The sequence below is a fragment of the Diuraphis noxia genome, unplaced genomic scaffold, assembly GCF_037042655.1.
Source record: "Diuraphis noxia isolate RWA-SAM2 unplaced genomic scaffold, SU_Dnox_SAM2 contig0004, whole genome shotgun sequence".
Taxonomy (NCBI): Eukaryota; Metazoa; Arthropoda; class Insecta; order Hemiptera; family Aphididae; genus Diuraphis; species Diuraphis noxia.
In genome coordinates this window covers 60,055,570-60,117,037 of record NW_028301714.1, presented here as the reverse complement: position 1 = coordinate 60,117,037, position 61,468 = coordinate 60,055,570, and the positions used below count along the sequence as shown (strand labels likewise).

Genomic DNA, 61,468 nt, shown 5'->3' with positions numbered 1-61,468 from the left:
TCACACTGAATGGCGGAAACTTGAGTCAACTCAGAAAGTCAGAAGTATATTGATATTATATAGTATATACATAGGTATATTATGGTACATATATGATACATATCAGGGGCAAGCGCAAGGGGGGGTTAGGGGTTTAAACACCCCCCGAAATAGTAGGTACAAAAAATAAATTATCTGACCTACAAATATATTAGCGTATTACTAATAACATTTCAAAAAAATTAAAATAAATTATTAGTTATTAAAAAGTTCCCTTTTCCCGTGGTTTGTACATTAATGGATACAGTAAAATCACCAATAAAATGTATGATAATGCAGTTTCGAAGTGAGTATGACAGTATGTTATAACTTATTAATAACTGATCGACATCGAAGGCCGCCAATCCGATGATGTACGTAATGTAGACAGACAACGACTGTAATTGCCGTCTACCGGAAATTCCTACAACTAACCTACACTAACCTACAAATTGTAATAATTAGTTATTAATTATTATCTATGATATTATATTATCATGTAATATGTATTATGTACTTATGTATATAGTATAAGTGACTAAAATAAAATATAGAAAAGTGTAATACAGACATACAGTACGAACAGGGGTGTTCCCATAGGGTATGCTACATATACCTATACGCCGCGGTATACTTTCAAGAATTTTTTTCAATATTATGGGTATACTGCGTATGCTATCAATCATAATCGATATTATACCATTATTATACAATATTTATAAAGATTGACGAAATATACATAATATTATAGGAATGTATAAAAAATTTGGTTAAACATTTTTCCATATTATTGACACACTCTTTACTGGCTTTAATTCTATAAACCATAAGAAAAATATTTTTACTGTATTAAATATTTATATTTGATGATAATATAGTATACTCTCAAAAAAATTAATGGGAACACTTCTGAGTACGAATAATATGATATTTATGAATACCTACTTTAAATTTTTTCAACCCCCCCCCCCCCCCCGAAATTTTTTCCTGCGTTCGCCCCTGATACATATTGATATAACATGGGCCCAAATGGTATCACTGGTATTGTAATATCCATTGTTTAGTGAGTATAGTGACCACTGGTACTCTGGTACGTATACATATATAAATTTGAATAGGAGCGCAGAGCAACCAATTGCACAGAATTATTTATTTATTCTGTGCCAATTGACCCACGCGTATCCTGTCACCCTAAAAGTATAATTATTCTGCCTCACTAAAATTAGAACTATTACACATAAGTTGATGTTTTTTGGACAAGAAATATGCGCAATCAACATAGGTAAACATCATTTACAAGGTATTGATTTCTTGCTTATTACCTACTATTATTTTATATATTATAATTATTTAATTATAAATTCCATCAGCTATAGGTACTCACCGCCCACCAGCACCAATTTCAACTTTCAAGTACTCCAGACACCATACAGACTTACGGATGTCTAGAACGTTATTTATGCTCCAATGCACTTAACATTATTGTAGTTTAAATTCTTAAATTCTTATCAGATTTTATAGTCTATTCGGGTTGTCCAGTACTTGTCACCAATCATTTATTTTTAAATATCTTCTTCCCGCTTTTCAATTGTACGCCAAGCACACTTTTTGTGGATCATCATATACTATATACACATTATAATTTATAAGAACTATTATACCACGTATAATACATACTTATTACTTACATAGGTACATATATATCATAACAAACGCATATTATTATACCTACGTCCTATACATACAAAATTTACATACCAACATACCTAAACAAATATACTTAATACATTTTACGTATTATGTATATAGTTTACTCATGTTTCATTTAAGTGAGCCTTAATTTTAGCTTGTATAAGCTTTTTATCCTAAATTTATACAATTTTACGTATGCACCTATATCGGCTATATCGCATATGTATGCATCTATTATAATAATATAATATGATTCTGTCATATGTGTATACCTACTATATACTTATGCTATAATATTTGTAAAATTGCTTTTAAATTGATTTAAGTAATAAACGGTTTTCTAAGTTTTCTTATATCTGTATATCTGTATGGAGTATATTAATTTTTTAGAAAGAGTTAATTTTTAAAAAATAATGTACCTTTTTTATATATCTACATTTGCATATTACAAAATACATATTGGAAAAAATTAAAACTACTACGTATTTCTGTTTCAGTGATATAGATGTATAATATAATAATCATATATATTTTATATATACATATATATAGCATTAGAGTTTGAACGCAGATGAAGTATATGTTTTTAATAGGTAAAATAAAAAAGGTACCTATACCTAATGGCAATAACTTACGTAATTATTAAAAGTATAGTATTCAATGTAATAAATAATAATAAGTAATAACGTATAATTTATAGACATAATACTATGTTATACATATATATTATAATATTAACTCAAATAATCAATATCAATTATTAATAGTTAAAAGATTTATAAATTGTGATATCCACTGTACATCGTTCATTGTAAATTTGTATCAAACATAATGCAATAGTGTGCATATACTATATATACTGAGACAACAGGTATTATAATACTATGCCCTTTAAAATTTGAATAAATTATTCAACATTCACAAATAAATCGTTGATGACCAAAGAAAATCTATAATAACCTCGAAATCTCAACGATTCACATCTATGAATAATTTAACATTTTTATTATTGTATACCTTTTTAATAATAAAACACTGCACGATTTCAATTAAGATTAACTAATAAGTAATAACTATACGAAAGTATATCTATAATACCTACTGATATTATGACTTTAGAAAAGACTGTATAGATATACGTTAGTTGTGTGAATGTGAAATGAGGAATCCCGGAATAAAGATCCCCCGGAAAAAGAAAGTCACCGACCCTAGGAAAAAAATCCCCAGATTACAAATAGGTATATTATACTATTTATACTTATCATTACAAAATTAATATATATGATTAGAAAAATTAACAATAATATTTTATATTATTATATTAATAATTAAATCTCATTTTATGTAGGTACTCTGTAAAAATTAAATCCCTGAAATTAAATATTACGTTTTCTATATCATTTTGACGATAATGTTTAAGATATAGATACATAACTGTTATGTAATTGTGCGGTGTAGTGCAGTGTACCCTTGATAATATACAATATAAGGTAAAATAGGTTACACCATCAATCCACCTATATTATTATCAATAATAATTTAAAATTTTTTAAACAGACTGTGATCAATATTATTGTTATCATTATAATATCGAAATATTTTTTATTACTATTTTTATTATTTGACGTATCGTTACAGAATTTGTTTAAAATTATAATATATCAATTTTTAAAATGATAAGTATAATATGATATAATATTACCATTCGTAGTTAAATATTAAAATGTGGTAATTGTAGATACTAATTAGCGTTTAAAAAATATTTATATAAATCATTTTCATGTGATGGTTGTGAGTAATAATGTAATTTGTGGATTTTTTTCGGGGGTCGTTTGTCGGGGGATTTTTATTCCGATTATCGAAATAAGTGATATTTTACTATAGTTTTGAATAAATTAAATCAAAATAAATTCCAAATGTAGCCGTTTGGGCTGTTCGGCTCTATATAGTATCGATAGATTATTAAATGGACAATTATGAATAAAATAGCTTAAACAGTATTTTTTTCTTTAGAGAATAAGATTATATCTATACATCTACACGACTACACCTATACAGCTATACGCGCGTCTAGGTACCTTTAGAAAATTATAGATTATATAGTATGTTAATAATAAAACTATATAAAAATAATAAAATGGTGAAATAGTGTGTAGTCAAGTTTCATTCAGGGTTAATTGAAATTAATGATGAATAATTATAACATAGACATTTTAGTATTTTAAAAGTTATAATACCAAACTGAGTGTATCTCAAATCGCGATGTTAGCTTGTTTTAAAAAAAAAAAAATGTTTCATAAAAACCAGACGGCTCGTAAAACCTTTTTGTAGTTTTGTTAACACGTGGGAGTCAGGTGTTCGGACGTAATGAAGGTATTTTTTTTTTACCCAAGCCGATTGTACCGTTTTGGGTACCCGTGGAATTGTCACCCGCACTTTCACCTTAGAAATATTATTTTGTGTAACATACCGCCACCATATGACAGATCTAAAACCAACTAGACATTAAAATATTGTGGACCACTGTTTTTTGTTCGTCTATTAGGTATGCATTAAAAGACCACAAATTATTTTCAATAAGTATAATTAAGTACTAACCTACAATCTAATAATTATTAATATTATTATATGCATACAATATCAGTTATAATATTGAGTTGCATAATGTGTATGCCTTGTGGTTTTCTGAGTTTTATAATCCTGAAAATATCTAACAATAGGTACATAATACTATTACCTAATACTTGTATCATATGAAATATGTGTATTTTGTATTTGTCGAAAATAAATTGTACTGGTTTCTGTAATAATTAAATAATATACTTCGTATCATATGAAATATGTGTATTTTGTATTTGTCGAAAATAAATTGTACTGGTTTCTGTAATAATTAAATAATATACTTCGTAACAAGATACATACTGTTAATAATTCGTATTGTAATTAAGTCAAAAATAAAAATGTTGACCAAAAAAACTTTGGAATTCTGACGTTTTTATCGTCTTTAAAATCATTCTCAATCTCAATTCTCAAAATACACAGCGTGTATAATATTATATTCACGTTTTATTATATTTTCAAGTTGACCGTCATCGAATAACCTGTTTTATTATTGTTTTTTTTTCTTCTATAATATTTTGATCCAAATTATTACGAGGGTAGTGGGGATAAAGGGACGTTGCTGATTTGCTGAAAAACCATTAAACCGAAAGACGGAACAAAAAAAAAACTCGTATATATAATACTGCAGCAGCCGGCAGACATAAAAACCTTAACGTCTTGGGTGTACAGTATATATTATATATATATATATCAAATGACTATATATATTATGTGTATAATATATATACGCGCTGTACGTGCACAGTGTTCTTGTGACGGTGAACCTCGTGGGTGGCGGGTCGGGGTAGTTTTTATTCGGTCACAGGTATAATATGTGGTATACAATATATACACCAACACACATAGACATCACAAATACACATATATATGATATAGCATAATAAGTAATATACAGCGGCGTGGGAAGAGCAGTGTTTGAGAGCATTGCCGCCAGTTTTGTATAAGAAAGGGATGGATGGAAGGGTAGTCACGAAGAGGTACACCGAATCCCATTTATTCGGAATTTTTGTGGTTGGCTGGGTTAGGATTTGGCTAGGTGGAGGGGTGAGGGTAAAGCGGGGGTTATATATAGCAGTAATCGGTAGGTGGTTCAGTGGTTATCGAAAAAATGCTTGCTCCGCGGCCTCTGAGCCTCCAATAATATTTTAAGTTCTCGACGCCACTGTTCTAAACCCACACCCGTTATCACTACGATACAGAACTAGGAATGCACGATTATAAATAATATTATATTATATATCGTAAATATTACGTTATTACCGCTGAAGCGGTGTTGAGCACGAAAACGAATATCATTATAATAATGTGGAAAAAAAATGAACAGCCGTCGGGCAATCTGGCCGTGTGGCTGTGTGGCCTGTGCTACAGCGGCGGCGGCGACGTCACGACGAGTCGATGGCTATGCAGACGACAGGGGAACGGTGGGGAGAAAAGGCGCTCTGTTACCGCCGATTGAGAGATCAATACACCCTGGGCGCGGCGGCGGGGCGAGCGCTACACGCACCAACAGCTACAACTACAACGACGACTGGTGTGACCGCGAGAGCCGGTTCTTCGACCGCGGTAACCGCGGTCTCGGGAAACGTCACGGATGTTACAAGCGTCCCGCACTTGTAACGTCACCGACATCGTGGTATCGGCCGATTGATGTTTTCGTTCGGCATTCCTGTCTGCCACCGTCCTTGTCCAACTACTAAATATAGCGTGTACGCGGATCCGTGCTCGCCGCCGTATCTCGTCCCGTACAATGCACGCGCATTATCGTTTCATCTCCGTCTGATCACCCCCGGCCACCGACGCCGCCGACGACGCGCGTTTCGTGTGTATTATTGTTTTGGTTTTTTTTTTCCACTTGAATATTTTTTTCACATTATTATTATCATTATTACTATTATTTTTATTATTATTATTATTATTATGTCGCCTCCCTCCACTCCGCGCACCAGACACCGCGACTGAAGACGACGACGACGGTGTTTCACATTTTTCGCGATTTACGAAATCCTCAACTGCTATCAACGTTTTCGGACGCACAGAATCCGACTGCCGCCGCCGCGTCATTATTATTATTTTTTAACATTATCGTCTTCTCCGCGGTCGAACAACACGTCCAGCACGGCCATTGTGGCTGTCGAGTGTTCGCCCTTTTTCAATAAATTTTTATTTCATTTTTTTTTTTTTTTTTATACTTCACTCCTCTCGTCGCGCCGAGTTTATCCGTGCGGTGCATGTGTGCGACAGTTGTATACGTGAGTGTTTGTGTGGTGCGTGTTCGTGCGCGCGCGTCGTCTTGCACCCATATGTATAGGTGTATACATATACACGATGTATAATACATAATACATATATGTATATAAATAATAATAGTTTATATACATAGAGTGAGATACGTGTATGGTGCGCGGCGGTGTATATTTATTATTTTAATAATAATAATAATATACGTACCGCACGTTTATACGCTTTATACCTATTATGCGATAGTGTTCGAAACGTAAACGGAATTAATTGCCGGCCGATGTCAGCGTAGGCAGAATTGCGAGTGTCAGCTACAGCAACAGCAGCAGCATACTCCAGTGATCGGCCACTGTTGAAAGAAGAATCGAATCGTCCGTCATAATTTCCGTGAGTGGTGTAAATGTAAAAAATACGATCGACCGAACGGGAGGTTCTTTTTACACCTACCTACGACTCCACGCATCCGACTGTGGCGTAGACATTTGATTTTTGTTTTTTTTTTCGTTCTGTCTCATGATATGATGTCGCTCGATCTGTCCGAGTTTTCACTTCGATAGACTCGATTTAAAAATAAATAATCGAATCATACCTACTTAATTTTATAGTAATTTTTAATAATAACAATTAATAATAATATGCATTTATCTGCTCAGTTTAACAATAATTATTGTGTCGTGAAATATTGTGGATAGGTATGTGTTGTTTTTCGTCTGCTGATTTCGAGTTTAATTTTTTGGTTAATTTTTTATTTTTTCGTTTTCAGAATTTTACGCCACAGTCATCGCTGTGATGCATTCAATATTCTGAGTTCGATCTATCAGCAATGAGCCACAACATGGGTGGTATGGCCCCTTACGTCACGTAAGTCACTCTTTGTTCCTGGATTCATTGATTGTTGTCTGTCTCTGTACATTCTTGTTACAGTCATGTGTCTTTGTTTCATATAGGTTACCGAGAGGCCGTAATCAGATGGCGTACTACAATCAATGTCAAGACATGCCACCTCATATGCAGAGAGGCCACTGCTATCCAGACGATTTTAATAAAATGGGTGGACCCTGCTCGTATGTATTGTTTTTTATTTATCTCATTAAACAATTAGAAATCATGTTTTGTGATTTATACCTAATTCATAAAATTAGGTATTACCTACCTTAATAAGTAATATTGAAAATACCCCATAAAAGTAATAAAGGTACTTAATAATCAAAATATATATTATATATCATTGATGTCACTTAAAATTAACAAATAAACAAATTTTTCTAATCACCTACTTTTTTTGATTAACTAATCCTTATTCACTCTTTTTTAAAACAGTTTAAAATTGTTCAACTATTAATCAGGTAATTACCATATTGTACTCCAGCCTTTTTTTATTATTCTATTAATTATGTTTGTATCATCTATTTTTTCTATTTTTGCTCTAAAATTAAAGAAACTATTAATTCATATGATTTAATAGTGGTACCTTTGCTATATTTTGAATTTTGAGATAAACGTTATAACTTATTGTTAATAACGATATAATATTACTATCAATAATAGGTAATGTGATGTTCTTATGATTATTTATGAGTAAATGCAATGATAATTTTTTTAAATATAAATTCAAGTATTTTTTATTAAATTTTGTCGTGATTTTTGTTTTTTTAGTAGGTACTTTGGAAAAATAGATACCTACTTACTAATTTTTAGGTATCATTAGTCATTACTGTATTATTTTTTTCTTCATTATTTTATTATTATTATTTATAAAGTTTTCCTGACAAAGTCATCTAAACTTAGGTATAATGTACAAAATTTTTAGCTATTTATAAAAACAATATTAACATAATATGTAGTAAATAAATAAGTTAACACCTCGGTTAACACATTAGCGATATACATTAATAGATTTAAGATAGTGTTACAAGCAATGAACGATATACCATAGAATTTTCATTGAAGATAATCTAATTTAGAATGTCATAAGGACGACCACTTTCTTCATTATTGATGACAGGTATTAAAAATAACAATTTGTTGTGAGACTGTGTGAAATTTATAATATCTAAATTAAAATATTAATGAAATGTTAATAAAAGCATTTCAAACCTTAAATTAAAAAGTTGAAAAATAATCTTTGAATGTTAAACTTAACATTTTGGTTACTAGACTGATAAATAAAAAGAAGTATGTAATACAAATTGTTCTATCGTGTGTTGTTATTTTTAAATTTTTTTTTTTAGCTAGGTATTGGTATAACAATTGTTTGTATAGCAAACAAATTTAAGATAAAATTATTGTAATTATTCATTGATGTTTTATAAAACTCGATTTAATTTAACCTAACCGCCAACGCTAACTTAACTCAAGTGATTAACAATTCTAACATAATTTTTAACATAAAATATCAACTATGCTTATTTTATTAAAAATGTACAGATTATAATAGTTCACAAAAAAAAAAAAATTATTAAAATTTGTTTAGTTGATAAATTAAGAAATTATTGAATAAGAATTGGAAACTTTTTTTGGCCACTAATATAAAATGTTTTTAAGCCTTTAAGAAAACTGGTTCAACATTTTATTTTTTTTCAAGTATTATGTTTTTATGTATAATTGAGTGCCTCAAATCGTTATAAGTTAAGATAAATGAAATTTCATTTGGTACTGAATAATACATTAAAAGCTAGTACCTTGTGATCAATAATGAGGACTTCAATGTCTTATTTCTAATAAAATAAATTGTATGTATAACTTTTATTAATTTTAAGTATCTTTTTCTTAAATAAATATTTGAACAATTTGTTAAATTTATAATTTGTGTTTATCTATTTCAATTTTATAGGATGTTGCCTATGGGCAATGAGTTTAAATCACCAATGATGACTCCAGATCCACCTCCACCACCCCCAGCTAAGAAAAAGCGACGTACTTCTAATGCTGCTACTGTGACTAATCATGCACCTCAACCACCGCCTCCATCACCTCAAGATTTACTTCCACCACCTTTAACTGGTAAAATCTAATAAATATACTATTTATACTTAAGCGAGAGTTACAATATTTGTTTTCCCCAATATCAGATATTTATTATGCTGGTCTTCAACTAATGAACCAAAACAATATTTTATTCAGTAAGGGTATTTTTTTTTATGGATGTTTGGAGAATAATATACATACAGATACTAAACATGGAACATAAAATGGGAATAATATGTAAGGATTAGTAGTGTATACAGTATACACCTGTAATAAACCTAATAATATGCTCATTAGAATACAGTAGCGTGGTAAACTAAAAATATTCCAGAGGCAACCCCCCATATAGATGACCCACCCCACATGTATTTGCATGAAAATAGTACAATCCTTGATACCCACCCCCCAATATTTGAAAAATCCCAGAGGCAATTGCCTCTGAAATTACTCTTTGCCACGCCACTGTTAGAATATATTCCTATTAAAACCTAAACCTTAATGTACTCGATGTCAGCAATTTTAGCCCTAAATTCAATTTAATGTCAAATTGTGTATTCATTTAAAATATGTAAATATACATAATTATTTTATCATTTTTGATAATTATTTAGTTTTTATTATAGGTAGTCTCAGATTCATTATCTTAAAACTCATTTCATAAAATAAATCTTGTTAAATCCAATAAAAAATTTAGAATAGTATAAATACTAATAGCTCCCTAAAATTCATATTGAATATTAAAGAAAAGTATTATATTGCTTCAAATATTTAAAGGTTTTTATTGCATTTTATGTTTATAAATAATAAACCAAATAAGCTGTTTCCAGGTGCTATACGCTTAAAAACTATTTAATACAAGCTCAATATAAAAACATTACTATAAATCATTTTTTTTTTTATATTTAGTATATTATTACTACTCCAAACATATTACAACATTTTTAAAAATCTTCTGAGAAATTTAATGAATTATTTTTTTTAGCTAAAACTGTTGCTTAATTTATAATTAATATCTCCAGTGGTTGACTTAGAAATAAAGTAGTAGAGGTATTCTAGCTACTTTTAAAATGTAGCGTCCCTAGCATTTTAATAAAACTTACATAATCATGGCGGTGGAGAGTTAAAAGTTTACATAACAATCCGTCCCATGCGTTCCCCTTTAAAAAAGAAGTAGGGGTACACTAGCGTATCCAAAAAATTAGTGAGGTACTCAGTTCCCCCCCGTGCCCCCCCAAGTCAACTACTGAATATCTATAAATACCTATTTACATACAATTATTTTATTTCATTTATGATAAAATAAACATTTATAATATACTAAATATACCTATGTTAATACTGAATAACATTTTTGATTCAAGACATTAGACTGCTAACACATAAATATAGTAGGATAGAATGTTCATGAATAGTTTATAACAAATCCAAGACTTTAGGGCTTTTAAAAAATTAAAGAATTGTATTCATAATTATTTTTTTTAATGTTACAATTATATTTTATTATTTTTTCTCAAATTACTTCCATTGTGCATGTGTGGATCAGCTTTCTTTTACAAAGATCTCAACATTTTGCTAGGTATTTTAGAAGAAGCCTTAAAAATCACTTTTTTCAAAATTCTGTTCAATCTACTTTCTTTCTTAAATGTTGGAACTTTAAAAATGTTAATTAAATAAGTTTTAAAAAAAAGATTCATTTACACGCACATATTTTACATAGTTTAGTAGGTCACGAACAATTGTTAACTAAATGTACTTTGTAGTTATAATACAAACAAACATCTAACTTTATCTAATTTGTCAAGAACATGGTGATAAGCTTACATGTGATTAGATATGACACAATTATGATATAGCATAATTATTATACTGTATGAAAACCTTTTTTGACTGGACAATAATGTAACAAATATTATATTTTGCTATTACATTCTTATAATGATAAATACAGCTTAGATTGCTGTACATAATTAATGAAAAAAAATCTCCATGCAATATAAAAATTTAAATTTCTAATTAATTACAACAAAATCTATTTATTTATTTTTTTTTTTTTTTTAATTTAAATATAAAAATTAAACTGCGCCTCTACCTGAGAAAAATATTCATACATGAGCTCATAAATTTATGTTATAATATTTATAAAAATGAACAATTCAAAAACAAAAACATTACATTAAAATTCAATAAATCCTCGATTTCCTTTTACTAAGAATCTAAAATACCATGTTATTAGCATAGACCTTATACTCATAGACGGATCATCACTGGTTGGCGGAGTTGGGTGGTGCGGTCACTGCTATCCTCTTAGCAGTGTTTTCATTTCTGTTAACATAAAATATGTTTATTTATTTATTTTATTATAATAATATTGTAACATAATAATTAGGGCTCGGGACTATGTATTTGCAAATTTCAAATTTTCAAAACATTTGTTCGGAAAGTAAATAGAATAAGTCTGATTCGTTTTAAATTTGTTTTGTGGTGTCTGGATTGGAAATTTAAAAGTTTTTGCACATATTTATGCATACCTATTTCCAACTTTTTTCTTTTAAAATAATAAGCGTATTAAATAATTTTATGCTCGACCTAGTTAGTCCTATGCACATGCGCAGAAGAATGGAACAACATGTGCAGCGCAGCCACTGTTTACCACGGAAACTACTAGCATGTTCTGTCTATGGTTATTAGTTGAAGATGGATTCATTAGTATAAATAATAAATCGCTAATATTAAAAGAAAAACTTAACTTAGCATGTTCATCATTGCTGTTAATTACATAAACGTTCCTGTGGCAACCATAATTTTACTGACAAGCGCCTGTCACCGCTTGTGAATTGGGAGATTTGACATAATAGCTAATACGATAATGAATGGCTGATTAAAATTTCAATTGTAGCTATAGGCGTCTAATAAAGACTAAATAAGGAGAGTTCCATTGATACCCATTTACTCGTGTCAACTACACATTGACCATGGATTCCCATTTACTGTTGACTTTGTTAAAGCTTGAATATTGTTAATCCTTATTTAACTACTCAATGATACTGTTGTTTGTATATATTAGTATGTCATTACAATAATTGATCTATATTGATGTCTGAGTATCCTGTATTTTAGTGAATTATTACACTATTATCGTCCAATTTCCTATTTTTTTGTGTTTAGTCGATTAAATAATAAATTATATTAAATTCATGTTATTAATAAATATGTATATTTTTTAGGTTATGGAGATACTATAGTTGCTTCAAATCCTTTTGATGACACCCCGCCACCACAAGTGATGAACACAAATCATATGAATAGACAAATGATGAATTCTAGACCCATGATGTCTGGTAGTCCTTGTCACCAAATGGGTGGCTCACCTATGAATTGTGGTCCACCTATGGGTAGCCCAATGGGTGGACCTTGTGGTAGTAGCCCACATAGAAATCCTATGGTATGTGGACCCCCTATGATGAGTTGTGGTGCACCAGGAAACAGTCCACATGCATTATCTATGAATCGAAGTCCTTCTGCTATGGGCAGTCCACATATGGTGCCAAATATGCGTGGCAACAGCCCTATGGAATGTGCTGCCATGGTAAAACCATCTCTGAATTGTGCTTCACCTATGGGTAGTCCCATACCTCAAAATACCAATATGAATATCCATCCACCAATGTCTAGTCCCATGACAATGGGTCCTTCACCACTTAATGGTCATCCTAACTCAGGTCCTGGTGGTAGTCCCATGATGATGGGTCGAGGGGGTCCTTCACCTTTAACAAATAGTCCAATGTCTATGAATATGCCAGTTAGTTCAGCAGACATGAATGATATGAGTCCACACATGTCAGTAGACAATAACGGATGTCCAGTACGTGGGCCTCCGTGTCCAGGATCCAACAACATGACATCTGTTTCCATGGCTTGTAGGCAACCAATGTCAAATCAGCAGTGCAATAGTATGCCAGGGCCTAATAATATGATGAACTGTCCAAGAGGCATGCCTTGTCCCCAAATGATGCGAGGTCCACCTCAACCTTCTGAACAACATAGACTTATGCCCCCAATGATGCATCATTCTCAAATACCTAATAGTCAACAACCAGGTGGATATGGACCTGGACCTAATTCTAAGCCAATGCCAGTATCTGCTGGAAAGGTATAAGAAAATATTTTTAACTAATTATTAAATCTATCCTCTGTCCAATGAGAGAGCACAAACTTGTCTATTACTGCTCATTCCCACCTCTTAACCAGTGTGAGAGCTTACTGTTGAATCGTTATATAGTTGTATACGCCAGTCAGGTACACCGTATCCGAGATAATTTAGACCTTGAGACAGCAGAGCACGTTCATTTGGATGCCCGAGTTAGTCAGGCTCTCTCATTGAACAGAGTACATAAACTTCATAATTTTTTTTTTGTTCTGGTTAAATTTATAATATATAAATAAATTAAATGTATAAATCTTATCTGTACTATTATAGATTGAATTAATGATACATTTTTATTAAAAAAAAAAAAAAAAAAAAACGTTTTTTTTCTTATTTATATTTAGTGCTGATGATTTATTTTCACTCTTATTTAATCTCAACAATTACCAATGAAAATAGTTTTTAACCACCATTACTATATAATTAAAATTAATATTTTGAGATAATGATTTTGATTAAAACAGTGTAATTAAGTTTAATGGAATGATTTTAAGAGATTGTTATTGAATACTAATTTTTTCAAGACTGGAAAGGAGAGAAAAAAGTAGTTTAACCCAGAGGTAAAATTTGGTAAAACAATAAGTTAATTAATAATTATATATTCAGTATCAAAACTGGTCACCTACACAAAACACACATTTATCAGTTCTGTTAAAAGTTTTTAATGTGCCTATTGTTAAAATAATATTTATCAATTTACCACACTTTATGCTTTTTGAAATGGGATAAAAAAACATTGTGTTCATATAGACAAGTGGATTTGTTTTAGATTTCAAATATTTCTTCCTAGTTTTTTACTTAAGTTTGGAGTAGCTTGGGCTTTCACGATCTTGAATACATATGATTTACCTAACTTGAAGTACTTCTAAATATTTTGGATTGTTAACCAATTTGATATGGATTTTTTAGAATATAGCCACTAAGATCAGTTATAAAATAAATATAATATGTATATAATTTTATATGTATTAAGGGGATCAGTGACTGACAGTTTTTATGGAGTTTGAATTGGTTAATTTTCAAATTGCGTGCATGTGGGTTTTGTACATTTGTGCATAGTAAGTGATGATTAGTGTGTATTCCTGTGTGTAAAAATAATAGCGCTCCCGCACACACTTATACACACTGCCTTGGTTTTGTACGCATGAATTGTAAACAATTCATGTATGTACTTTTTTGTTCATCCTACCGATCGACCTAATAATGTGACAATATTTCAGAAAACTAATCTAAATTTGCTATAATGTCAACTTATGATTGGTCAGTCTACATTAAAGGATATCTGATTGTTTTCGACGTTTGAAACTCTGAAATTTTAAAATATTCCAACTAAATCAATAGGTATTGGGGAGGACAACTGGGAAAAGTGAACTGTACAATCCCAAGTAAACATAATAACAAATTCTAATCAACTAAACAAAGTATTATCATATTAATAGGTTGATATATTTTGACTAAAATAACTGGTCCTAACTGATTCCTATTAATAGTTGTTATTATGTTAGTAGGTATAATGTATAATAGTTTAAATGAAATATAATAATTATCATTAAGTTCTCAATAAATATGTTTAATGGATTTTATAGTATACTGTATACCTGACATTATTTAATCTTATTCGACTAATCTGTTATTTATCAATAAATTAGAATACCTACTTAATACTAAATGATAATAATTATAATAATGAATGTGTTTAAAGAAAAAATGAATTGGCTGTAGATGGTTTTATTGCTTTATTTAATTATTAAAAATTGGAGCTTGAATTTTTACCCAATTAAAATTATTCCCTGTATTTTCTCTGAAGTGTAATGAAAAAAACACATATCATTTACCTAAAGTGGGATTTGACTATTATTTTTTATTCATATTCTAAACATGTATCAAAAGATATTATGACAATTAAAATATTGGTAAATTATTATCTTTATTTCTTAGTAAATTCATAAATTTTATAGATAAGTGTTTTTGTTTCAAAACAAGATTCAAATTCAAACTAAAACAAAAGGGTTCAATTCCAATTTAAAAAATATTTTTTTTTGCTGTTTATTTCAAGGAAACAAAAAGGTTAGCAATTTTAATTTTTTGAGATTTAGAGTCATAATCATCCCTAAAAGACCACGCATAATTTACTAGTAGCATTGATGTCGCCAAAATAATAGAAATGCAACCCCTACAGCAGTATGTACCGCTGTATGCATTAAAAATATTCCTAATCAAATTCATGCTCGTTTAGTTGAAAATTTTAGTGTTTCTTTAAATTGATATTTCACTGTATATTTATATGTATGACATGATATGTATAACTTTGTATAAATTATAGTTGTTTATAATCTGAGTTTTAATGTTTAATGATAAACTTTCAGATATACCCTCATGATCAACCAATGGTGTTCAATCCACAAAATCCAAATGCCCCACCAATTTATCCTTGTGGTAACTGTCATAAAGAAGTTCATGACAATGATCAAGCTGTTTTATGTGAATCTGGTTGTAATTTTTGGTTTCATAGGTATTTATTAAAAGTTTGAAATAAATAAATTTTGTATTGAATGATGAATAGTGTTGCACAACCATTTCTTAAGGTTAATTGGTATTGTATCATAATATTAAATAACAAATAATATCAATTCCATAATATTGAGAGAAACGTATAAACAGATTTTCTTTTGGGTGGACCTATACTAACTCTTTATAATATCTCTGTCAGACTAATAATGTGTTATATTGTTGTTTGACATTATCTAATGAAACTTTTATTTTTATTTTTTTGTTAAAAGAAATACAAACGAATTGATATCAATATTGATGGTTTTTCGATAGTTTACTACCATAAATATCTGAGCATTTAATCATTATTGATACTATTGTGCATCATTACTATTGTGTTTAATGTTATTATATTATTAATGTATTGTTAATATTTTCAGGGTTTGTACAGGCTTGATGGAGCCTGCATTCCAGTTACTTACTGCTGAAGTATACGCTGAGTGGGTGTGTGACAAATGTCTACAAACAAAAAATATACCCTTGGTAAAATACAAACCCTAACGAATATATTTAACATCTCTCAACCCTAAATTACTTTAGCTTTCATGCACTGAATGTTACAATATTTACAGTGCTTCAAACTTTCAATGGATTAAGTACTTAATCTCAGTTACGAGCATTAACACAATTTCAAATACTTTTTATTTGTGTATGATTATAATTTATATGAAATCAAAAATAATTATTTTTGAGTTATTATCAGTCTTATTAATATTTGTTTTATATTTATGTGTGCATATATATATTACATTTATGTTTTTATTGAGTTACGACTGAGGTTCAAAATGATGATGTGTAGCGTATAAAAATTCCTCCTTTGTACTCATCAGTATTTCAACTACTTGCATACATTGAGCGTTTTGCCATTTGATTTTTATTTGGCATTTAAAAAATCTAAAGTTCCTTCGAATATACAACAAATTGGGCCTTTTCCTTTTCTATCTACTAATGCATTGTCTTATTGCCACTTTTATCTTCTTTATTATTTTACTTTTATTACTTTTTTCACAAATGAATTGTTTTTATATAATGCAGAATGCTCTTAACAATGTCATGATTTATTATATATTTGTGTATATCTATTATCGTTGATTATAAATACTTGTGTTTGTAATCAATGATGTATTGAAAAAAAAAAAAATTTTTTTTAGAAAATAATTTAACACAATCAATATGTTTGTAAATAGTTAGTTCAATTAAAAAATATATTAAAATCGAGAAACTTACGAACTTGAGATTGTAAGTTCTAAGTGTTACATGTAACTAAATAAAGTAAAATATAAAATTTGTAATCATTTTTTGTATATTTATAATTCACTCTAGCAGCAGTGTATCACTCAATTTAATATATAATAATGAAATCAAACTATTTTGCAGATTGTTCAGTGAATATTTGTACATCTAGAGCAATTAGCAGAACAATCAGTTTGTCTTTTTTCTGGAATATAAATGTCATCAAGTTCCAAGCACCGTTTATTACTATATTCAACTGATCATATTGAATGGTGTATTTTTAAAAACTTCAAGTACAAGTTTATATTATATTGTTTTCAGTGAAATTTTTGATAGTTTTAGTTGTATTATAATTAATATGCTAAAACATTCAGTATTTATTTCAAATTTATAGAAATATTTGATAACAATGATAACCATACCATGATAAAACAACATAGCAAACTATACTTTAACAAATTAATTATATTATATTGTATAATATGTTACTACCAGTGGCGTTATTAGGCCATGTTTGTGGGGGGGGGGGGGGGGTAAAATGTTTTGACATTTTACCTTTACCCCCCCCCCCCCATGAAAAAAAATAAAAAGTATTTATTATAAGCACCTTTCAGAATTCAGAGCAATATATTTATGTACACATGAGACATGGAATAAATTCCGATTAAGTGTACTTAAAGTAATCGATAAGTTATTTTTAGTTCAATAGGACTACGGAAAAATGGTAGGATAGGATAGATATGACAATAGTCTTTAATCTAGATAAAATAATCTGATAATCGTCGAGCGTCGTCGATCCACGATAAAATAAAACTTTACTGCTCGGTGGTTATTTTTGTATCACTACACAATGCATAAACAAACTCAAAACATGCACAAAACATATTGCAATAATGATACTTATAAACTTGCGTGGCTGCATTTAAACGAACTAGGTACCTACGAAGTATTTTTGTACAACTAGCATAAAAGATTTGTTTTATTTTGTATTATTTCTATAAAGTATAAAATGGACTATTTATAATAATATTAATATTAATTCGCCTAGGTATTTGATTTCAATATATGTATATATATATATATATATATATATATATATATATATATATATATATATATAAAATTATAATAATATTATTAGATAAAGAAGTACTTAGGTGAATGTAGTTAACCAGTCTTAAAAAAAAAGGTCATGGGGGGGATACGACACCCAAATCCCCCCCCCGTAATTACGGCACTCTTACTACCAATAGTATATAATATTATATCATATACCACCTATTCAATATTCATATCATAACAATATGCTCTAGGGTCATATCTTAGTGACATTCAACAGAAATTAGTTAACTTTTGGACAAAATGGACTTGGTATTTTTATCTACCAAAAACAAAATAAAATAATTTATTTAAATTCATGAGAAATATAAAAAAATTATATTTCATCTCAAATTTATTCAATAATTTCTACATAAAATGTATTTAAATATATAGGTATATCTTTAATTGTAACATAAACTTTGAAACATACAATTATTATAATTTATGCAGCCGAAAAACTTGAAAAGTTTGTTCTACAACAGTGGTCGGCAACCTTTTTGGATTTCGAGGCCACATTCTCAAAATTATAAAGTTTGCGGGTCTGACAAAATAAAAATTTTAGATTTCAAATTATTTAGTATGAAATAAATAACTGTAAACCCACTGTTCTACAGTATTTATTTAATCATACTCTCAAGATGATGAAAATGTTTTTTTTCGTGTGTGGCTGGTCACGGCAGTAATACGAACTGTAGCATTGTTGCTTCAACCCGGAAAAAAGTGTTTTAAAATTCCAAAATAACCTTATACCCTATATTCCCAGTAATGTAGACTGGTATAATTATCTCATGGAACATGTATTTTTAATCTGTATGCTGTGTCACCAGTTATTATCGAGGAAATTTTTCTGCAATATATAATGGTAAATTTTAGTATTTTATTCTTATCACTGTTCCTCATAGCGCTTTAAATTGTTTTCATAATCAAAAGAGTCATGGATATATTAGGGTTTAAAACCCCTGACATATTAGTATGTTACTATCTAAATTATAATTTAGGCCGTTTCTTATAATGCCCGTAAACGATTAACTGGTGATAAGTGGGATTTTTACCAGCAGAATTCCTCCAGTTAAGCGTTATATAAATCTGATCTATTTGACTAATTAATATTTAATAAAGAATGATGAATTTAGTCAATATTATTAGCATTTGTACATCAAGATAATTTAGTCAAAATATTGTTTAGTGGACCTGTAACAAATATTTTGCAAGTTTCACGCTAAAAATATTCCTTTAGTAAAACATAATAGTCATAATAAACAACATGAAAATTCACTACAGGTACAATGTTTATCTTAATGACTTTTTATATTTTAATGAATTACAACTGGTTTAAAATTCCATAAACGCATGGTGAATACAAGTATTTCTTTACACTACCAACTTTCATATCAATATCTCCGTTTAAAAAAAATTCCCAAGATACCTCCATTTTCTTTATCTTTCACAATATAGTTCTTTTTCATCTTCCTTAACATTATACTTTTATTTTTTTTTCTCCATTTAAATATCTGATCTGTTTTGTTTTTTTACAATGAAAATAGTGAAGAGTTAATGCATAGTTTTAAGAATAATTTCACAATATTTATGCACAAATGTGTCAATTGCAGTAACTTATAATTTTATATTTTACTATTTTCAGTGGAAATTAATGATGTGCATGAATGAATTCAGGTTAAAATAACTTATATATATTTCAATAGTTTAAAAACAAATTCTTACAAGAGATATCAAAACAGCATTATATAAATAAATATTATATTAAACTTAATAAATTAATAACCAAAGGTACATAATATAACCATCACAATAGCTTTACCTTATCCAAACCGAATAATCATTTTCAACAATACTAATTTTCTTTAGTTATATTAGTGGTTATGGTATAACAGTGCATCACATTTAATCATTGTACCAATCTAAAAATAGTAGGGTAAATGAAAGTACTAATATAAAAAACAATATATATACTCTAAGACCGGCATTGGTTTGTATTGCTGATCTTATTTCTGTGTTGGCATCGACTATGTTTTCAGTAGTATTTACTGCAATTGTGTCTATCCTCTCGAGATCCTGATCTTGTTCCAATATTTTTTCAGTAAACAACTCTTGCAACTCGGCGATTCGTACAGCCTTAGACTCTATATTCCTTACCTACAAGAAAGAAAGAAGATTTGACTCAATAAGAAGTTGACAAACGAAACAATCGCAACAAATATAGTTGTACATACTTCATTTGATAATTGATTTAATTCATTGTACATTTCTATATTTTCAGCTTCAAACATCTGCAATTCTTCTGGTGACAATTCATCATCTAATTGAGCTGCATACTGTCGGTCAGCAGCTTCATATTCAACAGCAGCTAAGTTATTGGTTTCTTTCGGTGGTTCAAAACCGTGAGTCAAATTGCTCAACTTTGAAACGTTTTCATACTCTAGACACCTTTGGGCTCGCGTTGCTTTGATCTCTGCAAATAATTTGGCAACAGATTTTTGTCGCCATTCGACATACCGTATGATCTGACGTCTATGATCGTCGATTTGACTGCAATCGCCTGTCAAGCTCTTTTTAAGCACCATCAACTGTTGACTGCACGTTTTGATGATGTGCTGCGCTCCTATGTCGATTTTGTCACGGTCCGCGTCAGTCAACGTGGTCTGCTGATTGAAAGCCTGGACGTCAATATAGTCTTTGAAATGGCGGTTCAAGAAGTCAGTCAGCTTGGCCAGATCGTTGACGATGTCCTTGGCCCTACGAGAAAATTCGTCTCTACGTGGCTTACGTTGTTTCAGAATATCCGCCTGTGGCGGTGCTGGAGAACCGAATGCCCTGTTTCTCGTTTTAATAGTCTTCACATAGGCTTTGAACACGGCAGTCTTGTCCATTTTAACTATGGAACACAGTCTGTAAAAGTTAAACTAAAAAAATCTAGCGTAATTGATTGTGACGGTAACTTTTTGAAAATTCCCCGCTATCATTATTTGTTATTTATTAATGTCGTGTTAATATCAATGTGATAACAAAAAGCGATATCTCACGATTTAAAACCACGGTCATGGTGATAACTGATAACTCGGATAAATAATAATACACAATTAACCGCCATTTGTCATTCAAATTTCAAATAATACGTATATTATAATTAGTTTTATTAATATTATTATCTATTATTATAGTCTATGATCAATATTTAACTCGTTATTTCGTTCTAATTGTTCTTGAAAAAACAATAACTCGACGTACAACATTTTTCCAATGATTGGAAATCGATTACCTGTTGTAAAGCTGTAACTGTTGTGGAGTGCACTCCATTGCCGACCATCCTAGATCCTCTTTCTTATATACTTAGATATGCTTATTTAAGTTAACAAATTGTTTTGTAGATTTGTTGAAAAAAATGTCTGGGTTTTGTGATTTAAACATCGAATACATTTTAATTTCAGTAAGCTTAAAAGTTGTAACTAGGTAGTAGGTGTATACAATACAATTTACAACAGACAATACTCTTATACAAATATAATTACGTCATATTATTTGATAATTAAATGATTAAGAGGACGTGACACCTGCATGTGTTGTCTCCATCTTACAAGTGCATTATATAGTAAATTTTACGAACACGTGTAGCTCCGTTTTCTTAAAAATTTGAGTGAATTGACCTCTTATAAAATTTAAAGGTATGATTGTTATCTAGACAACCTCATGTGCTTTTTATTATATTTAAATTTTAAAGCAAGTTATGAGTATTTTAAGATGCACAAAAAATGTACAATTTTAAAATACTCATAACTCGCTTTAAATTTAATATATAATAAAAAAAAATATGAAGTTGTCTATATAATAATCTTACCTTTAAATTTTATAAGAGGTCAGTTCACTCTAATGTTTAAGCTAACGGAGCTACACGTGTTCTGCTGAACGTACAATTTACTATATAATGCACTTGTAAGACGGAGACAACACATGCGGGTATCACGTCCTCTTAAGATTTTGAAAAATATATTTCAACGGTTTCCAGTCTTAAAAATGTATTCGACACCTATATCATTATTTATTATATGTGTTTGAAATTCTGCCCAAATAGCCTATGGCCGCATAGGCGTAACTAGACTTCTAAAACGTATGAGGTGGTATATTATTAAAAACATAAAATTGATGTTATTTCATTATAATTATAATAGTTAGATCTAAAAAATCAAGGGGTGCTAAAGACCTTTTAACACTCGCCTAGTTGCGCCAACGTATGGCCGTATTATATATAGACTGTCTATGCCGCAGACAATCTGACAATTTATTATGCTGTTATGTATTACGGTACCTATATACATAAAAATACATTAAATTAACCATTTTTCTAAATACCTAGCAAATGGCTATTATAGACACTAATATAGAATGCCATTCTCCATTACGATGGTTGTTGATTTAATACTATGTGAATTGCTCCTCGGTATTATTGCTTACTGCTTACTCAATTAATCAATAATAACAATAATTCGCATCCGTTATAAACGATTAAATACAAATAGCCAACACTGTAGGCACAAATATAATAAAAACATGGATAAATGGGGACGTTCATGTAAATCTGTCAAGAAAGATACAACCCCGCATCGAGCCATCGATCACCTGGTTAAATATTAAATATTCTAAAATATAACCCAGTGAAACCTCCCCAACCAACAGCTTTGAATAGCTGGCGTTTTCCTAGTAACCAACTGAAATCTTTCTACAAACTGAAACTTCTGAATAACGGACAATCTTTCGACGACCGTGAGTGTCCGGCATTTAGAGGTTTCAATGAATAACAATTAAATTATACATAATTGTTTTTAACGCCTTTTGTTTAAACTATATAGTACGATTACATTAGTATTGTTCTCCGTCACTCAACCCGTATAAATATATTAATTTATCAGTTTGAATAATTTTGATTTATGTTTCCGAAACGAAATAAATAATATACATTATTTATTCATTCATGCATTATTGATGGCTTGCAAATAATGTACAGTTTGCAACACGAAAATATCTGAAATGAGTCTTTTCCAAGATTAGATATAGTTTTATTGTTTTTTATACAATTTTATTATTAATATTATATATTTATATTTTATATTAGTCTGTGTTCGAACTTACGAGAAAACAGTCAAATGTAATAATTCTAGATAAGTATATGTAATATTTTTCATCGAAGTTTGTATTTGTCATAATTATAATAATTATCATAATGTATTTGGGTAATGAAATTATCAACTTTTCGAAAATATAAGTTAAACTGTAATCAACGTTATCAAAACATAATAATAATGGAGGGTAATCAAACGATTGGCATCGGCAGAATGTTATGTCCAAACGTACCTAACAGAACTGCAGAACGATTTATGACTGATGACTGATCAGTAATAAGAAAAATAGATATTCTATAATGATATCTTCAATCTCAAAAACAAATATTTTTATATACAATATAAGCAACAATGCATTTAAATTCGTATTTATTACAAATAAATAAGTGAATTGGCAAGTATTCAAAATGTGTGTTAAACAATTCCCACCAGTCAGGTAATTGTTTTTTTTTTTAACAGAAAAAAAGATACTCAAAATGGACAGAATGTTTATTATTTCAATCCCAATGAATGTAGATTTTTTTCTCGTAACTGTTTTGGCAGTTTTGTTTTATACAAAAGTTTGTATTCCTAGTAAAACGTTTATGTGTATATATTTATATTGTACTGAATGTTAAATAAATAATAATAAGCAATATCTATCTAAAACATTTGTATTGGAGTTCTATTAAAAGAAGTTTGTCACTGACACAACTGTCTAAAATAATATACATACATGCGGAATCTAGTCGCAGTAAACATTTGAGTTACCGAAGGTTACCTGAAGTAGTCAAGATAACCAATGGGAACTATATTTGTATTTTATACCTACCTCGCTAAATTGTTTAAAAAACAATGTATTGTCATCATGACCGGGCCACGAGTAAAACATATTTTAGATTGAAATAAAACATTATTTTTTAATTGGAATGTTTAATATATTTTCACTAAGTCCGAATAATATAAATTAATAATAATTGTGTTCACGTGCTAACAACCTATACAGGATGTAACTTTGCAGTCACCCATGCTTGCACACATGACCATATGTTCCTGATGTGTCATTTTGATTGGTAATTTTCAACGGTTTTTATTTTCCGGTATCCTACTCTTATGAGTATGAAAATTGCATACTTCAAACGCCTCAAACTGGTTAACAAATTATATTATTTTGATAATGAATGCAGTGGCATAATATTTATCTATAGGTTATGAAATTATAAAACACGTTAATAAAAAAACATCACAGAATTTTCTCTAATTAATTGAACTAAATACTGTAGTTTATAGATTTGTCTTAAACGCTATAATTAATAATCAAATATTAATTTAGGATTAAGCATATTATATTTCATAGTTATTATTACAAACAATGAAATACACAAAAAGAAAAACTATTTAAACTACCAACTCAATTATTTTATATTATCATAATTCACGAATCATTCAACTACTTAATTTTAAAACCATAAATTTAATTTTAAGGATAACCATGACCAAAAAACAAATAAAAATTAACTACCATAATATTTTTGAAAAAAAAACATCAACGGATTAATATATTACAAATGTGAATGTTTTTGAAATTATTTGAATGTTGTGTGATTGCATGTATGTAGGTAAATCACTATTTGTATTTTTTTCTTTCTAAAAGTTACTTTTCAGCTATTCTAAAAGTATGAAGTATATTTTGCGGAAAACAAATACATTGTTTAACAGTATTGTTAGTTTTTTCCATAATATATTTTTTTATATTCTTATTCTTCTATCCCGTGTTTTTTTATAAAATATTAAAAAAAAAAGTAAAATAATAATCATTATATTTTGATGGTTGCTGAAAATATGATTACTTTTAGCAGCAGATAAATCACGAATAATGTCGAACATCATAAATAAAATACCTATATGTTTAATGTTTATGTATATATCAAATAATTATAGCTATTTTATTTTTAGCTATACAATTGTATTTTGTTGTTAATAACTAGGTAAAACAACAAACTTTTTATTATAAACATTTTATAAATACGATTTTCCACTTTTACTTAATACCCATAATTTTATATTTTGGGGATGTGTTCGACGTATTCAGTATAATAGTGTTTACTCTTTAAAATTACTCTAATGTGTTATAATAAGTACCTTTATTTTATTATGTAACACGATGAGCTGAGTATAGCGAATAATAATAAAAATTACCTAACCTATCCAACTATTGCTATGATATTCAGCATTTCGAGAAGATAATCAGTTATTTATAAGTAATTATTGGGTACTTTGATTTAACAGGTTAGAAAAGTAATGTATACATTTGTATATTAAAGAAGAAGAATTGTTAGCTAAAAAATAATGTATAAGAAATAAGATATACTATTGAAATAGCCAAACTAGTTTCTTATTAATTTATTTTAAAAAAATGTATGTAACAAATTAAATATCTGAAAATGGGGAAAATGAACTCTGCAATTTTACGATATATTCAAACCATGATAATTATTTTAAACATTTGTTGAACGGTTATTGCGAGAACAAATATGCTATATAGGAATGTTTTTGCTTCGTATTTTATGTATCGTTATTGTGAATAAGCTTTGAGCTCCTGTATAATGTTCATGTTTAAGCTTTTAGCAAGTTATTTTGACTAAATCACGCTCAAAAATTAAATGTTATACGTCTTTTTATATTTATAATATTATGTGAAATGCGATATTATTTTTTATTTATAGTAGAAAAATCATAGTGTTTTAATTACGGACCGTAAAATGTATATTCCGACCTGATTTTGTGCAACGATTATGGTAATATAGTATAAAATATGTATGTTTAAAATAATAATCGTACGCCGACTCGGAACAAAAACAAAATCTCTTTAGACTTCTGCCATGGTTGCATCACATGGGAAGTACACCCTTACGGGAATCATGAGAAATGTGTGTGACGGTATTCAACGGAAACAGGGCAGCCAGGATGGTCGGTGTATGTCCGGGATGTGGTTTCCGCATGACACGCGATATCGTCTTCCGGCGTTCATATCTGATTATCGGTAGAAAATCGGTAAAACCTGTTTCTTTAGATGGATTCGACGTTTGTTTATGTTCCACGTAAAACCTTGTCATAGCGCGGAATATATGAAATATATTCTGCGATCATAGTTTGCGCACAAATATACGAACAGAACCTAAATCAAATATTATATTATGATCTAAGAATAGAACTAAAACCTAATCGCACTGCCGATTATTTGGCTGTATTATAATAATAATAATATATCATTCATTGACAGTATGGTCGTCGCAAGTTGGTATAAGATATCCGCGAAAAATCAATACATTCAAAACGAGATTTGAAATTTAACTGGTTTAGTCGAAATACAATAACTTCGACTGGGTGCACAGAATCAACAGTTGGCAACGCCGAGGGTTGTTTAACGGTGTATTATAGGCGTATATAGCAACAACATACTGTCCTAAAGGTTGAGCATGTGTTTAGTTCGTGTCGACTATAATATAGGTACCTTCGTCGTAACAGCAAACTGCGTAGTATAATAATAACAATAATAATATACGAACAGAGTAAACACTATTAATTATTCACTAATATTGTTGGCCAAGGAATAATCAATATTCTGACGAAAACAATTTTTCCAATACAGATAATCAATCAAGCATTACACTTTAGTATATGTAAAATTACGCTATATTGAAACGACTGAAACGAGTCCAAATGTATGACAATATAATATGATATACATATAGTTATTGAACGTCGTATTATGCAGTTCAACTTACCGAATATTGAATACTATAATATTGAATTTAATTTCAACACTTTGTCAATGCCTACCCAACACTCACTACTCATTGCTATAATTCAATTTATTTGATATTATTAAAGACTTCAAAACACAATTTATGACAAAATATAATAATAAAAAAAAAAATATACCAATGACACATATCGTTTGGGATGATATTATAATCAAAGCGTTTCTTGAAATAGTTTAACGTGTTTATGAATTAATATGAATTTTTATTCGTATAGCTACCTATCACAAACAAAATACGTAAAATTACGCGTAAATCTCAAGACTGAAGACCGTCATGTCTGGAATTTCTAATCATCGTGTTTATAATATTATAATATATAATAACATTTGAAATGTTTCCCATACTTTTGGACTGCAGTCGCATTGTTAATTTTATTTATTGCTTACGGTCCATAAACGTCGCAGTGTATGAAGTTACTATTATTGTGCGCGTACGAATAAAGTGTATACACGTCATATTATGAGCCCCAAACCGCACAAAAGTGTCTAAACATTTTGCATTTCGCGTTCATTCGCACGCTTTGTGGGTGGCGGTTTCAAAAATCGTTACGCGCTGACCGGGGAAATCATTTTGAACGGTCCACCGTCGTCGATGGAACATGTTTTACGCGTCAAAAAGGGGGGGGGAGGACTATATACGACTAATGGTAGCTATAGGTACATCATATGTGTATAATAATAATAATATTAAATAAAAACCGTGGCGAATTTAACTTCGATTTCTCTGGCCTTTCAATGCGTCCTATAGGTGTATTATTATAATGGTACATATACACGGAAGTACAATGGATGAATACCTGTGTAGCGCACATATTTCATTCCTAAATAAATACACGAGTTTTATACCTGCGAATCGGCTACGCGCCGAGGTACCTTTACAATAATAATAATAATATATTGAATTTAAAAAAAAAAAAATCATATATACATATTATATATATGTGTGTGTTTTTGGTATACACCACCTCCCACTGAACATACGTCGTCGACGTCGTGTGTGAATGCCAACAATGCCTCAAACCAGTTTAATGGCGCATCTGCCTCACTTAGACCGACATCCAAATTGTCCCTGTATATAATATTATATATTATGTTATTATTATTGTACAATAATATTATATAGTTAAGCGCGATGCCAGTATTTTATGGGCAACGACCATGGACTTACCGTGAACGTCGATATATTTTAATTTATCAAATAATAATAGTACACAATAATAACACACGACAACCACGTTGTGTTGCATTATGTCGTAGGTACATATTGTATAGTCAAATCGGGCATTTCACTAAATGCCCAGGCAAATGGTCAAAGGATTTAATCGTTATGCAATTTCATTATCCGCCTAATTTTTTATTAAATTACTTGGCATTTAACTAAATGCCTACATCAAGTCAGACAGATAATAAAAATTAATCATTTTTATTAGGTATTTAAAAAATTTTTTTTTAATTTTCACATTTTTTATTTGTTTCAAAGCAATTACTATGAGCTCCTTATCACCCGGGTTTAAACAAATCGAAATACTATTCCAAAGAAATTTGTTTTTATGTTTCAAACAAGACGTACATTAATTTTTGTCAGAATAGCCGATGAAAATTTCTCGAAAACGTTATCAACACCATAGTAATATATTATTATTTATAAAATCTTGAAAAATGATTTCGTACTTTTCCACTTTTCAGTTGAGTTATAAAAAGACCACTTTTACGCTAAATATTTAAAAATATAATTTTTGAATAAAAACGTTTGTTTTTTTAACAACTTGAAACCATGTAAAAAAATATTTTGAAAAAGTAAATACTTTTCGACGTAATAAGTGTACCCACTTAAAAGAATCACCCTGTATATTCGACTAAGCACCTTCTCTAGTTCTGTCAAATCGACCTACCTGGTGGTTATTTATTCATATATAATTTCTGCTATTGTAAAATCCGGTCAAAATTAATTATTATACATAAACGATAAACTTATATGAATCAATTATACTTTTAAGTTAAAAAAAATATTTATATGTTCAGAATTATGGGATGATAAAATACATATTTATTTTTATTAATCTAAAGTAAGACGTTCCTATAAGTAGCTTATCTGATATCTCTATTCGATTAACCGACTGTTTTTTTTGTTCAAACAAAAAAAGATACAAAAGCATATAAATGGTGTCTTATCTAATATACTAGCTATAATATCAGAATTCAGAAAATAGAAAAAACCTATTTTATATATTTAAGCTAATTAGTTATTAATACAAGTTACAACTATTACAATATAATTATATTTGTACAACTGAGTATATAATATTCGTGTTTTATGTAAAAATACACAATAAACATTTATGTCGTTTCATGAAAAAAATGTTTTCAACTATTATTAATTTATTTGATTTAACAAATATTATTTTCATATATATTTTTTTTTAATCTCCTATAGGCTTATTTATATTGTTTGTTTTTATGTCTCTAAACTTAGTGGCGCGCAATAACAGAATTCATTTATTAGTTATTAAACCTATATTTAACCTCTCCAATAATTTTCAAAATCATTTTTACAATTTGTTGGACGTTTGGTTATTCACACGAACGGGTAACAGTCAGCACCACATACTTCTATCGTTTTCAAAAACAACCAACTAATTGTCAGATCAGTTTGTTGGAAAAGTCTCATGATTGATTGGATATTGGTCATTTTATAAAAATTTTTGAAAAAGCAGCTAACTTAATGCAAACATTTTCTAAAAACGATTTACCACAACTAATAATAATCAACCAAATCAACAATCAAATAGTTACAACAATTTGATAATAATGTGTATATTTTGTCATGGATTTTATCAATAAATTAAAAAGGTAATAATTTAAATACATTATAACTACTAACTTCACAAATATTAAATCGTTAATTTACATTTGTAAATTTTTTCTATGATCGTCATTTGAATAATTTTATTATTGGTTATGTTTGTTTAATCTATTTGCATAAACAATACGTGGACTGCAGTCTGGAGAGTGAAGATTATTGTTTTCACCGATTACATTTACAAACAAAATCAATTTGTACTCGGACTACATATGAATATTTGTAGGAATTAAATAAAACGCAATTCACTGATTATAAAAAAACAAAACATTTACCAATACAATTTACGTGTGTTATAGTTGTGACATGTTCCCGTTCTGGATTGTTTATTTATTATTATAATATTCTAAAGTGCAACATATTATAATAATTAAAATATCGATATTAACTTAATTCAAATATCAAATAAAGTTTTTATAAGAATTTAAAGAATTCAGTATTTTCATTTAATATAGTATTATAATATAATATATCTACTGTACTACATAGTGTATAAGTATAAGTGTATAAGTTATACGACATTAGTTATAATATAATATAGTATGTTGTTATACCATTTATACCGTACTATGTATATATATTGTAGTATTGCAATATAGACTTCAGAGTTCAGACGATCGATAATCCTTACATATATTGTTATTATTATAATAAAATGTTTTATTTCAAAGTCAGGTAGATTGCTTCAATATTCAATGTTCGAGGTATTAAAATAACAGTTGTGTGTAATATTTTATTGTTCATGCTATACTGTTTTTGTCATCTGTGTCCACACTAAGCGGCAAGCGCCAAAACGACTAGAACTACACCCTATCATTAAATACATTTTACGATTCGTCATCGTGCATGGTCTTAAATCGATAGGCGATAAGCTACCACTAAAATATTCCCCTCTAATATGTTAATATGTCCAATTTCATAATTCAATAATATCGGACATTTGGACGTCTGTTCGTGGCAGTGATGTAGTCGTAATTCGTTTAGCGAGTATACGCTTAAATAAACTTGATGTGTAAAAGTTACCTAACCTAAGTATTAAGTAACCTAACCTCTATACACTACGATGTTATTATTTCTATATTTATAATTACACACTATATTACTACCCTGCCTATCAACCTATCATATTCCTAGAAATGAATAATTATACGTTTTAGCTTTTTATGATTATCTATTTGTTGTGAGTTATAACTCATACATAGTAAATAATTAAGTAATATTAAGTTTTAATCAAATAATCAGATAAGATTTTTAAGTTTCAATAATAATATATATTGATAAATAATAAAAACAAGAAACAGTGTTATGGAAATATATTAAATTACAAAATAAAATCTATATTACTTTCTTTGAAGTCACTAATATTGAAGATGTTGAACGCTACTGTTAAATTTGGTATTTATTTAAGCACCTAACATGATTAGCATGATAAGCAACTGTTTTCATTATGGAAACCGTCAACTCGATTAGGATTCTTCGACATTTTTATTTATTAATTAAAAATTATTTATCAAATCGGTTAATAGAATAAATTCATTCCCAACGCGTAGGTATACCAGCGTATCGTGTGTTATTCTATAAGTAAATGCACTTACAGAAAAACAAAGAAGTATACGCCCCTCTACACCACTGGTTCGTGGAATTAATACCAATAATTTTGTAGATATTTTGGTAATATTCAAATAATAAATAAATTGTATTCGTGTATAATACCTATATTTATATATTATTTTATGCTACATCTATACCACTGCGTTGGTGCATTGTGTAAATCGAATTATTTTTTACTTAAAACAGTTAAAACTTAACCTTATACTGTATTTAAAATGGATGATTAATATGCGTTCAGTTGAAAATTTTTATAAATAATATAACTTCATAGAACAAATGGATTTTACCCGTTTATAGTCTTATACCACTAAATATGTTTTAGGTAGTACTTGAACAGTAGAGATTTTTCTCAGAAATGTCTTATTCTTATATAGGTGTAGTATAGTAAATCGACTACCTATGTTGTAAATATTGCAATATTTGTCGAAATGCGTAATTGCATTTCTATGGTCACCATAGAAGCTCTGAACTCGTGTCTCGTAAGGATAGAGAAATGAATATTTATCGTATTTATTTTTTAAGATTATTATCAATGTTTACTGTAGTTAATAATTACTAATATTCCGGTAAAATATCAAATATAGAAAGTTTGACTTGAAAGTTGATAAAGCATGGAACAACACATTTTTATGAATACTTGATATCATTTTACTATTTTCTAGTTATTAATGAAGTTACAACGTATATTATAAACATTTAAAAAAATGTTTTGGCGTGTTGCTTATCTAATGTATATGCATACACATAATAAAACGGATTCTACTGATTGTAATTTATGAAAAATGATATACCTACCTAAGAGTGATGTCTGATTTCATTGTAACTTGCAAGTCTGACATAACACGCACCTTGCTGCAGTATATGGTATTATCTATACACATTAGTTATATTACAATAATAATATAATTGCATTTTTGAAAATAAAAAAATGACTCAACCACGTACATGTTTACGTGTTCTGCGTGTTCAGTCATATTTTCCGACCTCATTTTTTTTTGTTAAAAGTTTATAAGCCAACATATTATTATTATTGCAGGTATATTAAGCTTGATAATAGCGATAGAGGCTTAAGGTGCATTTAATATTATTATAATTTATAAGTCATAACATTTGAAACGGCGTTCCGCACGTACAAGTCTCCAGTAAAAATCGAGTTAAACGATGTAATTCTCGCCAAAATGTAAGCCTTGAATTCGGATCGAATGACATCAACAATAATAATCATAGTCAGACATTCAACACTGAGCGGAAGTCCGTTTATGTAACAGAAATATTGGGTATGACACGATTGCGTATCCGTCTCAACATTTTATATGCAAATGCGCATCGCTATATTGTGCTCAAATAAATAAATCAGCACGATTGCGGCCGTTTTACCTTTTTATTATTTGAAAAACCGAAACACGATTGCGTTTCGCGATAATCAGGTTGTCCTTCTAACAATTATTTTTCCAGTACACTATTTAAAAAAAATAGTTATACTTAGACAACACGAGCTGAAGTAAAAAGTTTGAGGTATCGAGGATTTCGAGTTAAACAAGTTCGATGACTGTACCTATATATTAATACATGACACATTGTAAGCAACATTAGTCATATTTTATTCAGATAGGATAAGAATAATTTAAAAAATATGTAATTTGTAGTTTTCAATGTTATATTCTATAATTAGTTTTGAATAGTGTATTTTTGTACCTAGCTATGGCTTAATATATTATGAAACATTTTTTAGCCAAGCCAACAATTTAATTTGGTTGTCAGTCCTCAGCCAGAAAAATTGAGAAAGATAACTTTTTGAAAAGACAAAGCTTATATTATTACTTTATGAAGTGCAATATTGAATGAATCGTGGAAAAAACTTCTCTATATAAAAAAGTCCCAACGTAAAACGCCTCATTTTTAATTTTAATTGTTACTTTTTTTTATTTGTGTACCTAACGATTTGCAGTCGAACAAATACTGATAATCGTTTCAATATTATTAATTTAATAATAATCGATATAATGATAAAATGTTGTAATAATTATAATTCGATATAATAAAGTGTATAACGGCGTTAATTTGAGAAGTAAGGCCTAGCTATGATAAAACTGTTATAACTTATAAACAATATTATTATTTGTACCATCGGCAGTTTGCTGAAAGTCTCTCTCTTACTGTTAATCGCAACAATTTTTCTTCATGAACAAATTATGAAAAATGCTCTAAAAACTAAGAAAATATACATAATAAAATAAAATATTATTACTATAGTATATTTTAATCACCCAAAAGACATTTACAGACCAACGTTTCAAAACACCAGAAATGTCTATTTGCATCAAAATTCCAGCTTTAGTTATTGGCCAAATGTAAACTCCTACACCAAAAACCTTTTTACATTTTTACCTGAAGATCAAAGATACTGTAATCTCCTACATGGACATTTTTAGAGTTGAAAAGCTCAAAATCCTAAAATTGATCATAACTTGAAAATAATAAATATATAAAATGTAAACACTGATAAAATATGAATTTATATATACACAAAAAAATAAATATATACGAGAAGAAATTTTACGTTTAGAGTTTACCTCCAAAGTATGTCACAAAAATAAACGTAAATGATTATGACTATTGATTTATTTAATTTTTTAATTTTTTAATTTTTTTTCAAACAATTTTTGTATTAATGTTGTAGGAGTTAATACTATATTTTGTTGGAGATTACATTACATTTGTAGGAGTTTACCATTCCCCTAGTTATTACGGTAGATAAGTAAATAACAAATATATATGAACAATAATTTTATACATTACAGTGTAATGATTACACACTAAAATACAAAGTACAACTAAAGAGCTATACAAGAAAACGTATTTCGGTAATTTTTTTCTCTTCACTTTCTTCCGGGACTTTTTTTCCTAGTGTGGGACCTTTTTTACCGAGACTTTTTTTACTGGACATTTTTCCGGGACTGTTTTTCCGTCTTCCAAATGAATTGCGTTTTTTTCACGTAAAAAAGTAAGATGGGCACAATAATTGTGTTTGGACCCAGTCTTGAAAACTGTAGAAACATCATAACGTTTCTACAAAGAACTAAACTTTATAACCTTATGTAATTATATTTATATATTGTGTTTTTTTTTCGTTTCTATCCTTCTCTTCCTTGTGTAATACTCTCAAACCTAACACAAGGTAATAATTTAAATTATATATAGTTTAATAATGTATTTTTAAAATGTGAACCTAACCTAACCTAACCTTAGCTGTTGAGGCTTTAAATAAATTAAAATAATAATAATTGTGTTGCACCGGAAATATTACCTTAGCATTTAATATGCAAGGTGTAGGTACCATAAAGATATGACAATTTTCCGTTTAAATTATACATTTGAATGTGTCAGATCATCGTGATGCACCTGTAGATGTATATTATCCCTATAGGGGTGTGAAATCCACACACTACACACGATTTATAGTCATTTATGATATAGGTATACAATCGATAACACACCACCGAAATAGCGTTGCACGTGTACATACGTTTTCAACATGGTAAATTGGTAAAGATCAGATATTATTCTCATAATAATAATTATAATGAGGAGAAATCGAAGGAAATACCATCAACTTGTGTCAATATAGGACACCACACCCGCATGACGTGTTGTCTCCGACTCTACAACCGTAAGGCATTCCAAAAACTTTTTTGCGCGGTATGACTTTTCTCCCTCTGCAGTGTTTATAGTACAATTACCAAAATTCTACAGCGCATATAGTGAAGAACTTTATCTATGTCGTACAGCGTTATTAGTGTTATTATTTTATAGTTCTAACTATTAATTTTTAATAATCAACTAAAAAACAATTTACTAACTTAAGCTGATAACTTTAATTGTAGGTTAATTCGTGTTATCAAAAAATTGACGACACAGATGAAGTTCTTACCTATGCGTTGTGGAATTTCGTTAAATTTACTGTACATAAAATATAGGGAGAAAATTTGTCTCGTGGAACACAGATTTTGCCATGTTTCACGTTTATAAGACGGAGACAACACCGTATGCGGCCACGCGGTTGTGGTGTCCCCTTAATATTGGTAGGGATTTCCAACTAACCGTTTTAATATCAATACACTGTATTTACACGTTTCACGTAACTTGGATAGCATTACAATAATATTTGGTTATTAAAATGTGTCGCAGTCGATAGATAACTAATCTCGTCGAATGTAGCACGCGATGACGTCATAACGCATCACAACAACGTCTCGGCCCCGTCGAATCGGCTTCGGATCGGCAGATGTATCCCGGCGCGGACTTAGCGCCTCTAGGCCCGTCGACACACACACACACACACTCACAAAAATCATGTAAAACCACGTTGTCTGAGCCTGAGTTCGAAGGCGCGCGGCGTACCTATACATAATAATGACGATAATGATAATAATATATTATATTATTATTATTATAATGTTATAAAGTATTGTGCCGCCGTCTTCGTCCTTGGGTGCTTACATTATTGTGCGTCCTTAACGGCACGAAGCATCTTGCAAGCTGCACAAACGCACCAGCCGCCGACGGTCTTTCTCGGTCTCGGAACAGCTGCCGTCCTGTCGGGCCCCTCGCAGCCAACCCACTCTCACCCACCCACCCACCGCACGTAAGATTCCCGTTGTTCCTAGCGCGGGTACACACACACGCGCGCGCGCGCGCGCGATTTCTTCTTCATATTATTATTACTATCGTTATTATCATTACATATATTATATTATTATAATCCTTGAGCACATTTCCGAGGGTAGCGCGCGCGCACGAAAACCTGCAATCGTCTTTCGGGCCGGGTGTGCGCGCCGCCGCCGACTGCCGACTACGAGACGTCGCGTATAATATAATATTATGTAGACGAGGGGCGCGTGCCCGACACACGTATAGAGTAGTATAATATTATTATTATATAGGAGCGCGCGCGCGCACGCGTGTTCACGATATTATATTATCTTTCCATATAAGAAGGTTTTCAGCCGGCCGAGCACGAGACAATCGCGCGCGTCTCCGTATATCATTTATATATATATATTATTATACGTTAACTGAGGACGTCTTTTTTTTTCCTCCGGGTACACAACACGCCCTTTGTCCAGGGCTCCTCGCCCTTTGCGCGCCCGACGACATTATTGTCTTTTTCTACCCTTATATTATATTCTCTTCCCCTGTCGTGTCTTATGCTCATTTTTCTGGTTCAGCCGTCGTCGTCTTGCACACGACACGTACAAATAATACAATATAATAACACAATATATTATTATTATATACAATGCACTGCCCAACGATATATGCGCATATATATATATATATATCATAATGGGTCGCAATACCATTATAGTATTTTTTTCGCTTTCTTCCACCGCGCGCGGTCTTTGTTAACAATTTTTTTCCTTTCTCCCCGTCGTCGCAGTCGAATTTTTTTATATAGTTTATTATACTCGCGTGTTTCGTGAGCGAGCTCGCGCGCGCCCATTCCTCCACCCCCCCCCCCCGCATTACCCGCGAAAAAAGACCAAGTCGTCGGCAACAGTCATCTGCAACGGGCGATGCACGCGCTGCAGCTGTTCGCAGGTGTGCGGTTGCGACGACGACTATAACATATTATTATTATGTAAGAAATCTACGGCACGACGCGTAAATCTCAGCAAAGCGAGCGCCGCGCGCTGTCCGTCACCTGCGCGTTCCGCGCGATAATAAGACGCTAGCCGCCTCATCGGCGGCATATTATTTTTGTCTCTTTTGTGTCCATATTATTGTCTTCAAAGTGCATCTGTCTCGTGTTGCCACCCATAAACCCGCGACCTTTTCCGACATTCCGTCCTGAAAATTGTTGCCGGTTTGATTTTCTCGACTAAATCTTAAGTTTTCGAAAACCTGTAAACTGTTTATGATTTAGCGGCGCGTATTTTAGTGTTTTGTATTGATGATATGAGTTTTAAAAATACTTTGTCAAACGTGTTCACAACGACTCATCACTTCCATTATTGTTATCATTAGGTATCATCATCATGTATGAATCGAAATACAGACTGCGACGTTGGCGTTCCCAGACATTTTTCAAGTGTTTGGGTGCGGGGGGGGGGGAGAAATGAATTTAAAAAATAAATGAAGGTTTTTTAAACATCTTAAACGTAATCTACGTTCACTAAATTGGCGCGTTACAGATAACGCTTTGGAAAACAAATTTAAAATTCTAAGGCAAGTGTGTAAGTGTACCGTCTTGCCCCCCCCCCCCTGGGAACGCACACGGACTACGAAATATATATAGTTCAACACTTTTCAACAAGAGAAATAACTTTTTTTTAAAGTAAAATCCTCTTTGGATGAAGTTGCGATTTAGATTTAAGAATAAAATATATATAGGTATAAACCTATAATTTTTATTAGGTTGTAAAAATTGTGTACTTATATCTATATATTGAGTTTCTAAAAGGTCACGAGTGAAAATATGGGGGTGGTGCTTAAATATTTGAAAAACCTTCCTTCCCCCAAAGCAGACAGCTTTTCAGTTGTATGTCGTTAGAACTTTTTCCAATATTCTTCTAAGTTTCATAGTTTTCACGTGTGTTCTTTAATATTTGTGATGCTTTTATTTGATTACAGTTTAAAACTTTTCATCAGCGCATTTGATGGTCTAATGGATATTTGTGTTATAAATCTGATCTACTTTTATACTTTATACTGACCTGAAGTATATTGAATCTTCAACTTGATAAAATCCCATTGTAGAAGAAAAATCAAAAAATTACGTGTTGAACTTGTTCGTCTCAAGCTGATGTACATAGGTATGCCGTATATGCATAGGATTTTCGTTCGGTTAAGATTTTTAGTTAAGAATAATCACGAAACGATTGAAGAGAGGGTATTCATCAACAATTGAATATTTTTTTGCTGAACTGCACTATTTATATAATTGGTGTAAATAAATTATAAAGTAAATCTCAAACCTATTCACTATACACTTAGAGTGTTTAATCTACTATCTGCTGGTAATTTGTAGAGACTCTTCGGTTCTCAATAAACGTAATAATATCGACGATGTACGTTACGACGATTATGTCAGACATTTAGTAATGTTCTAAATCAGCCAAAGCCCAAAAGAATTCATTTATTTATAAATAAATTCATTTATTTAATGACCATATATTTAACAAATTTTTTACATCTATATTAAGAATCACTAACGATCAAACTACTTTCTGTACAGAATGGTGGGAAATAAAATCTTCTTTTCTTTAAGTAGACATTTTAGGGGAAACCCTAAATTGGTTTAGGTTAGTCTACGCTTGGGCGTACGCCACTGGGACTGACAATAATAATGAATAAATATACTTCTATAGTTTTATAGGTACGACAAATTCTTAGTATAGTCGTACCTAGTGATGGGCTGTGAGTAAGTACCCGTCCGATAAGAAATTTATTTTATCATATTTACCTTTGAAAAATTGCAGTTTTTTTATTATTACGATTTATTTATTTTATTAGTTATTGAATTTTGTTACTATATAGGTACATAGAAGTAAAATATATGTATTTTTTTTAATAAAACGTATTTTATATTTTCTTCTGATATAACAGCAGTGAGCTTATGAAGATTTTATTTTTTTCAGGTTTAAGTCTTTTTTATTACCGATTATTATTAGTTTATAATTTTTCAAAAAAAAAAAAAAAAATTATCTATTCAATTTTCCACCTAAAATGTATTTAATTAAAATATTTTATATGGATATGGTTATGGTGGTTATTAATTATAGAATTGGATCACCATACCACTTTAGGTAGGTACATTTGTTCATATAGATAAACTAATGTTGAATAATTTTTGTTTAAAGTAAATATCCAATTTTTTTTTATTAAATAACCAGTATATAACAAGAGTAAACTTACCAAAAACGTATTTACAAGGTGATTAACCATCACTAGTCGTACCGAGCTGCAGTCATTGTTCCGCGATGTTAAACACAGCGCACTCCAATAATGCATAATACATAGGTACCTAAATAATTATAATATTATTAGGCGCGTTTCTTAGTGGGTATAATAATAATAATAATAATAACAATATTATTATTATTGTTTTCTTGCGCGTGTGCACCGTGCTCGTCCTTGTATATTATATTAAAATATAGCCACTATATACCTTTATATTATGCACCTCGGTCTAGTTTCGATCGCCGCAGAATCGCACGCCGTGAATATTATATTTTATATAATAATATGACGTGTTATGTACGCACAAACATCTGGACGACCGGTCGATTTTACTTAACATAAATTACACGCTTAGTTATATACTTTTCTTCTTACAATTTTTTCCCTTTTTTTTTTCAAAAACATCTGTACTCCATTACACGCTGTCCGGATAACGCGACAGATAGCGGCGAATATATAAATAATACATTATGATATAGCATAAGTTTATTGGTATAATATAATATATAATATATACTTGTACAATATTAACGTGTGATGTCGTGTGCGAGCGTTTGTTCGTGTGTTAAAGTATATTTTAACTTACACTCGATCTTGTTCGAGTTTTCAAAAATGAAAAAAGGGATGTGAGGTGAGGATCCTCCGTTGACTTTTTTTGTTTCAAAAGAAATGTGACGAAATAATCTTAAAAATATATTAAAATTATAATATATATATTTTTTTTTTAAATATATATTTTGCAATTTGTATTAAATTTATACATAAGGTATAGTATTGTGTTTCGATTACAAAGCTGGAAGGCTTGATTGAAGGGGGTGTCCATGTGTCCAAGAGGTATTGAAATATTAATTTTGAGAGATTCTGAAATAAGTATATTAAGTTTCTTAAATTATTTACTACCTGTATGATTTCTATAATAATATTTGTCATATAAGTTTAACAATTTTTTTATTGTTGTTTGTCTAGGTCTTTGTTAAGCTCTGTACCTAGAGTCTAAAATTTTAGCAATATACATATCATACCAATGATTTATGTTACTTATATTATAGAACAATATCAATTCTGTGTATATTCCCGGTTTGTCAATGACCTTTCTAGAAGTTAAAGGCATACCATGGTATATCCAGATGACATTGTCCATCCATTTCATCTGTCCCGTGTGCCTATATAATTTTTTTCCCAGTATAAAATGTATTAATAACGGATATATGGATTGAAAATATGTATGAAAAAAATTGAAACATTATAATAACTTATTTGGTAGTTCATTAAATAATATATTTGCTCTAGGTCTCAAGATTGACTAAATGATCTTGCTCTAATAGCAATGTATTCCTATCACTATTGAAGAATTAATGAAAGAATCTCAAAAAATAAATAATGTAAAATTGAGTTTTATGATTTAAATGTTTCACTACGTCGTTTTGAAATAATAAGTGTGTAAAATATTAAATAGCTAGTATCCGTTTTATTATTTATTATTACAGTGTACACTGTACCTACACTAAGGTATACTTACCTACTAATATATTATAAATAATAATATATAAGCTCAACAGTCCAAAAACAATTCATATATTTTATAATATATTAGTTATCTATACCTTTGAATTTCGTAGTAGAAATTTGAGACAGTGACCTTTTTTTTTAAGCCATCATAAATACCTTTGGCTATTTTTGTACATAGGATTTTGTGTTTTTATCCACTAAGTATAAGAACTGCGTGCGGTGACTTATTTTGCCAAAACTTAACCAGCTTAACCTGTGGATTCATCCCATCATATAATATTATATATATATATATATGTTATATACATATATATACGATATACTTACACTATACATGTATGTTATGTTCTATGTATTTATATTTGTCCACTGAGACTTATCATCATGCTTTTACGGGAGTATTAATCACTCCACCGTATTAGAAACGAACGAATAATTTAATACATTAAATAGTCCTTTAAACGAGCGTAAATATAAGTTGATGTATTAATTATTCAGCGTACATAAATTTTTTTATTATAATTTAATCAATTCAAAATGCGTTTCTAAACGTGTACAAAAATATTTCGGTGTGTTCAGGCAATGATTAATTGCTCATATATTAAGGAGATGAATATATTGCAATTCCTGACAATTTACAACTGATTTTCATTAAGAACTTTTAGTTTTGTTTATTATCCAGCCTGTCTTAGAGAAAATTTCAAAAATACAAAAGTGACACTTACATCTGTCACGTATAAATGTATAATATTAGGTGCTGACTCTTGACTGTGCAGTTGACTGCAAAACGATTAGAGTTATTACTTTTGTACGTTTTATTTTTTTGTATGAAGAGACTTGATTAAAAAAATATACTTCTAAAAAAATTAATTGCAAGAGATTTAATCTAAATTGTGCTTTGAGAGGTACAAAGTATTGCCATTTTTCCAAGTATTTTTTTTAAATATTATCGGAAAACCAAATTATGAAATTGTATTTTCTACTTTTTAGTAACTATGTGGTAGCTAAAAATTTATTTTAATGATAAAATATATTTTATTCATTATTGGTTATTAATGTGTAATTAGTAAATATGAAATAAATTTCATTTAAGTCTTAAGATATTATAATATCTATTTTGCATAATTACTATTCCCTTATTATAAAAAGTGCGATTTGTTTTTAATAGCAATAAAATATCTTAAAATGATAAAAATATCTTTAGAGACATTTATAATGCTGACAAATATTCGTACACATTCACATATTTCCGTTCAGAATCGTTTTTCATCGTATAAAGCGATGCAGTTTTATCATTGAATTCAAAGTTAACGTACCAATTACTGTGACCCACTCAATGAATATCGCACTTGACACCTACTGTATATCAGAGTGCGCGGGATAACCTACTTTATAATATAATATTTTTTATTCATTCAACGTTGACGAAAATATTATAAATGATAATGTTTATTCCAAGCGAATATAATATAGAAATTATGCGATTCGATTCCCGTACAGAACCGCATTTATATGATTATCAGGCATTAGTGTACAACTGGTACAAGTGTAGATATTTACAATACTGCAACTTGTACATAATACAAGACTTATAAATTCAGGCCTCTCACTTCATATTTTTGGTCCTAGTACAGAACTAAATTCCGAGCATCTCTTAAATAAGATTTAATTTTAAAACATTTTTCTAATTTTTATTGAAGTAATTATTTGCATTAACGCTGGACCCCAGTACCTTGGGTCCTTCTGACCCTCCCCGCTTGTGGGGACACTGCTTATTAATCTAACAATAATACATAAGAGTATATAGTACATACAAATATATAAGTACAGTGATTAAGTATATATAAGCCCTCGTTGCTGTTGTCAAAATTATAATAAACACGGATTGTTGGATAATAATAAACTAATAACGGTTTTTTTTTTCACCAAAGGGGTTGTGTTCAAATGAGCGTGGAAGTAATATATACAGAGCGGTGATTTTCTCAACTATTATAACCATTACCTCACTACGGAATTTTGTCGAGAGAACCAGCCGAGGTTTCGTTACACTGCAAGGGTTGATTGGGACTTGATTACCCGCATTAACATTGGATTATGTTTCAAAACGAACGTCATCGTCGTCGTTGTCGGCCTATATGTACAATAATAATATAGGTACACAAACTGCCCTTCGGCCACATAATATTATACATAGGTATAGATAGCCAGGTAGGTATTATTATTATTATTAATCTACTCGTAGCCACATGGCGCACCGGTGTATAACATAATAATATAAACCACTATAGGAGGTATAATATTCAAAAACAATAATATTAAAATTATTACACGTTGCTAACTACCTGGGCACGCGTCGAGACGATAATAATTATTCCGTCGGACAATAATACATATATCATATTATATTTTCGATCAGGTTTTAAGCTGTTGCTTATGCCATACAATATTATATACCGGTACCTAGGCATCTACGTGTAGAATCCGCTATGTTGTTGTGTATACGCACGTGTCGAGTTGAATTTAAAAAAAAAAAACTATTTTTCTTTTTGGTTTTGGAATTTTATGTACATAAGTGTATAAATGTATAATATACTGCGTACATAAAATTTAATTGATATATATGACGAAACGACGACCACTTGTTGAGCAGGTGACCACGTTGGTTTTTTTTTCGTACAAGGCGTCGGTATTTAAAAGCTGTTCCAACTGTCGGGGCCACCTGTCGATCGTCCGTGTTGGCCACCTGTCCCCTAGTTTTTGTCAGTAGACTCGTGCCACTCTGCCATCAGAATAATATAAAAACCGTCAGCTGCTGTTGTTGCTGCTGCTGTTATTGCCGCTGCTGCTGCGTCTGTAGACTGATGTAGGTTTTTTCGTCTCGTAATTATACCACAGACGCCACTGAAACCGGCGTTTATATTAATGATCCCAAAATATATATCGCAGACATCAACATCCATTTGATCCGAAGTTATGTCTTACATGTACGGATTATCGTTAATTAATGCGTTTCGTTAAATATATAAGATATACATTGTTGCTGTATTGATAATTTATATAGTTATATAGTAGGTAACTTCCTGGTCAATATCACCAAACAAACATACTACGAACATTTTTTGTGGATTCTATACTTTATATTATAATGTAGTCTTACTGTTAATATATTACTTGCTAAGGGTATACAATTTAATGTTAATATTACGTAAATAATTCAAAACTATCCATTATTTTATTACACAGAAATAACAAACATAATAAATACAACATTATCCACTACCTATCCATATCTATATTTATTATATTATTATTAATAATTTGCAATTCTGTTAAGAAAAAAAAAGGTGACACTTCAATAATTGAAGTGACTTCATTTACACATGGTTTTGATTTAAATCATTAATAACTCAATAAATAATTTTATATAATAAGCATAACGTGTAAGAATGCATACAATAGTGTAATATAATATATATAATAAATATTGTGTTTTATGTAAGGCAGTGGTGTAATAGTAACAATTTTCAGGGGAGCTCGAGGCACCGGAGTATTTTAGATACTGAACGGAGCAATGAATATGTTGATTTCGCAATGATAATATGTGTTTATTATTTATGTTATGTTTACACGATTTGTAAAAAAAAATGCTTAGATTATTAACATCAATATATCTTTTTCGGTAGAGAAGTTAATTTAATGAGTAATTTGATGTGTTGAATCATAAGTTCTTATTATAGATAGGTATGTATTTATATTAAAGATGTGCATGGACATATATCTTTTATTTTAATTTCAATTATTTAAGTATTTCAAGTTCTTTTTCAAAGCATTTTAAGAATAAATTCGTTAAAAACACGAAAATTTGAAAATTTGAAAAATGTTTTTTGGTTAAAAATGTATAAAATGTTCTATTTGTATAGCTAAGGCATGAAATTCCTCAATCCCCGTAAATAATATTAATACTGGAACTAAAAGATCAAAAAAATTTATTATAAACACAATTATTTTATGGATATTTAAAGTTCAAATGTTGACGATATTAGATACTAAAACGAAGATTATCAAATTGAAGTAAACAGTTATTTTGTTGTAGGTCATTCAAAAATATTTTTCATGGGAATTCGGTACTTTTACGTACACCAATATTATTATGTTTTACTTATATAAAAAGACAATTACATTTTAAAAACATTTAGATTAATAATTATAATATGCTTTATATTGCCTATTGATTATTTATACTACGAATTATTAACATCGTTCTACGGTTAGTCGGTGTATTGACTCGAAATTTAATCACAATTAATAATATGGTATATTGATAATAGCTAAGTGTAATGAGTACAATTTTTTCGGCAAAAAACAACTTAATCTACCGCATATATACTACTAATAGTAACGATGTACTAAAAATAAAGTAAGTACTATATCAATAGAAATAAGAATATATCATAAAATATACAGACTGACGGTAGGTTTTTACTCAGAATCGTATTTCATAAACATTTATTTATTATAGAATTCAAACTTAACACATATATTAACTTACTCAATGACGAGGTGCACTCAACACCTACTGGGCGTATGCATCTGAGCGGCTACTTACATTGCCCCTCTTTTTTAAAAACGATTATCAATTAAATACCGATGTTTGTTTTAAAATACTATACATTTACATTATTTTTACATTCAAGAGGGGCTTAGTATTTGAACTTTTAAACTACTGTTAGTGAACCGTGAACCACCACCAATGACCAACTTACACACAAAATAAAAATAAAAATTTCTAATAAAAAGTATAAATCATTTTGTATTTGATTTTTTTTTTTATAGATTTTTCAACATTTAACACGCCTCATCTCGATTATTTAATCTATCGCGTACAAATTTTGGCAGAGGTTTCGCCTTAAAAGCCGGCAAAGAATCTGGTCGATCTGCCTGTTTCAATTTTGGAGCCCAGCCTTTTGGCGCACCACTTGGACGACTTCTGCGTAGAAAAGTTCCTGGAATACGATTTAGGAAATTGTAAATAATTTTTAGGATTTTTTTTAGAAAATATAAGAAGACTACCAACGTTTAATTAATGATCGTATAATTACTTTTATTTTCAGCAGGAGGATTGCAAGCTTCTTGGGGACCGTCAACCGTTCTTTGGTTATACGTCGGCCCCGGTCTTCCATTGACATTAGGATTCGGTGCATTACTTGAACGTGGTCGTTCACCGTTAGATTGTCCTGAAGGATTTGATAAATTTGAAACTGGTTTTCGAACATTAGAGGGTCTCCGATTTGACGGCTTCGGACCAACTTGTCTCGGACACGATCGTTGTACTGGACTAGGTTGTATTGGAGACGGTTGTTGTGGAGTATTCTGTGGACTTGGTTCATAATTTTCTTGCGTTTTTTCAGGAATGGTGGGCATTTTTTTATCTTTATAAAAATATGATTCCCATGTATTTCTTGTAATTAGTTTGACGTGTTCTACAAGCATATCGTTTTTGAGCCTTGGATCACCCAGATCGTAGTGTATATGATAAAGAGTGGACATAATGTCATCTAGCATATTTATACCGTAATCTCGCTGTTTTTTTGAAATATATTCTAATTGATTGTGTACGCTTTCATAAAACGGGAGTAATCGAATGAAATCTTTGTCGTGAAAAGCATTATCGTTCCATTCACAGTCATTGAATGGTTTAATGATTTTTGGTGGATTTTTATAGATGGCCTGCAGGATCATCTTGGCAGTCGGGCTGTTTTCACACGGAGGGTCTACTTCTATTGGGTTCGATACAAAATGTAAATAATGTCGTGTTAACATATTAAAAGCTTCTGTTTTTTTTTTAAGGTCTTTTTTTGCTAATGACAAATTAGTAAATGCATTGGCCACTAAATTTGATTTGCATACTATCTGCTGTATACTTTTTACACTTTCGACGGAATCTGAGTCATTACAGACTTCGTCGTTTTCAGTTACAGAATACTGTAGAGCATTTGTTCTAAGCTCTGGTTCAACTGGTGTTTTTGGCAAAGGCTGACTTGTGTTGTTTTGAATTCGTTGAGGGGACGGTGTGTTCGCAGTTATTCTGTAATATTCGAGTTGTGCCGTATCAGTTCCATGATTAGGCTGAGCCATACACGTCGGGTCATTACTGCAGCCAGGTACACTGTGCGGAAAATAAAAGTCATTTCCTGCAGGTTGACGTTTGCATTGCGAGGTACCATTTATTATTTTTATTTCACTTATAACATCTTCAAAACCAACACTACACTTTTTACTTGTCGATTCGTCAAGTCGTTCCAACCGACACTGGTTCCCAAATATTTGCTCACGGCGCTGTTTTGAATCCAATTCAAACGAATTTTTATTTTGGTTAAAAGTACTTTGAAAGTTTTCAAAAATTCTTCTTGAAACTTTTGATTTAGAATTATGTGCACCACACGGTAGATTATCAGAACCAGCGGATTGATGTTCGAAATCCATCATAGGTGGAGGACTAACGTCGTATAAGCTTGGGTGTGAAACAAAATCACACATTTCTTCAAAATTTAAATGCTCAGGAGAATTTCTCTGAGTTTTCTGAGTTCCCTGAGCGCATCGATTTTGTCGGCAAGGCGTTGAACGCTGTTGAACGCTAGAATTTTCATTAATAAACAATTGATTTAGGGGGCATTGTTGTTCATCAACTTGTGAATTGCGATTATCAGTTTGCGTTTGACATGGATTACAATAGTCACTAAAGTCTATGAGGTTATCATTCTTAACAAGTTCACGTAACGATACCCATTCTTCAACTTTAGACCCGGGAACGTAGAGCCAAAATTCACTCCACAGCTGTTGGGTTCTTACAGTCTTAGCTCTCCAATTAATGGTTTTCATAACGTCTATGGGATGTTTATTTGGATGGAACAAACGATAAAAAGTTTTGCATACCTCTCGAGCTACTATTCTAGCATACGGATTATTAGTGTCTTTAATTAGTCTAACAAATGGATTAAGTATTCTAACAGCATCACGAAGCTCTTTGGGATCATACCTTGGTTCTTGATCCTCGTATGGACAACTTTGATCTTCGTTTATTTGTGAATCGTTATTATCGTCACATTCTTCTTGGATAGGTTCGATAACTCTACAGCTGGTTGCCTGTGGCCGTCTATTAGATTCCGAACTTCTAGTCATTGGTTTTCCTTGTGTGCATGCATTTTTTGAAGATGGCCTTTGACTCATATTTAATGTAATATTTGCGTTATTGAAGTTATTAATGTGATAGTTTGAGGTGAATTTAATTTGAAATAATTTTTATTTTTATTCGTTTAAATATGTATATATTATTTAATTTGATCTAAAATTTTCCTTAGTAACTACTAAAATCCATTATAATATAATGATAATAATAATAATAAATATTAATCGTAAGTATTAAAATACAATTTCCACAACAGTGTAGTCTACATTTCTACAATATGATAATGTTATAGGGAAATGTAAAATTATACGGGCAATTTATACAGATAGAATATATTATTATTTAAATATGGTTTCATTGATTAGTATTTTGAATCAAATTAATGCCAACCAAATAATATTACTCATTTATTTTAATATTTTACTGTTTAAATAAAAAATAATAATGATTGAAAGATACTCGATGTAGTAAATTAGAGTAAAAATATTATTCGAAATAGATATATTAGTTCTTACTCATCAATTATTTATACAAATATTTAAAGTTGGTAGTTATAATAAAATAAAATAAAAATAATATCAGTATCGTAATATTCACGCGTCACATTTTTTTTTTTTATTAATACTATATTTAAAAGTTTTGACCTATGTATAGTTTACAATCAAGACAATTAATGAAGGTATAGAAATTAAATAAAAGTTAATTTAGTAATTTTTAATTAAATAAATATTAATTAAAGTATTTATTTTTTTAATATGAATTACCTAATTAGCTTTGTTTAGAGGAAGCGGTATAGGAAATTCGGTAACTATTCGTAACAGAAATGATATAATAAGTTAATTAAATAATACTTGTGAAACTTACATTTAACAAAACTTTCAGTTCAATGAAATATTTTTGAGAGCCAAATTTATTTAATTCTATTTAAAAGATTTCTTTAAGACACGATTTGTATTACCCATGAGAAAAATGTAACATGGAAGTTCGTATGTAATAAAATGTATTATAATTTATTAAATAAATAGATTAGTTTTAGAATTTAGCCGTTAGACCATTATAATTCCTGTTTTTAGACCAATTAAATTTGTCCATGTATACGTTGATGTAAACAATTATGTATTCACGTGGAATTTTACTGTTTACATAATATAAATTATATATGTCACCGTTGTTGTGCTCGAATAATGTAACTGCCACAATTCTCGCGACGAAACTATTAGGTAGATGTATCTGTGTAATATTATAGCTATAAGAATCGTCTGAATGAGAAGTCATGTAGAAGTGTGTAAGCGTATACCTCCTATAAAGTATAAAATTAAACGGCTGTGTGGAAAACGTTTAATTAAAAACTTTATGACGTGGTAATTTATCGAGAACTTTGAAACTAATTCGAAACTCATTTATTCGACACTACTTTGGTCGACAGTTTTTTTTTTTTTTTTTTTGTATCGTTTTCGAATATAAAAGTGTAATAAACAATGGATGGAATATATAACCAGCAATCTATAAAGTAGATATAATATATATTATAGTATATTGATTCGGATCGATCGTAGAAAGCTTTTTTTTGTTTTTGTTTCGCCGACGCCGCGGAAGTGAAAACGTTCTTCCACGTTAACCACCTGTTTAAACGGCCGCGGGAATCGTATAATAATAATATTATACACCAATAATAATTACTAATAACGATAATAATACTAAAATAAATACACTTCGCTGAATATTACGAACAAATAGGTACAACGTGTGTAAAAAAAAATGTATTTTGAGGAAAATAGGTAAGTATAACAAAAATAATATATAATAACGAGATGTAAAACGACCGGGGGGGGGAATTAATGACCGTGTGTACAAAAAAACATCCTCAACAACCCTACGCGTTTCTACATTGTAGATTAATGGCAGCAGCGGTGTCAAGACAATAATGCATCGGCGGCGGCGGATATAGTTGCGTGCTTCGGTTAATGGAATCGTGAACGTTCAGCGGCGTCGTGTACAACGACAACAACAACAACAATAACAATAACATCGACTACGACTACGAAGACTATACGGGAGCAGATGTCTCATGAACGTATATAATATACCAGGTAGTAGGTATATACCCTCAATAATAATATAATAGGTTAGAATGGTTAGATAACCTATTATACATAATAATATTATAAATGTGTACCTACGGACTACTATACGGATATCGAACATACACGGAATGAGATGATGCCCGACGGCGACGTCAGTGTGCTTTTTGTATTGTGTTATAATAATGTAATATACAGATGATATTAATATTATTGTTATTTGCCAAAGAAACGCTAAACACAATAGCTGACGGGATATCGCTGCGTAGAATACTATATAAGTATACAATATTATTATTATTATTATTTTCGGTCTTCGTGTCTTTGCGTGTCGTCGTAATCGTCGTCGAACCTTGTGCGGGGCGGCTGCAGCACAGTGTTTTTTGATGCAGCTGGATATCTACGGCGGCGGCGGTCGCGATCAATGGACGACGCGCAAAGGACCGACCTCACCATCATGTCCCTCGGGGGGCCTTCGAGAGCACGGAACATTATTATTCTGTTCGAAAGTAATACGCCGACGACGAGTCTTCGTCGTTTCCATCTTATTGCCCATTCGGCGGCCGACGTATATTATCCGACGTTTTAATAATATATATTTGATGTATATTATATTTTTGTACAATTATATTATATTATCCGGACCATGCGGTTGCACCTTGCACCTATTAATTATTATACATTGTATCGAATGACCAGAATGCCGAGCAATATGCACCACCTCACTTCCTTACGCCACCACCACCTCCAACCACTACTATAGCACCACCAACAAATATGAACCTATTAATTTTCAACAAAAAATCAACATGATTTAGATTAAACAATACAGAATTGTAAGCTAATGTTTGTGTAATACAGTCTAAACAGTAAACAGTGATGGTTCTCAATATTTTTAGGACCAATTTCTAATCTAACCAAATTTTCCTCGAAAATCTTTCGCGACCCACATGGTTTCATTTTTCAAAAAGTAGGTATAATTTCTTGGAATCTATTATATAAACAAACAATTTCTCGCCACTCCCCTGGGTCGCTGTAAATTGCGGCCCATTTTTAATTTTTTATGTAAATTGCGCCCTGGGCATATTTTGCACATACGTAAATTGCCCAAATATTTTTTATCAATAATATTAAAATCAGTATTTTCCTTCTGATTTTTCAGACTTAGGGCTGTCAATATAATTGTATCAGTATTGGTATGATTATTGATTAAGAATATTGGTTTTGCTGTTTTTTTTTGTTTTTAATTAAAAAATATATTATTAGCAATTAGTAATAACGTGTCAATAAAAATGTGTTATTAAATAAGGTCTCCGATCAAATGCACACTGACTGCTATAGTAATATAATTTATTAGTGAACATATTATTATTATCTAAATCGATCATTCAAAGATTAATACTTATCTTTAAATTGTACAACCGATCGGTAATCGATAATTTTAAAAGTACATGAACCGCAATTTACGTAGTATATAACTGACCTTTTTTGGGGGACGCAATTTACCGACTCCGACTCCTCTAGACTTATATCATGACCCACAAGTGGGTCGCAACCTGTATAATATATACAGGCAAGGCAAGGCTTGTATATTGTGCATTTCTATAAGGTCCTATACTATCTGAAAACAGCGATTGCATTCAGAATTAATATAATTTAAATATGTCTAAGTGTAAATATCACATCATCTTAAAACACTTCTAAAAAAAAAAAAATAATAATAAAAACAATAGATAGGTACCTAGCAAATGATTTTAAAAAAATTCATTCATTTTATAGACGTTGAGGAATGTTCCTTTAGCATACAAAAAAAAAAAAAATACAATACAATACTTATTATAGCACATATAAAAATAAAAATCCGAACAGATAATCTTCCGACAGCTGTCGGCAGTTTTACAATTCGACAGCCATTTTAAAATGCCATTTTGACGACGACACGGTCACTGGTCAGGTATCATACATTATTCTATATATATAGTGCACTTATAGATTATAATATATTAACCTGCAGGACATTGGACACCTATTATTTTTGATCTATATTGAATAAATTTAAACAACTCTGGAGACCTGCTATATTATATACACGTAAAAACTAAACCATATGGGAGCCAAACATGAGACACAATTGATGAACAAGAGCGCCGAGATGGACCGATAAAGAGTGGTATTATATTGTATTATATAGAGTTCACATGAAGACAACACAATAAACGTCGAATTACACTTCTTTCAACTTCTCCGTTCGATAAACCATCTTGGGTTACAACGCGGTGCATTGTCGGTACATGGTCGGTAGTTTTAAATTTAAACGGTATATATTATATTCAAGCCCATAAGCAGGCAATACGCATTTCTCACGAATTTTTGAACCATAGATATTGTAATTTCGTGACGTACGTGTCCCCAGCCCCCCCACATCGGATATTTCAAATTTTTTTTTGGCAAAAAATTAGCATGCAATTAGCATGTATTTGCATGCTAACTTTTGTAATTTGCACGCGCTTTAATTAGGCGTGGGATCAAAAAATAGGTGGGGGGCTGTAGACACGTGTCTCCGACCCCCCCACCCATCAAAATCACTTATTTTCAAATTTTTTTCTAGGCCAATATTTAGCATGTAATTAGCATGTATTTGCACGCTTGGTCCCGAAACTCTACCGTCATTCGTTGGTTCGCAAAATCCGTTTTTCTAATTTGCACGTGTCCCCAGCCCCCTCACAACTCGAAATAACTGGAACTGCATAATCGCTTATACACCAATATTTAGCATGTAATTAGCATGTATTTGCACGCTTGGTCCCGAAACTCTACCGTCATTCGTTGTTTTGCAAAATCCGTTTTTCTAATTTGCACGTGTCCCCAGCCCCCCCACAACTCGAAATACTAGGAATTACAAAAGTGCTTGCACGTATATTTGGATGACTATGATATCATGTTCCTAAAGTGGAATACTAATTCTTTTGTAAATTATTATATTTACATAATATGTTTAAATGTATTTTTGTTTGATAATATTTATAAATTATCACTTTTATATTTTTTGCATTTTTACGACTTACGATCTACATTGTACATATTCTAGCGTTATCGGTTTTATTGTGATCACATTTAATATACTTATATTTAGTATACTATAGTTTCAATGAAACTAACAATAGTTACTAACCTTTCAATGAAAACAAATATATATATATATATGTATATATGTCTATATATATGTATATATATATTTAATGCTAGCGGTTTTGTAAATCTATTTTTAGGCTGGTATATTTTAATTGTATCTATAAATATTTGTTATTTATGTAAAATCTTAAACTGAGTATCTGATTAACTGATAATATTGTCATTTGGTCACTGATGTGCAAGCTCTTAGCAAGCCCATCGACGGTTATTTATTTCACTTATCGTAATTATTTAAATTGTTTTTTACACGCGTTTTAAAATGGCCGGACGAAAGTGTGCATGTCCACCGGCTACTGTCATTGATGCAGTTATTTTGTTTAAGGATAGAGTAATTACTACTTCTGATAATGGCCTAAAACGTAAGTATAATTTTATAATAAAGTTGAATATCACCACTTTGTTTAGCAAAAAAGCCTGAAAATATCAAAATATATTACTTAGTCTTGCCATAAGTTCTGTCCCTATTTATCAGTTAATATTTTACGATAACACTAATGACTTTGTTTATGAATATAATTTTCAACAATTGTATATTTACTATTTTTGGTTAGTACGATAGTTCACGTCACGTATTAAACATGGAATGGGGTATTAAAGAAAATCGTGTTGCTGTTATTGCGTTATTTAAATGTAATAAAACACCATTAGAGATTTTCAACTTATTGAAACTGTTGAAAATAACGAAAAAATTTGTTTATCGGACCATAAAACGGTTCAACGAGTTCAACACTATAGATGACAAGCCAAGAAGTGGACGTCCGCGTGAAATAAGAACAAATGCAGCAGTCAAAGCTGTCGCACAGAGGATTCGCAGAAATCCACTTCGCAAGCAAAAAATCATGGCTAGAGAAATGAAAATTCCACCAAGAACCATGTCACGAATAATTAAAGAAGACCTTGGTCTTGGTGCTTATCGAAGAAGCACCGGTCAGCGGTTGACAAACGCTTTACGTCAAATTAGAACGACAAGAGCGAAGAAGTTACTTAAGCGGTACGCAAAAAATGGCCACAGACAGATACTGTTTACAGATGAAAAAATTTTTACTGTAGAAGAAAAATTTAACCGTCAAAATGATAGAGTTTATGCTCACAACTCTCGGGAAGCTGCTGAAAAAATTCAAAGAGTAGAAAGAGGACATCATCCAGCCTCGGTGATGGTTTGGTGGGGAGTGTCATATGAGGGTGTTACTCAACTGCATTTCTGTGAGCAGGGAGTCAAAACACGTGCGGTTAACTACCAAAATGATATTTTAGAAAAGGTAGTGAAGCCTTTAAGTGATACTTTGTTTGTAGGAAAGAACTGGACCTTTCAGCAGGATTCAGCGCCTGCACATAAAGCAAAAACCACACAACGCTGGTTAGAGGTCAATTTACCTGAATTTATCGCCGCTCAAGATTGGCCCTCGGGAAGTCCAGACCTCAATCCTTTGGACTACAGATTGTGGAATATTTTAGAGGAGAAGGCCTGCTCTAAGCCCCATCGAAATATCGAATCATTAAAAGCCGATTTGGTAAAATCAGCTGCCTCAATACCGTTAGAAGTGGTGCGTGCTGTCATAGACGAGTGGCCAGATCATTTGAAGAAGTGTATAAATGCAAATGGTGGACATTTTGAATAGTATTTATTTATTTTAGATACTAAGTTAATAAAGAATAAATAACATCAGTTTTTTTATATTTGTTTTATTTTATTTATTAATTATACACCTTTGTATAAGGGACAGAACTTATGGCACGACTAAGTATTTTATACATATTCAAACATTGAAATATCCAATTGGCTACTAAAATGGTTAAGATGCGATGTGCCACAACCAAAGCATACGGTGTGTGACCAATCATTAGCGCTTTTGTCTGCTATTGTCCAATGTTTTACTCAATATTCATCACTCCATGATTACTTAACAGTTTGTGCAGAGTTACTTAAAGGAGGCATTGCTGTAGATTCGCATTGGCTTCCAAGATGTTTTGTGAGAGTTGATGTAGCTCATTTTATTAAATTAGCGAGCAAATGGATACCTCTAAAAAATATTACTAGATTAGCTAAGGAAATAGTGCTTCGTTCAGTTGGTTTACTCATAAAGAGTCAAAGTCTTGTGGAAATGCGATTACTATTATTATCATTATTTGTATTGTTCATTAATGAAACTAACGGTACTGATAAAGAAAACGGGGAAGAAACACCATGTGAAAAATACAAAAACATTTTAACTGAGGCTACATCAACAGGATTTGTTGATTTTCAAAAACAATTCGATGATATAATATCTGTATCAGAAACGGAAGATGAAGCTCGAATCAATATAGAAAATGAATACGAACGTCAAAATGAAGGTTTGGATACATTTGAGAACCCATTTCAATCATGGGCTAATGATATACTTAACGAGAGTAAAAGTTATTTAAGAGAAGGTACAGGAATAAATCCTTTCTATTGTCCTGAACTAGTTCCAATTATAATTAAGTCAACCAAGCTTATACCTTTATGGTCTGCAGTGATGGTACCAATTTTTGGATACGGAGAAGAATTTTCTAGCTCGGCCGCGGTGGAATCAAGCTTTAAAAAACTGAAAACTGTAACAATGAGACATATTAATCTACCAACCACTCTTGAAATATTCTTAGAAAACCATATTACATCTCTTAAAGGTTCATCATTACTACGTTCTGCTCATAATGTAATTTCATCAATATCTCCTGTACGTAATACACTCAGTACTATCAGTGAAGTGTCAGAAAACAATAATAAAATTATTACTGATGATGTGACTGAATTAAACACTGTACATGGAGATAACTGGAGCGACAGAAGTGATGATTCAGCCGATTCGAGTCAACTTCTTGTCGATGACGAAATTATAGAAAGTCTAATGAATAAAAAAGATAGTCAAATTATGAAATGTACAATTTCGTCATCAACCACAGGTAAATAAAATATTAATTAATTTTTAAAATGTTTATTTAGGTTTGTTTTATATTAGATGGCTTTTTTAGTATTACCCGCTATAAATGATAATTTATAGTGAAAATGAAAAAAAATATAATAAAATATAAAATTGGATCCGTAATGCACATAAAAAAGACAAACATTTCAAAAAACCACAATTTAAATAAATAATTTTACAATCACTAAGTATAAATTGATTTATAATTAAAATACGACAAGTATGACTACTTGTTTTGTTTTTTATAATTTGTTTATATTACCTGGTTTAACTAGGGATAATAAAGAATGAAGATATAATGTTCAAATATTTAAATTAATAAATTAAATCTTTATTTTATAAAAAAAACTTTTTTATGAAATTAATCATCAGGAATTAATTATTTTTATATGAAATTATTAATTATTAATCATATGAATGTAATTAATTTTAAGAAAACGATGTCTTGTCGGAAGAATCCTTAGCTCGTGAGAGCTGGGATCGAAAGAACAAACAAAGAAAATCTAAATCATACCTTATACCAAACCCTCATTTGAAGTATTTGGATATAAACAACTCAAGAAGTCTTAAATCTCTCCCAATTTTGAAAAATGGCTCTAGGTTCAAGGAGTTGAAAAGTTGCAAAGCCCAAAATATATCGGGAAAAGTGGTATTAAGCAACACATGTGCGTTTGATACCGTAGCATCGTTGATTATGGTAATTAAGATTTTCAAAATCGGAAAATACATAATAATTTATAAGTACTTACCTAAATACCTAATATTTGACTAAAATATTAATTATTTTAGAATATCGATCTGGTCTTATAAAATAAATGTTTAATTACTTACTGAATGATTTTATTATTGCTAATTTTAATTTAATATTTTTAGGTATCTTATTGTGATAGTAAAAACTATGCAGAAAAAGTTGACATTCAAAATAATCAGTTTTTAAATATGATTACTAATACTGTCAAATATGGAATTAAATCATCGACTTATTCGGAAAGAGCTGATTTAATTATAAATTATATGGACGTCAACATACAATCGCTGGACTATGGTGTTACATTAGTTGTATGTGACACAACTGCTGGACATGTGATAAAAAAAATGTTGGATGACTTCCCTACAGCAATAGAGACCAAAACATGTTCAAACAGCAAATGTATGGGATCAAAAAATAATCAAAATAATATTATGTTTCTAACTTATCAAGTCAACAGCAGTCAACTATTTCAAGGGCTTCAAAAATATTTAGACAATAGAGTAATTTTGGAAAATTCAAAATGCATTGGAGACTGTAATTCATCAATATCGACTAATTTATCGGACATGCATTTGTTCATTGACATTTTATTTTGGGAAGGTAAGAAAATATTAATATACAAAATAATTGCATATAATTTAATATTTATAACTGTACAGCGTGTATAACAGAAAATTTGTTAGGTACAAATGAAAAATGAAAAATTGATACAAGTTAAACGTATGAAAAAAATTATTAAAATTGTAAGGATCATAAATAATTTAAGATTTACTTATGTCTGCATATTTCTAAAATAATATTTCGAAAAACGATTTTAAGGTTTTAAATAACTATTAATCCAAATAAATAATGTCATTTTAGAAAAATATCAAAAAATATACTCCATGAATTAAAAATAAAGGATTCGAAAATAAAAATTGTATACTGCACTTGTAGTGCATGCGTCTAAAAATTATATTAAAACATTTTTTAAATTTTAATATTGATAAAAATATTTGATTTCATTTTTCGAGCCATTCCGTTACACCTTGTATATAAAGTTTTATACGATTGCAAAAATGCAAACTATTTGAAAAAATTTAATTCAATGTGTTATCTTTTTATATTAATTAATTAGTTATTAACAATAACTTTTTTTTAGAGGGCGATTTAGATATGAGTCTTCAACATAGTACTGAAGCAGCAAAAATTGCACAGATCAGACTATGTGACATTCCACAAATATTGTGCAATGCAAATCGCACATTTGAACTAAGAGGTGTCATAAGTTTTTTGCCTGGAAAAAGTAAACTAAGGAACTCAGTTGGACACTACAAAGCATACGTTAAGAGAGGGGCATCAAATAATTGGGAAATATTTGATGATCTCAAAAAAAACCGATTCCCGTAAAAAGCACGACAAAAGTCAGTTGTGAATTTTTATTGTATACAATTTAATGTCAATATTTTTTTGTTATTTAGATTTTATTAACATGTAAGAAAAAGTCATTCCTACCTATGTATAAAATTAATTTTAAAAAGTATAAACTAATGTATAAAAAGTTATTTCAATTTTTATAATATAATCGCTACAATATTAAAATGCAAACAATTTTAATAATTTAATCAAATTGAAAAATTATTTCTACAATGATAATTAAAAATTAACCAATTTAAACAACTAATTGAATTTATAAACTAAATTATCAAATTCGTAGTTTTAGGAAAATAGTTATAATAAACAAATCGATATCCGAGAAAATAGCTGAATTGCTAAATATTGGCGTATAAGCGATTATGCAGTTCCAGTTATTTCGAGTTGTGGGGGGGCTGGGGCACGTGCAAATTAGAAAAACGGATTTTGCGAACCAACGAATGACGGTAGAGTTTCGGGACCAAGCGTGCAAATACATGCTAATTACATGCTAAATATTGGTGTATAAGCGATTATGCAGTTCCAGTTATTTCGAGTTGTGGGGGGGCTGGGGACACGTGCAAATTAGAAAAACGGATTTTGCAAAACAACGAATGACGGTAGAGTTTCGGGACCAAGCGTGCAAATACATGCTAATTACATGCTAAATATTGGTGTATAAGCGATTATGCAGTTCCAGTTATTTCGAGTTGTGGGGGGGCTGGGGACACGTGCAAATTAGAAAAACGGATTTTGCGAACCAACGAATGACGGTAGAGTTTCGGGACCAAGCGTGCAAATACATGCTAATTACATGCTAAATATTGGCCTAGAAAAAAATTTGAAAATAAGTGATTTTGATGGGTGGGGGGGTCGGAGACACGTGTCTACAGCCCCCCACCTATTTTTTGATCCCACGCCTAATTAAAGCGCGTGCAAATTACAAAAGTTAGCATGCAAATACATGCTAATTACATGCTAATTTTTTGCCAAAAAAAAATTTGAAATATCCGATGTGGGGGGGCTGGGGACACGTACGTAATTTCGTGTTATAGGATCTGATCGATCAAGTCGGAAATAGTCTTCAGTAGGTCGTACTATACAACTGTAACTAGTATTAGTGAGATTTTAAGAATTTTCAATTTGATCGCTTTCTGCAATAAAATATTTATTATGCAAGCTATACATATTACAATGATCAATATAATACACAACAGTTGTTTCAGTAACTGCGCCGTCGATATAATTGAAATTATTATAGGTAAGTACACCGATTTTCGTCTTAGAACTCTAATAATGTTTTGCTTGTTGGAAAATATATCATCGTATAGACGTATAGTGGTAGTATTATACGCACAGTATCACAGTGTTGGGTTCGTTGAAAATAAACAGCAGAAAAATAGATTACCTATATAGCGTAGTTCGCTCGGAGGCGAGATGGGTACAAACATTTTATTTTATATTTACTCGTAATTACGTTTGAAAACATTACAGTGCTGTATATTATATTTCATATTTATTGATTTTTATTAGTTTTCTAACGAATTTCGAATCTTTGAAAACAGGTCACTGGAAAATGGAGATTCGTTATTATACATTTATACATAATATAATACAACATATTAAAATGTATATATTTAGGTACATTAATTGCACAAACAATACATTCAATTATTCAGACTTCAGAGATTACAGAGTGTAAAAAGATCATATTCGTCGTTTTTTCCATGATGAAATAGCTGATTATGTTTATTATTAATGATAATTTATGTACCATATACATTATCGAAATACCTTCACGCGTGGATGAACTAAAATGCGTTCATTTTAATAATCACATTTTCTGCTTTTTAATGAATTACGCAAAAAAATCTTTATATAAAAGCACGTCACCAGTGTCAAAAAATATTATCTAGATGAGTTGGTACACAATATGCATATCAAATGATTTTAAATCGATATAATGAACAATTATTGTGGTATATTTTTGTTTATTTACGTGTACAATTTGAATGAATTTCTTTAAGTATAATAGTAAATATTTGTAGCGCCTGGCGTGTATGTAAAACATAATAAAACCAAGTCACTAAAAAATAGAGCTCAGTCTGTCACTTACACAAACTATGTAGGTATACCTATACAAACAGTAAATCGTCAATAGTAGGTATATTATATAATTATTTTGTATTATATATTTTTTAAATTTAATATCTCTCCATTATATATTATTTAGTATAAAAATCTATTTACTACTCAGTGAGTCCTACATGTTTTAATTTTAAACACGAATCCCGTTTATCGAACGTCATAATAAATGTTTAGTTATTATATTCTGTCATGATAAAAAAATAATCAAAAAGTATTAATACCTAGTATACAAATTAAACAAAATAATTTCGATTTTTAATTGACGCGAA

General features: G+C 30.3%; 3 protein-coding genes across 5 annotated transcripts; 1 reads left to right on the top strand and 2 right to left on the bottom strand.

The window, feature by feature from the left end:
* Positions 1–6,057: 6,057 nt before the first annotated feature.
* pygo (pygopus family PHD finger) lies at positions 6,058–17,891 on the top strand. 3 transcript variants are annotated; one of them, XM_089226196.1, is made up of 8 exons: positions 6,058–6,957; positions 7,334–7,431; positions 7,518–7,634; positions 9,404–9,573; positions 12,762–13,687; positions 16,108–16,253; positions 16,672–16,774; positions 17,669–17,891. In XM_089226196.1, exons 2-8 carry the CDS (start codon positions 7,394–7,396, stop codon positions 17,678–17,680), a joined length of 1,512 nt encoding a protein of 503 aa, XP_089082322.1. In that variant the 5' UTR covers positions 6,058–6,957; positions 7,334–7,393; the 3' UTR covers positions 17,681–17,891. The 3 variants fall into 3 exon arrangements, with proteins under 3 accessions (XP_089082322.1, XP_089082320.1, XP_089082321.1); XM_089226194.1 differs by lacking the exon at positions 17,669–17,891 and having other exon boundaries at positions 6,063–6,957; positions 16,672–17,583; XM_089226195.1 differs by lacking the exon at positions 17,669–17,891 and having other exon boundaries at positions 6,063–7,262; positions 16,672–17,583.
* Positions 17,892–20,294: 2,403 nt separating this feature from the next.
* On the bottom strand, positions 20,295–21,612 carry Syx18 (syntaxin 18). Its single transcript, XM_015515827.2, has 2 exons — positions 20,857–21,612; positions 20,295–20,779 (listed from the first exon to the last, which is right to left on the bottom strand). Exons 1-2 carry the CDS (start codon positions 21,511–21,513, stop codon positions 20,528–20,530), a joined length of 909 nt encoding a protein of 302 aa, XP_015371313.1. The 5' UTR covers positions 21,514–21,612; the 3' UTR covers positions 20,295–20,527.
* A 24,737-nt stretch (positions 21,613–46,349) lies between these two features.
* On the bottom strand, positions 46,350–48,731 carry LOC107166956 (uncharacterized). Its single transcript, XM_015515818.2, has 2 exons — positions 46,604–48,731; positions 46,350–46,507 (listed from the first exon to the last, which is right to left on the bottom strand). The coding sequence occupies exons 1-2, from the start codon at positions 48,729–48,731 to the stop codon at positions 46,350–46,352; spliced, it is 2,286 nt and encodes a 761-aa protein (XP_015371304.2).
* Between the last annotated feature and the right edge of the window lie 12,737 nt (positions 48,732–61,468).

What these genes read in the sequence shown, in the direction of transcription:
- Syx18 (XM_015515827.2), bottom strand. Translation starts at nt 21,513, where the DNA reads ATGGACAAGACTGCCGTGTTCAAAGCCTATGTGAAGACTATTAAAACG. An exon ending in TAAATCAATTATCAAATGAA is followed by an intron (nt 20,780 to 20,856) that starts GTATGTACAACT and finishes TCTTTCTTGTAG; the next exon opens with GTAAGGAATATAGAGTCTAA.
- LOC107166956 (XM_015515818.2), bottom strand. Translation starts at nt 48,731, where the DNA reads ATGAGTCAAAGGCCATCTTCAAAAAATGCATGCACACAAGGAAAACCA. An exon ending in TCCTCCTGCTGAAAATAAAA is followed by an intron (nt 46,508 to 46,603) that starts GTAATTATACGA and finishes ATCGTATTCCAG; the next exon opens with GAACTTTTCTACGCAGAAGT.
- pygo (XM_089226194.1), top strand. Translation starts at nt 7,394, where the DNA reads ATGAGCCACAACATGGGTGGTATGGCCCCTTACGTCAC. An exon ending in TGCCAGTATCTGCTGGAAAG is followed by an intron (nt 13,688 to 16,107) that starts GTATAAGAAAAT and finishes ATAAACTTTCAG; the next exon opens with ATATACCCTCATGATCAACC. An exon ending in TGTAATTTTTGGTTTCATAG is followed by an intron (nt 16,254 to 16,671) that starts GTATTTATTAAA and finishes TAATATTTTCAG; the next exon opens with GGTTTGTACAGGCTTGATGG.